The 72089-nt window shown below is 29.4% G+C and overlaps 1 long non-coding RNA gene across 1 annotated transcript; it reads right to left on the bottom strand.

The window, feature by feature from the left end:
* Positions 1-30628: 30628 nt before the first annotated feature.
* On the bottom strand, positions 30629-57296 carry LOC147817066 (uncharacterized). Its single transcript, XR_015430129.1, has 6 exons — positions 56490-57296; positions 54219-54320; positions 48215-48277; positions 38560-38608; positions 36738-36787; positions 30629-31007 (listed from the first exon to the last, which is right to left on the bottom strand). It is a non-coding gene; the product is annotated as an uncharacterized LOC147817066 (long non-coding RNA).
* Between the last annotated feature and the right edge of the window lie 14793 nt (positions 57297-72089).

Consider the following 72089-nt stretch of genomic DNA (forward strand, 5'->3'; position numbering starts at 1 on the left):
ATTCTAAAAATTACTTATTTTCGCACTTGCAACTTATGTCATAAATTTGGAAAGTGTTGACATGTAGTTAAATACTAGTTTTGATTTCATTTACAAATAAAAAGGTTTTGAAAAATTAAAAAAAAAAAAAAAGAAAGAAAAAAGTGACTGTCGCAAACTTATACCCAACATGTGTATTTGAATTTTAGTTCTAAAATTAGAATTTTTTGTTAAAAACTTTTGAAAACAGAGGTGCCAACTATTGCATTTTATTGGTAATTTTCACGATTTCATAGCTGCCAACTCTACTGGATTTTACCAGCTTCTCTTGGTCTACTGGTTTTTGTACATTTTGGAAAAATCCCTAAAATAGGGCAAGTTTCCTAAAAAAAAATCCATATTTAAATGGATTTTTTCGCACAAATTATTGCTTGCTTGAATATATAAATAAGTATTACAAATACGTAATGAAGCAAGTCTCATTTATTGAAAGAAATCAATTAAAAACTCTTTGTACTAAAATATTCAGTTTATTTAATTTTCAGAACTAGTTTTTTAACTTAACTGGAAAAGTCTTTTTGATAAATTAAATGCCTATTACTGTTCAAAATCATGAGTTAACATATAGCGTAACATTTCAAGCATATTTAATGGCAATCAAAGCTGGAAAATATTTTTTTATTTTGATGACTGAAAATTCCTTATGTGTAAAATATTTAGTACATAATGCAGCAAATAAATATTAATTCGTAAAATCTACTGGATCTTTTTCCTATCTATATTGGCGTATGCACTTTAATCAAAGTATATGGAGGTTAATTTGAATTTCGTAAATACTAATTGTAAATATTTTTGTGTATATATTGTATATATGTTTGTGTTTTGATGGAAAGTTGGCACTCTCGTTTTCATTTAAGGTGTTGAATCTTGGGCTATTTGAAGTTTTTAGAATCTGTACATTTGTTTCTTTGAATCTGTTTATATATTTTTCAGGGTGTGTAGCGTTTTTAAAAAGTGTTTAAAGATGCTTAGTTTCAATTTTCAAAAGCCTTTTAATGTGCTTTTTTTCATTGGAAGTTTTTAAAAACTGCTTTGATTTTTCCTTTTCCAACTTGAAATTTTTTCTTTACAATCTTTAAAATTTTTTACGTAAGTAATAATTAATTTACAAAATAGAATGAGCCACTTAATAGTAAAGAAATTTGAAATTGCTCATAAATTGTTTTTTATGATGGCTGATAGAGAATGAGCCACTCAGTTGTGAAGAAATATGGAAAAAGTTGTTTTTTTATGATGCCTGATAGAGAATGAGCCACTCAGTAGTGAAGAAATTTCAAATTGTACTTAAAGAGTTCTTTGTCAGAAACTATTTCTTTTATCATGATCATGAAAAGTCTGAAAAGTATTTTGCATTTTTTCAATATATATTTGAAGAACTTACATCAATAGGAAGAAAACATTTATTAGTGCGCATATCCCAATTTTAATATTTTTCTTAAACTGCTTGAAAATATTTTTTGAGTGCTTAAAAGGTGCTTATTTTTTGTTTGAAAATTTTGCTACGCACCCTGTTTTTTTTTGAATTTGTAAAATTAATATTATTGATGTAAATAGTAATGATATTGTGAATTAAAATGTTAATGTTTGTTAAAATGCATCTTTATTAATTATTCTTGTATTCATCATCATCAATGGCTCGACAATCCTGGGTAGGCCTTGGCCTTCACAAGAAGTTTTTTCCGGGCTAACCTTTTTCCTGCTAGTGTTTACCAGTTAATAGTTTTTAAGACCAAAAGGTCTTTTTTTAGGTCAAATTTTGAAAAGTGACTATGATGACATCTATCGCCATTACTGATATTTTAGTGGTAGTTGAAGTATCATCATTGACTTTTAGCTGTTACATAAACATCTTAATTCGGATGTAATAAAATGATAATTGTCTCAGAGAAAATGAATAAAATCGTCTAAGAAAAATTGATTGATTAAATATTGAAAATGCCCATAATGTTGAATAATATTCGACTGGGCCAAAAGGACACCCCCACAAATTGAAAGAGAATGAATTTGTTCCCAACGGACAGTTAGGAGCATAGAGCAAGAGATCCAAGGTTGGCGAATTATGTGGCATCACTGTGACGTATGTATTCAAAAATAAAATAAGATTAAAGTAACATTGCCTGTTTAAAAATGCATAGTACTTAAAAATAAATGTTAAATATTTTTAAAAAAATGCTGCAAGATATTTGACTTTATTTTTCAAAAGAAAAGAAATACAATTACGTATAAAATAAACCTAAAAGTAATTAAGAAAATTTGTAATGCTTTCCTAAGAATATATTTTTTATATCTTATTCAATGATCTGCAAAATATCTTTGCTAATCTTAACCATCCTACTAAAAGCCCAACATGCGCCACCTAAATTTAATGGTTGCTGCTAGTCCGACTATAATAAACAGCATGCAAAGCAACTGTTGGTAAACCATCAAAATGACCTTTCTTCTATTATATTTTGATAGATCCAACAGTAAAAAACATAGTTTGCTGTTTGGCCATCATAATGGTGAGCAACATCTTCCATCTTATTTTGATGGTTGTTATGGGTTCAACAACATAACATGGTGGTTGAACCATCATACTACATGTTCCATCTTAAAAACGTATATTTTCTTATGTATCAGACAGACTCATCTTTTTCCATACGTAAAAAAAAGGGAAGAAAAAATAACCATCTTGAAACATATATTTTGTCTTTATTAGAAAAACTCATCTTTTTCCATACGTCGTTATGATTTCGGAACAATACAAAAATTGAAATAAGACAAAAGTTTTAATTTTTGTTATTTTTTATAGAAACATTCATTTTCAATGAAATGAATTATTAATAGTAAATTCATTTTTGTTATTTTTCATTTCATCACGGCGCTTAGCGTTTATTATTATTATTTTTTAAGTGCTTAAAGGTGCTTGTTTTCGCTTTCTTATATCCCTTAAAGGTGCCTTTTTCAAGGGGTGTTTTTAAAAGGTTCGAAAATTAGTTTTTTTTCTTCTTCCGAAAATTAGTTTTTCGGTTCATAGCTTATGAAAGCTCCAATCGTTTTACAGGTTTGCTGAGCTGGATACAGTGAGATCATTGCACTCTCATGTGCAACTCCGCTGCATTTTGCAAGACATTCTTTCCGGCTTTCATTTTCCTCCCTCTGAAATCGGACCGAAAAATCTCCCGATCATTTTATAATGGTCAATATAATCAAGAAAAGAGTTCTTGGTCAGAAACTAGTTATTTTATCGTGATCGTGTAAAGTCTTCGAAAATTATTTTGCTAATGTATATAGTGCTTAAAAATATTCTGTCAGTGCTTAAAAAGTACTTAAAAGGTACTTTTTTGTTGAAAGATTTAACTACGCTGCCTGTCCAGACATTTGAGTACTTCAACACTCTTTCTTAATTTTTCCTCGTAAAAACAGGTTAATACAAAACGAAAAAAAAACTTCCGATTACTTTGGATAAGTCCAATGAACTTTGTAGTTAGACTTAGATTGGACAGCTCTAAAGAGCTGGGCACATCAACCAGAGGTCTATTGTACCCAAACCCTAAATCATGACTTTTTTTCTTTCTTTTTTCCAAGCTTTGGACATGTGCCTAGGTTATTATGGAACGAGCTCAGTCCTAAATCATGACTAGAGGAAAATCCTAATAAGGACAAATAAGTTATAATATAAAATGCTGTACAACTACAGTAGCCAATTATTGCCTTAGCAGCATCAGCGAGTTCTTCTTTTTTCCAAATAGGGCCGTGATGGCTCTTCCAATGATGTGAACCGGGTTCGAATCCCAGCAATTCAGCTCTTAGACGGTTGGAGTCCCCTTGCCGTCAAGCTAACAGTGGGAGGTTTCCTCTCCATGTAACTTAAATGCGTGAGACTTCCATATAAAAGTCCTCTACGAAGGCAAATTTGACCCAATATTTAATGCAGGAGTTCCCTTGTCTTTTGAATTACGGAGTTAAACTTTAAGGGTCAGCTCTTCAATGAGGACTATAATATTTGTTCTGAAACAATATGTTTAGACTGATTTAAAATTTCAGGCCGGCCTGGTGGCCGAGCGGTTAGCGTGCCTGACTGCGAAGCTATAGGCTGCGGGTTCGAATCCCGCTCTGGGCATGGATGTTTCTCTCTCTCTTTGTGCTGTCCTCTGTTGTGCGTGTGTATGATGTGTGAATGTGGCCCACCCTATAAACGGGTTTGTGGCAGTGTGGCGTGGGCAATGTTGCTCGCCTCCGTGACTTTGGTTCACAGGTGCCCACTGGGTAACGCGAAATGAGCAACAATTCTGGCATAGTATAGGCAAAAGATTCAAATTCAGTGCCTGCCATTGGGGAAAAAAAAATTTCGGGATTTTTATTAAATTTATTTTCTGCGGAATAAAAGAGCCATTTCATAATTAGAGTTTGTTTCTGGAATGGGTCCAGAGATGATTGTGTTCCGGAAAAAATCCGAATTTTTCGCCAACTGCGATCCGGAAGTTTTCGGGAATCTAAGGTCCTGAAGTTTCACGATATCATTGATCACATTTATGTCTAAAAAATCTTGTATATTTTATTTAAAAATATTGGAATTTATACTTGGCATCTCTTTCATCTGTAAATATTTTTTCTGGGAGAATAATAAGTGTGATTAAAAATAAAAATAAAATTATACATAATTATTCATTTAAATTATGCTGCATATAATTTATTTAGAATTTCGTGTTTTGAAAATTTCAATGATTTAAACTTATCATCATCATCATCATCATCATATCTGGCTAGACAGCCCAGGGTGGGCCAGTGCCTTCCTTTGAATTCGAATCCACTTCTCTCTACTTTTGACATTTGTTCGCCAGTTTTTCTCCTTTAGAGTAAGGAAATCAGTCTCAACTAAATCCAGCCATCTCAGCCTGGGTCTACCTCTTTTCCTGTTCGTTAGGGGTTTGTGTAATAGGATTTTTTTTAAATTTGAGTCATCATTCCTTCTGAAAATGTGAGCTGCCCAGTTCATTCGATGTATTTTAATGAATTTCACAATATCTGGTTCTCTGTAGATTTTATACAGTTCAGAATTATATCGTCTTCTCCAGGAATTATTTATTTTTATCCCACCAAGGATGGCCCTCAAAACTTTTTTCTCAAATATGGCAATTTTATTTTCACCAGCTTGAGTTAGGTTCCAGGTCTCAGAGCCATAGGTAAGTATTGGCCTAATTAATGTTTTATAGAGTAAAAGTTTTGTATTTTTTGATAAAAGAGAGGATTTGAAAAAACGTTTTAAACCATAAACGTTTTAAACCATTTAAATTTATACTGACATTAATTTTTTGAAATGCTTCATTAATGATTTTACTAAAGAAATTTTCAGGATTTTTGAGTTGGGCTCACAATCAACCCTGATAACACTCGAAGGTCTGCAGCCAAAACTACAGTAGCCAATTATTGGCTTAGCATCAGCCAGTTGTTCTTTTTCCAAATAGGGGAGATAGAGTCGTGATGGCTCTTCCAATGAGGTGAACCGGGTTCGAATCCCAGCGATGGCAGGTAGATACGAATTCCGCATCCAGCTTGCACTGACCACAGAGCTGACGTAAAATATCCTCAATGGTAGACGGTTGCAGTCCCCTTACCGTCAAGCTAACCGTGTTAGGTTTTCCTCATCATGTAACTTAAATGCGTGAGAAATGCCATCAAAACGTCTTCCACGAAGGCAAATTTCTCCCAATACTTAATACAGGAGTTCTTTTGTCTTCTGAATTGGGTTCAAAACTGCAAGGTTGCGGAGGTAAATCAAACTTTAATGGGTCAGCTGTTTAATGAGGTCTATATATTTTGTTCTGAAACAACTTTTTCATTCTTTTAAATTAATAATGTAGAAAAAGGAAAATTTGCGTTTTCTTCCGCTGTATGGCGTACTCTTAACTAGAGTACTTAAAACAGAATAATTTAAATTTACGTTAAATTAATTTTAAAAGATTAAAATAACTTTCAATTCAAATAATTGGTAGCAGTAAATTAATATAGGTGACAAATTCCCAGATATACAATCGTAGATTGTATTGAATTAAAAATAATATTCAAGTAAAAGTTAAAAAAAAGATTAAAAGTTAAATTAAATATTAAAATCACCCATTCGATATAATATATGAAGCGAGAATTGCCAAAGCAGCCAGTGAAGAAACCAAAACACAAAGTGTGAAGTCAGCACGCTTTAAAATTGATCAAAGGAGGAGGGGGTGGCGCCACATTCTCCGCATCCTTTCGCTCTTTTCCATCGCATCCCTAATGCAGGGGCGTGGAATTCCCTGGGCGGATCCGGATTCCGCTAGGAGGTAGGGGGGATTCTACTGGGAGAAAATGTTCTTTCATTCTGTAAACAAACGCCGTTGCTAGGAGCAACCGCGGCCAAATAAAGGGTACGGCTTCCCTCGCAGCTGCACTGAAATGGTAGGGGTAATGAAATTCCTAAAGAGGCGAAAAAAAGGGGACCTTTCGAAAAAGATGTTCTCTCTTAGTCTGAGAGGAAAAATAAGAATTTGGAAAATAATCTACTTTCGTATTTTTTAAATTGGGATAGTATCGTCATTTAAATTTAGGATCGCCCTTGGCCTTTTGGCTGAGGAGGGCTTGGATGGATCATAGACAGGGATATTTTGAATTGCTTCATTAGGAATTTGGGGGAGCTTTTTAATTAAATTATTGGTTAATTTTTTAGCGAAAGAGAAAATTGTGGGCATGTTAAGATCGGAGTGAATGACTTCATTCCGAACATACCAAGGGGCTTTCGTAATAATACGCAAGTGAGAATTCCAAATCGGAATACCATAAGTTAGAATAGGTCAAATGATGGTAGTGCAAGATAATAACTTTGATTTTTAGGATAATTTGCTATTACTATTAATATGGCAACTAATTGCTCCTCGCTCAGCTTTCGCTTTGTCGGTGATATGGGGGTTCCAATGCAATTTTGGATCAAGGGTGATTCCAAGATATTTGAGGAATGGGTTCGTTAAAGATAGTTAAAGGGGCGGGAAAAGAGTTAGCTCTTATCTTCCTTTTAAAAATGACTGCGACGGATTTAGAGGCATTAATTTTGATTTTCCAATCAACGAGTCAAAGCATCAAATCGTCTAGGTAATTTTGGAGATCCTTTATGATTATGGAAAGTTTCCTAGAGTGAGCCAATATTACGGTGTCATCAGCGTAGCACGCAATCGTGAGCCCGGGGGGCGGGGGATATCATTAATGTATAAACAAAATAAAAGAGGGGATATAAGACTTCCTTGTGGGACGCCGGCCTCAATAGTTTTGGGATTTGAGTTGTGATTATCAACTTTTGCTCGAAAAAATCTATTTTTAATGAAGGAGTTGATAATGTGAATAAAATGAGCCGAAAAACCAAGTTGCATGAGCTTGTAGAGGAGGGCAGGGTGATAAACCCTGTCGAAAGCTTTTGCTACGTCCTCCTACGGTTTCTCCTTTTCTAAAACTTTCATGAATTGATGCGGTTACTCTGAGCAATTGGTGCACCCTACTATGTCTGGCACGAAAACCGAATTGCTCTGGGATAAGGATGTTGTCCGTACAAAAAACATTTCATGCGTTTTAGGAGGAGAAACTCGTAAATTTTAGATGTGCAGGGCAGTAAGGATATCGGCCGACAACTCGATGCCTCTTCAAGATTTTGATCTGATTTTGGAATAGATATTACCAGTGCGGTCTTCCAAGTATTTGGAAAATGTGACCGCTCCATCATGAAATTTATGATGAAAGTAATAAGAAGAATAAATTTAAGGGGGAGATTTTTGATCATGCGGTTTGAAATATTATCAAGGCCGGGGGCTACATTAATATTTAATTTTTGAATAAAATCTTGAACTTCTGTAACTTGCACAGGTTCTGTTTCATAGGGAGAATCAAGAGCATTTTGGAAAATGATAGTATTATCATTATCGGGAATATTATGCGGTTTAAATTGCTCCTGGAGCGAGTCCGCAATAACTTTCTCATTAGGGAGAAAAACAGTACCGGTGGGACTATTGAGGGAGGAAAAATCAATCCAGGATTCTTCTTGAAATTCCTTAATATCCGATTTGATCTCGTTTTGGATTAATTTTCTTAAAATATTGGGGGTCTTTAGTTTTTTGCCAAAGTTTACGTAGATAGTTTTTGTTTTTGATTTTTTTTCTTAATATTAGGGGGTAGTTTTTTAGGACTGTTCCTGAATTAGGAGTGGAGGATTCTATTTTAGTATCGTTAATGATGTTATTTAAAATGTTAAGTGAGTTCTCAGCATCCTCTAGTGTATGGAGATCTGCTGGGGGAAGAGGTTTATCTTTTAGTAAGCTCGTGAATTTCATCCAGTCAGTGTTGAGCTGACCCGGAGTGTTCAAATTGAGCGTTACTGTATCTAATGTTAAAATAACGGGATAGTGATCATCTGATAATTATAAGAGATATTTTTGAATAACGCAATGTCCAAGGTTGAACCGTGTGTATAACCTAGGAAATTATGCGTGTGGTCAAAAGGAGCTGTTGCCGGTGCTTTGGGCCCATTTCAACAGATTTTTACCATACACATTGTTAGAAGAATTATTCCAAAAGGTGTGTTTGGCATCTCCAGCTAGAATGATATTTGCTGAGAGGGAGAAAATTTTAGAAAAATCGCCAGCCGGAAAGGGTATCCTGCTTTTCTTGGGGGAGGGGGTAAGCAGATATTATTGTTAGTGGCGGTGAATTTGGAATAAATATTTTAATGATAGTCGCCTCTAAATTTTAAAGAGAATGATTGGTGGGAATATTTTGGTGAATGATACTATTATTAATGTAAATGCACGTTCCGCCAGAGGCGATACGCGCATTATTTCTATTATTAAAATAGATAAAATAATTGGGGAGTTTTTTTTTGGGGGGGGGGCACCTCTATTAGAGAAGTGGGTTTCTTGAATTAGTATAATATCAAAGTTTTTATCTAGGGTATAGTCTCGAAATTCTCGGAATTTCGAGCGTAACCCAGCTGCATTCCACAAACAAATCGTCAGGGTTTAGGAGTGGGGACGGTGGTGGCCGTTTTAATTTTGAGATAGTTAATGTACGTGAGATATGCTCTGTCAGCATATGTGTGTGTAGCATTAAAAGAGTTGAAACTGAGCTGCATAGCTTGCAATAAGTGCTCGTCGTTTCCGAACTCTCTACCGAGTTCCATGAGTGCTCTGATCATTTCAGAGAACTCACTCATGTTGGAACTCTGGATAGAATTTTTTTAATAGGGAGTGAGGGGGTTGGCTTAATGCCCTTCAACATAGCTGATGTTGGGAGTAACACTTTATGTTACAGGAAAATTCCCCGGTTTTGGTGTGGTTTGTTTAACTTGGGAATTTTTATTTTTAGTGTTCCTACCCTTGTTTTGGGTAGGTTTTGGAGTTTTTGAATAATTATTTTTTCCTTTTCCGGGAAATATGAGGCATTGACGCTAATTACTGGCGTGCTTCCCGCCACAGTTAGCTCACAGAAGTGGTGCGTTAAAGGGATGAGTGCAGTCCCTAACCTGGTGTGGCTGCGCACAACGTAGGCATTTAATAGGCAACTGCCACATCTCGGAAGAGTTGTTGAATCCCTGGCAGAGGTAGCACACCCTTCCTACCTCTAATACTCAAATTTTACTTCTGTTCCGAGAAGTTCTGAAATTTCAAAGATCTTCTCGGAATTGGGATTGATTTGGAGGTAGAATTGTACACGTAATTTAGACGTAGTACATTGGGGTCTTTTTGGCACCTTGTCTAGAAAGCTGAGTGAGGCTATGCACCTCAAAGCCCATTACCTCTATTTGGGCTTTGATTTCATCAATTAGTGTAAGAGAAGGTACTGACTACTTTTAAGTCGTCGCTCCTCTTGAACTCTACACCTCTGGTGAGACTGACTCATCAAAATTATTAACGTTAATTTTGATGAATTGTCCGGCGAGTTTTGAACGCACGGACTCTCTCTTTAGAGAGAGAGAGGAGTAGTGGCCAATCCTGCCTCGGTTTAATTAAGAAGGGAGGGGGGTTCCGTGGCCGGGAGGACGGAGTTTTCTTGGTTTTCTCCCACAGAAACCGGAGATGAGTAGTTCTGGGGGGAGAATATTCCACTGACTGTTGAGTTGTTCTTTCTCTTCTTTTTGTTAATGGTTTTAAAACCGTACTCGTCGTTTTCAGTAGGTTTAGTAGCCTTGAGAAAGGCTTTTGACCAAGCGAGTACGGCTGATTCTTTATCTTTTAGGATAATATCCATGGACGCGAAGTCCACAGGGATCATAAATAATTTAATGTCATTGACCTGCGCGTAGACATTATCCCTGAGAGATTTCTCTTCAAGTTGAATGAAAGCCATATCTTCAAAAGAGAGATCCGTCGAAGCTTTGTATCTCTGGGTCTCCAGTGCGGAATATTCTTTTTTGAGAGCATATAAAATTCTATATACTGATTTTTAAGATCATTTAACTCGCGATCGCTTTTGGAATTACTATCATTTAGGGAGGAAGTATCCATACAATACTCGGCACCCCCCTGTTTGTGTTGTGGCTGTGTAGGCGGGGGGGGGGGATTAAGATCCCCCGTAGCACCGCCTGATCCGGCCAACGCCCCAGTTGCTGCTTTCCCCCTTACGAAGGGAAGCAGAGGCGCTCTGAAAAGAGCATCCCTAGATAAACTGGATCCGAGTGTTCTTCTCCTCCATGCTCTCTCACCATCATCCTTCACTTCAGAAGCAGGGGCGGCGATGCTCCGATGTCGTGCAAGGCCTTTCTTTTTTGCATTGTTGCTCCTCTTCATGATGAGGGTGTAGCTGTCTTTTTTCTTCATCGTAATAGAAGGTCGGATCGAGAGATCCTAGCAGAGCTTTCAAAAATTCGGTCTTTCTTCTAAGAAACCAAAACCGAAAGTCATTTTTTTTTTTTAATTTTGATACTAATATTTATAATAATATCCACTTTTTTGTCTAAAGCTCATTGGGCGGTGTAAGATGGCGTCCCTCAAGGGAAACCCAATGAGTTACATGCAGCCCTAACCTTGATCCTTTGTACCAATTTAACTAACTATTGTTCCTTTTTCTTGTTAATTTGTTACTAATATTCACCACTTTGTCTAATTCGCACTAATATCCACTTCCACTAAGTTGTTACGCTTGTAGGGTAAAATTTAATTCATATTTTTTGTCGCCGAAGACGAAATTGCTAATTTTTTTTTTTTTTTTCCCTTCAATTATAAAATACGATGTTTTGTTTTTAGTCGTCTGAAAATTTATTCATAATTTAATGAAGAGTTTTGAATAAATTATTTTTCCTTGAGTAATAAACATTTTATTCAATGAACGTCTAGTTTTATAAAATCATTTTTCTGATAGAATGTTATATATCAAGAACAAATAATTATAAATCAGTTTTTTTTTTTTTTTTTTTTTTTTTTTTTTTTTGGAAATTTTAGTTTTTTTATCAATAATTGATACAATTTCAATAATATACATACTTATGCATAGATTTGGAATTAGTATATATTTATCAATTTCTTAATATATATATCTTACAATTATCAAAACGAATAAGTACTCAACATTTGTAAGCATCTTAAAATTTTTAAACATATCCTCTTAGCCTTACAATAAACTTTTTAATTACCTGTCCTCGCAGGTTTCGCAGAACTATTTTACCAACTATTTAATTACATTTTTACATTTCTCAAAATCTTATCTCTTTTTCATTAATATATACTAATCATTTTTATTTATTTTTATTATTATTATTTTAATTTAGGTTTTCTTTTAAAGTAAAATTCCTTTTCAAATAAATGATTGTCACGTTTTAATTAAAAGAAAACTTAAAATGATAACCAGCTAACTGAGAATTAAATCTTGTTTGGAAATTAAAACTATTTAAATTTATTCGATGCTAAACAGCTGAATATTTACTAAACGGCTCCGAAAGATGAAGATTAAATTGTTTCTTATTTATTTCAGTATTGAAAAGTAAATGCATTGCTTCTTTTTATATAATAAAGAAAAAATTACGGATATACAATTTTATTTTGACGTTCAAACTTTTCTCGTCCCCTTTAAAAAGGGTAAGTTGAAACAATTTGCTTGAAAGAGTTTTTAATTATGTTTCTCAACTTGAACCCAATTCAAAAAAAAATATTGTTATTTTAGAAAAATAACAATATTTTTTGCTCGATATGCCTTATTTTGTTTAAACAGCTAAAAATGAAAAATTCTAATAAGATTCCAAAACCTTGCTAGGAATTAAAGAATATGCAACAGAGTATTTGCATTATATTTGTTTATTCTGTTAATAGATGTTCTGCACCAGTTATTTAAAATAAATAATAGTTTCTTTCTAGTTAGTGGAGATGTATATCGTCAACAGATGGCACTGAGATACATTGAAATTTTACCATCAAATCTAGTGGGTGTTTGACGGATGCTGTAAAGGCTGTTTCTGTACCAGACAACACCTGGAATGGTGGAATTGGAAGAGAGGCGTGAAAGGGGAGGGAGATAAAGCCATGATTTTCCGGGTTACATTTTTTGGCAAAACTCAATATTTAAAGGGTGCGCCAAAAGTTTCGCATTTATACTTTTTACTGATCTCTTTTTCTCCTTTTTGTGCGAATAAATCAGAGGTTGTTTTGATTCCCCTTAACTTGTCTTATTTATTCAGCCATTATTTTTAGACCATTAAATATTTCGTTTCAGACATCATTCCAAATGTTGGTAAACTCCAATAACTTTTAAAATAATGTTCCTTAATATTAGTAACACTTTTCAAAAAGCCCTTCAAAAGAAAAGGCTAATAGTTAGATCTCTATTTAACGAAGTCGTTCAATTCCGATAATAAGTTCGTTATATCAAAAATTCGTTAAATGGACCTTTTAGAATACTTAAACATCACAAAGCAGGTTATAAATTCATAAACACTAAACATTATTAAAATAGCACTTGATGCACCTTTATCTTGTAAATTAGTATCTACTATTTATTTTATAAATCTTAAATGTAAAAGAAATCTGGATGGAAAGCAAGAATAGAGCAAAACATTATCCAGTGTTACACTATCATGCTATAAGCATTTTCAAGTAAAAAAAGGCTACGTATAAAATTATAGTTGCATTTATTATAAGAAGTAATTTTAAACATGCCTCATGCTTTCCATATACATTACGTCATGCCTTCTTAAGTTAAATTGCTACTGCTAAAATCCGTTCATTTTGTTTAGAGTTTTTCCGTTCATTCCCCTCCCCCCAAATAATGCGTTAATAAATTTGAAATATTGTAGGAAATAGAGAAAGTGGATCTCAAAGAAAAGTTCATTAAATAGAAAATTCACTTCGCCATTTGGAAGTCGAAAATGTTCTTGGTTCAGCCCCCAAAAAATTCGCAAAATGGAAGTTCGACTGAGTATATATATACATTCTTTAAAAAGAATTTTCCTTAAAAAATAATTTTAAAGCCGTAATTAATGTGTTTGGAAAATAATTTTGATATACATTTATATAAATTATAAATAAAAATTGTTCTTTCATTTCGCCGTAAAAGGACAAGAATGTTAATGTTTCATTTAGACTCAATTAAAACGTAACATTTTTCACTGTTTCCTTGTTGGTCCCTCTCTTTTGGTTGGGGCACACTTTTTTCCCATTTAGAAAACAGTTTTGTTCAAGTAACTAATTCCGTGAACGATTTGAATGGAGAAGCAAGCATCGATCATTTATACAAGACAGAGCGTGCACAGATGGCAGAATAATCAAGTACCTAAAGGTTTTTAAATACTTTTAACTTCTCATCATTGAAAGAGGAAAAATAAAATCCTTTTTGTTCATTTGAAGTGATTTTTCAGTGAAATGAAGTATGTACTTAAAAGAAATATGTTACTGTTATAACGTATTTTGTTATTTCAAAGATGTGTGTTGAGCAATAAAGGAAAAATTCTACATTATAGCCTCATTATTTAGTATAATTAAGTTCTCTCACATTTGTCTTAGCTTTCTGAATTCATATTTTTCAAATCATTCAATTCATATGTTACCGACAAAGTTTGAAATCCGCCATAATGCTTAAAACTAACCGACAATGTATGAAGCAATTTCTGTTTCACACATTTCCTCCAAATGAGAAACCGGCCAAGTATATAATACATCTCCGATTCGTCAAAATGTCATTCAAGTCTGCCATCTTGCAGCAAGTAAGTTAATGTCTTTTTTTGTACGAAAATTTTGTTTCCCTTAATAAGAAAGGCATAAATTATGTTTTGTACAACTTTTAAAAGCATTTTTTTTTTAAACGCATTTTGAATAAATTTTTTTAATGGCACATTCATTATTTTTTCAGAATAAAATTTTTATTTTTGACATATGCACATCATTTACATAATAAACTCATCAATTACATGATCCCTCGTTTTTTTCATACTTTGCCTGAATACCATTTGTCATTCTATAGAATGCCTAGGGAAAGTATGTAATACTTCTCTTATTTCATACCTTGCCGGAAAGCATTCTATAGAATGCCCGTTTTATACTTTGCCGGTAACACATATATTTCATTTTATATTTTTCAAAAAAACATTTTATATAATAAAATATCTTAACTATTATAATTTTAAGTAAGAATATTTTGTTGATATGTTAATCATTGTAAAATTAATGCTACTTTTTGAATTATTTTTTTTTAAAAAATCAGCCATAATTTAGACAAAATTAAACCCACAGAATGTGTTAAAAATAGTGTGGCTCAATGTGAAGTTATAAACTAGAAGTAAATTGTCAACAATATGTAGCTCTAACATTATGTCAAAACGTACGCCTTACTTATAGTATTAGATTGGAAACGATCTCTACCACTGTTGAGTCTCTTACATTTCTAAAAATAGGAAATAAATAAAGTGAAAGATGCAAGAAAGTGACATTTTCAGCATGGGTGCCATTCTTCTGTCCTGGGGACTGAAATTGGACTTGAGAATTCTAGCAGTGGACTGATCCTTAAGACGCGGTTCCCAGCAGATCACCGAAGTTATTCATCACTGACCACTTTGTCTAGCCTGCCTAGAAACCGAGGGTGTGCGTTATGGGTCCTCGTTAAACTGTTCTACCTTAAAGTACCCGACTTCGCGTGCTTGCAAGTTGTCGGGCTACTGAAGCGGTGGTGCTATCCCCTCTGTAGAGGATCGAAAATTGTGATGGCATGTCTTCGGATCATCCTCGGGGATGTTTCCCAAACAGTCGCCAATAGCCCATTGTGCAACTTTAGTGCGATGTATATGAACTACAACAGTAGTCTTGAGAAAAATATATGAGCTAAATTCCATCAATTAAAATTTTTTTTTCATTGGAAATGTAACATTTTAACGCATACAAGGTTCGTAGGCATCAGGAAAAAAATAATAACAGGTATCAATTATGTTATGCTCTTTAAATGTTCGGATTTGTATGTGACAACGTCTAATTTTTTCCTCTTTTTTAAATTTTATTCGAGCTAGTCAAACGCGAATCATTAAATCGTAAATTTTGTGAAAGTATGAAATATATGGTAAGTAGGTACTTAATTTACGTCACCCTAAGCTGCGCAGTGGGCTATTGGCGACGATCTGGGAAACATCCCTGAGGATGATCCGAAGCAGGCTCCCCTGCTTTGGTAGCCTGACTGCAGAGAGAGAGATAACCAAATCACCCAAGTAATATTTTTCAATTCTTTATTTTTTTAATAAGGCAATTAATAATTATCAATAATAATTAACATCATTAATAAGTAACAATAAAGAATAACCACAATTTGCTTCTCGGTGTATTGAAAATGAAGTTAAAAATATAAGAGCCCCGTTACCTTGTGGTTCTCCTCTCCGTGTAACGCAAATGCGGTTTAGTTCCATTAAAATGTCCTCCACGAAGAGAGATTTCTCCCAACCCTTGTCTTCTGGATTGGGTTCAAAGTTACTGAGCTGAACATTAGTAGTCATAAACCCAAATTGGGTCGACTGTTCAATGACGGTTTAAAAATAAACTACGAATGAATGAATTTTTCCCCGGACTTAAGTTGGCATTTAGTTAGTGCAATTATTTCATCCTAATTATAATTGATGTGTATAAGGTTACTTATCTTAAATCTTAGCTATCGTTGAAATATGGAAAGGAAGAAAATAAAAAGTGTATGTTTTGTTTTCGTTATGTCTACTGCAACCTCCTAAAATGTGTCTGCATAATCTATAAGCTCCGATTTATCAGTAAATATAATACAAATGTGAAGGCCTTATCTTATAAAGAAATGATAAGAAATAATATTTCAGTTACAAAGCTCAACAATTGGTTCGATTGTTATAAGAAATAAAATAGAGCGTTTGCCTTCCAATGTCGAGAATCGGATAGGAATCCCAGCGATGGCTGGTCAATACGAATTTCGCACCAACCACAGTGCTGAAGTAAAGTATCCTCACGGATCATGGGTTTGAGTCGTCAGGGTGGTTCTTCGTGGTCTTTCTCTCCATGTTACGCAAATGCGGGTTAGTTCTATCAGAAAGTCCTCCACGAAGGCAAATTTCTCCCAATACTGGAACCAGGAGTTTCCTTGTCTTCTGGATTGGGTTCAAAATGACAATGCTACTGAGTTACATTAGAAGTCTTAAACCCTAAAAATTGGATCGGCTCATCAACGATTGCTGTAAAATAAAATTATTATTAACACTAAATACTTGTATTTACTATGACTTATTGCTTTTGATGATTATTTCCTAGAATTTAATTGATAAGAACTGAACTAAGCAGGAAGGGGCCCCTATAACATGGTCATACTGTTTGAAATTGAGAATATAAATTTTACTGACATAAAAAAAAAAAAAAATTTTTTTCAGATGAGCAATAATTTTAATTAAAAAATATTTTGTACACCTCAAAAACTCAATGAGCAAATAAGGCATTTATAAATTATGTATAATTAAAAAAAATTTTAGTAGCTACCAGTATTGACGATAAATTCCTTGAGGTGATAGAATCTTATGGCAAAAGAGAATTTATGTATCATGGCGGGCAAAATTATTTAAAATCTATTTTAATTCATTATTTGTGGTACAACTGAAACATATTTAAAGAAGTTTTGCATTAACTTAACAAAGAAAGAAAAATGATTTGTTAATTAGTTTTCTTTTCTTTCTTTTTTTTTTTTTGGTGAAACCATATTCTCACCCTTGACGACTATTTTTAATGAAGCATCAAGTTTTGTTCCATTTCAAAACGGGGTCTTCATTTCTTTATAAAAGGGTAATTACAATAACACCTGTTTTGTTAGCAGATGTTTTTCTTACTCGTTTAAAGTTGTTTTTAAAAAAAACCGATTTCATTCTCCAACAGAACTTTTCTTTTAATTTTTTCTTTGTATGAAACAATTTTAAAACGATTTTATAACTCTAAAGAACATGTACTTTTCTTTGGCATTACATTTAAAAATAATTATACTTAAATCAAAGTTTCTTTTAAAGTGCTTGCTTAAAAAGAGAATTAAAAGTATTCAAAATAGTAATGATATTTCTCAATTTTAAAGTATCAAAATATATTTATATTTATTTAACGATTACACCACATACACTCTTAGTACTTCGAACTCAGAAGGGAAGGTAAAAAATGTTCGAATTATCAAAAATACGAGTTTCGTATGAATACTTGAAAAACGCTGATTTCACGAACTTACTTAAAAAGAAATAAACATACTTTAAATTGGCTTTTTTTTTCTAATGATTAGCCACGAGTTGTGTCAGATTAAATAGATTGCTAATCTGATAAATAAGCAACACTAAATCATAATCGAATCAACCATTTTGAGCGATTATAACTTTTCTGGGGCAATCTCTTTACAAACAATATTATACACACGCTGTAGAAATGTTTACTCTTTAAGGGTTGAACACTTAAAAGTATTAATTCTTAGTTTAAATTAACAGTCGGATTAACATTAATAATCGGAATATAAAAGTAGCAAAAGCATTTTGTTTCAAGCATTTATCTACCTACATCTATTATGATAGTACAGCAAAAAGTATCAATCTGAATATGTTATGTTGTAACGAATTATAAACCGGTTTAAAGGAGTAAACTTAAATATGCTTATTAATTAGTGTTAACTATTAAGTTACGAAATGGGGCAAAAAACAAAAGCGCACTTTCTTCGAATATAAAATGAAACTTTTTTTGTTGTTGACTGATAGGGATTTTAGCACAAAGCAGCCGGAATTGTGTAAAATAGGGGCCCAATTATTTAGTCTTATGTTTGGGATCCTTAATGTTAATTTTACTTTTTGCTCATTTCACTATTTCGTGGATCTTTCAAGCAAACCAAAACATTTTTACATATAATTATAAAATTTCTTTTTCCAAAGAAATTTTTTTTTAATTGTTTCGTTAAGTAACTATCGAACACTTTTAACAGGTGCGTAAATTTTTACACCGTTTTAAAGCATGTAACTTTAAATGACGACATTTAAACGAAATCAGTTGAGCAGCTTAAATGATGAAATTTAAACGAAATCGGTTGAACAGTTTCTGAGTTATCCAATTTAAGAGAGTCGTATTCTTAAAATTTAATTTCTTGTGAACTACTGTGCAGATTTCATTCGAATTTTGTACTTTGTCATTTTAAATAATTTTGTAATTTAAATTTTGCCGTAAATAATTGAAAATAACGAATAATTATTAAAAAGTATTTTTTCCCGCTAATTATCTTCAATTTAACGCGCTTCATAGGTGAGAGTACGAATTATTTTTAAAGCTTTGCAATGAGTGTCAGCAATTAAAATTAGGGCATTTTATACTTTGCCATTTTAAATCGATAAAATGAAAAAGCGTCTTTCAAAATCTCTTTGTGGTTTGTTATTGATGTTAAACAAAGTCTGATAGTTTAAAAAATTCTTTTATCTTTATGTGGAAAAAAGGCGTTTACATTTATAAGTTCGTTTTTAAAATGTATAACCAAAGTTTTCTTGAATTTAGTATGTTCAATTTATATATGTATATCACACGCCTGTTGAGGCAAAAAAAAATTATTTTAACTTTAATCAAACCGGCCTTTTTTTTCTTTTCTTTTCGATGCCTCACCCCTTAACGAAAGATGAGAACTCAGCGTTTATATCTTGGCCAAAGGATACGAGCTCATTGTTCGCCAATGTTTATATAATGCAAATACCGAGAAAGAAAACTTTAATAAGTTCTTTTTAAAAATACTCATACTTAGTTTGTTGGAAAGTATTAACTTAATATTTTGGAATATTAATTTCTAGTTCCATACAGTAGATAGAATTAAAATAAATTCTGATTTTTATGAAGTTCTATCAAAAGAATAACCGAAATGCGCAGTTTTTGTTTCTATAGGGCCTTCTTGATTTGCATAAGACTTGGTCAAACTGATTTTCTGATCGGTATAAGATTCGATTATAATAAATAAAACAAACATCATTATCATGTACAATTATAATTAAATAAATTGATCAAGGGTTAGAATTCCTTTGCCCTTAGGCTCCGTAGGAGATTTTCATGGTTTTCCTTTCCATGTAACATTTCTTTCATTTTATCTCAATGCTTGATCAAGGAGTTTCTTTGTCTTCTGGTCTGGGTTCGAAATTACAAAACTAGGAATTTTCAACACTGAACATAAAATAAAATCATATTCGTGACTGATTACAATTTTTATCATAGATTGTAATTACTTGTACTCGGTAAACTAGTAACGAAACAGGTTCGAACACTCCATTCAATTCGAACAAAGTACAATTAATATATGAAATCTCTTAATAGGTTTTTTTATTGTTGAACAGCCTACCCAATTTTGGGTCCACGACTACTAATATTCAACTCCGTAGCCTCGTAATTTTCCAGAAGACAAGGAAACTCCTGGATCAGCAGCCCCCAGAGGTATTGATTTGTTTATGGGAACATGGGAGGGCTTTGTGACTCGAAAGATTTAACGTGAATCAGACACCATTTACTTCACGGAGAGTCTTCGGCCGACGGGGATCGAACCCACGCCCTCTTGGACATGGGTCCAGTGCCCTACCCACCAGGATATCCCGGCCCTTTCTTCATAGGTTGTATACAAATCCTTCGAACTCAGAGGTAGCAAGTAGCACACTACGAGATAATGAAACTACTGTAGTCGCTACTCTTTTCGTAGTTTGTAGTGTAAAGAAAAGTAGTGTAGTAAGTAGGGCGATAAAAAAAAAATAGTTTGTAGCGATTCCTGACAACTACTTTTAATGTCAGTTTAGAAAAAAAAATACGGCTCTATCGGAACAAATTTTTCGAATTTGATGGGTACACATTTTGGCAGGCAGGTCCATCAATGGATGCAATGAAAATGCAGCTGTAATAGAAAAATTACGTATTTAAAATCAAGTATAACTAATATTTCAAACTAGCCATTACGAAAAACAGATAATGAACCACTTTGGTCACACCTTCAAACGCGAATGCACACAAATATTGATGTTCTTTTTAAAAAATGGAGTGTATTTTCGATGTAGTATGTACTTAATTTCTTAGAGAATAAGAAATTGCAATTATTTGATAATTTCGCATTTCTTAAAAAAAAACATTCTTATTCGAAAAGTGCATAAAAAGTTGAAGGTTAAATGAACAAATTCGAATTTTTTTTTTTTGGAGTAACAAACTGGCTCATATACACATTAATAATTATTTTTTAGTTATTCTCTCATATTTAATGTCAGCCTTATTCAAAACAATTTTGAACATAATATGTAAATTAAGTTCTCCAGCAAAGTTCGTGTTCTTAAAGTAGTTAACTACATTTGTAACAAAGTCGTTTGCAGTAAACTGCAAGAGTCATTTGGTTTTTCTGACCACTGGTCGAAGTAACAGTGTGTGCTTTTCGTTGTTTTCTTTTCCATTTAGATACATATTATTATCATTTTTTTCAGCAGAATCGTTATGCTCTCAATTGTATATTTGAGAAAAACATCTTTTTTATTTATTATTATTATCTGATAAGAAGGAAAAGAAAGAAAAAACTTTAAATTAAAATCGAATTTAATTTATATAATATAAACGTTGGTATGGAAACCGAATATCAAAGAAATGAAAAAGCAGGGCAAAAGTAATTAGTGGTTGATCCCATTTTATAATTTTCATTTAAAAATTCTGTGATAAATTATTGAATTGTTTTGTCTAATCAGATGAACTAAATCAAAGTATTTTTGTACAAAATAACATTTTTTGAAAATAAATGATCCCTCCATTTCTAAGATTCAATTTTAGGAAATTAAAAAAATGTTAAGCTGTCTACTTTAAAAAAATTCCGAAACAAAGAAAATCCGTAAGTTAGACCAAAGAGTTTTAAGGAATTAATAGACGGTCCCTTTACTTGACATGGAACTTTCACAATTTTTTAAAATTCCTAAATCATTATTAAATCTAATAAATATGAAAGACACAAAAACTAACGATATGGAGAAAAAAAATTTTTTGTTTAAAAATAAATATTTCTTAAAAATAGACCCCTCAATTTTTATGTTTAAACTTTACTAAGTTTAATTAAGAAATTGTTGAGCTGTCTACGGTTATTAAAATAATAAAAACAGCTCGCAAACTACAAAAATTCGACATAGAACTTTTTAAAGTTCTTAAATCAATATTTAATTGAATAAGAGACGCGAAAATTTTGAGGACTTTTTACATACCACGAAAACTCGTTGATAAATTAAGACTTCTTTACTAGCGAAAAAAATCAATTTAATAAAATTAATATTTGATTAAATCAAATTAATATATGATAAAAGCATAACAATCAAATAAATATTGAGCTTGTTGGGAAACATTACGAGACTTAGCAAACAGTTTTAAAAATTCCTTTCCCTCCCATGTCACCCTTGTTAGGGGAAGATAAGAATTAATGGAAAACTCCCACACCGCCCTTAATTTATTTCTTTGAACACCTGCATAAGTGATGGCTACTTAAGATTTCTTTTCAGATTTATTGATATACTTATCATGCTTCGTTGTCGGTTGGTTTTCTTAAAAATTTATGTTATGTGAAGAAGAAAAAAAAGACTGCGTAAATATGAGTAGACGATGATTTACAAAACTATGTTCTTTTATTTCAATTAAAAAAGAAGACAAGCAAAATCTATTAAAAAAGCACTTTATAATTGCTATTCTACTTTTTGTTTTAAGATTCAAACTGTACAATCAAGTGTTTCCTTTAAAGAGAAATAAAATAAAACAAACAGTGAATATTAAGTGTTGAAAGAATTGGACCAGGAGTTGAATTAAAATAAAGGTTTATGTTTCACTTTAAGTGTTGCTTTCAACATAACGGTTTTATTTTATTTTTAAATATATCTTACATTTAAATCTTAATCGAATTTGATAAACATACAGAAGTTACTGGTACATGTACCCACGGCCGGATTATCCTATAGGCACACTAGGCACGTGCCTAGGGCCTACGAAATTCAGGGGCCTACGAAAAACTTGGGAGAAAAAAATTTATTGACCAAAATAATTTAGCTTTAAAAACAACAAGTGTATTTTGCACAAAATTATGAAGATACAAATAAAAATATAATATTTTTCGGTAATAAATTATTTTGCAGAATCTTATGATCTAATATATTACTTTTTTGCGATTTTTGGATTCAACGAAATCTTGTATTATGCTGTCGAATTCCAAACTACGCAAAATGTCGTATTCAATAGACATAAGTGCGAGAGATGCCAAACGATCTTGATTCATTGTTGAACGCAAATAATTTTTTATAAATTTTAATCTGGAGAAAGATCTTTCTCCTTCTGCATTTGATCCAAGAATCGACAAATATATTCTTATTGCAATGTGAACGTTAGGAAAAGTATTCACAAGTTTATCTTTAATTTGAGCCTTCAACATTTCTTGTGCAGATTTATGCTCATACAAATTTGAAAATAGTAAAAATTCATCTACAAAGTTTTCCTCTAAATCGGAAGAGTAAATTTTCACCAAAAATGGTATTATCGATATCAACTGCAATATCGGCAGTATGTCGGTATTGCAGATAAAGTTAGATAAACAAATTCGTAAATTAAAACCCATATTAATAAAAATGTAAAAAAAAAAAAATATGCAAGAAAATTTTAGCGGGGTAAGAGGGGAGGAATGGGGTTGGGCAAAAACGGCTATGCCTAGGGCCTACGAAAGGTATAATCCGGCTCTGTGCCTAGGGCCTACGAAAAGTATAATCCGGCCCTGCATGTACCGCAAACTTTCTAGACTAGTGCCAATCAATTTACTAAACTGAACAAATTTATGAATCGATTCTTTTTTTTAAATGCTCGTTATAATGGAAGAGTCATGGTAAGAGGAGATAGTATATAATGAGTTTAGTTGATCTAGGTCAGCGGTTCCCAATATTTTTCACCTACCGAACCCTATATAATTAACCTTATTTAGGCGGGGGAAAAAAACCGATTCCTTTTTTTAAACCGAACTTGATGACTCGATTCACATAAGAGTTGATTAAAATATCGATTCGTTCGTTTTCACACTACTCTACAGTACCTGGACAAATTATGAGACGCTTTCTAAGATTCTATGTAAAATCTCAATGATCACGTGATACTCTTATACAGCATTATGGTTTTCACGCGGCTGAAACTGGCTTGCATTTGTTTATGTATCAATTAATGCAAAATAAATACAAATAGGAAGTATATAAAAAAAATCTCCTGAATAAAAACTCGTGAAAAACATGTAGTTAATGAAATACGTCTAATAATTTGGTCTAATTATTATAATGTACTTATAAAATACCTGATATAATAAATATTCTCTATTTATAAAATAAATATTGTCTTATGTATACAATCGTCGAATTTAAGGAATTGATAGACGAACATAACCAAGTGCAAACCGGTTTCTAGAAACAATAAGCTGTATGTATCACCTGATAATTAACATAGAATCTCATAATTTACTGTAGAGTCATGTGCGATACCTCATTACAGCACACGAAGCAATAATCTTTACCACATTTTCTGTTAACTTCTAGGACACCATCCACTTTCTTTTCTAACCAATCCCATCTCCACGGAATTTATATATTTTGCTCACATTTATAATATCAGAACGAGAATTAATTTCCGTTCTATCTGACACCATTGTGATACAGCCGAATCCCAATTTAACGAACCCCCTATATACCGAATTTTATGAAGTAGATTTATAGGAGATAATGACTCAGAAGTCGATGATATTGAATCTCCAGTGAAAACTGTTACTTTTTCTGATGTTTTGCACGGTTTGAAAAAAGTGAAAACTTACCGAATGTAGGAGTATATTCTTGACGTCGAAAAAGAACTTATTAAAGTAACAAATAAGCAAACCTTACTCACGAAATGCTTTAAAATTTCAAAATAATCAGCGTGTAATCATTCGCTGTAGTATAAGTTCCTAAATAAAAAGTGCTAAGATTTCTTTTTATTTCGTGTATTTGCTTATTAGAGATGTTCGAATATTTCATGAGGTTGGACAATTTTTTTATTTTATTTTGCCCCGATATTACGAATTGTCCCAATTTTAGCGAATAATATCTGTAGTCTCTATGAATTCGTTAAATCGGGGTTCGACTGTATATTAAAAATTCAAATATTATTGCGGTTACTTCTTAAGAGTTGAGTCAAAAATCTGAATTCGGCGTGCGAGGCTCATAAAACGTGTTTCGTGGTATCCTAGGGTTCCGAGAATTTAGACAATTAAATTAAATTAAATTAGTAACAATTTTTGAAATCTTCAAATTGTATTTACATCCAATTATTATTTATTTAATATGTCGGTTATTTCTATTAAATTATTTAAGCAAAATGGCACAGAAAAAGTTAGCAGTTTCTAAAAAATAACTTGGCTACTGAAGTCTTTTAGTTTTGTTTCTGATCTGTATTTCCCATTTTTCGTTGGTAACTTTATGTTTTATAATTAAGTCTACGTTTGTCACACACGTCTGGAAAATGAGCGCCTATTTTTGAGCGCTTGAAACATGTCGACTGTTATTCAGTGTAGTTTTAAAGCAAATGAAGTTTTAATTAAGTAATAATATAACTTTTCAGCTTCTTGCGATTTTTATTAAATGAATGCACTAGTAGTTTCCGACAAACTTTACAGAGAAAGTAAACAAGTTTAATTGTTAAGAAAAGTGTTTTAACCATTTTCAATGTTTGTATCATTTGTTTTTTTTTTCTTGAAATTCAGCTCATTTTCAGTTTATACTAGATTTGTCCAGAAGAATTCGTCGATCTGACACAACACCTAATTTTAATATTATTAAAGTTGAAACAATTGCAAAAATCAATTATTCATTTCAAAGTCATTCTGTGTTTATTAAATCGGTGTTCTGCCACATCAATCATTTCGAGTTCTGTAGCCGGAAAGAATTGGGAAAATATGTTTTCGTACGATTTTATATCCTTTATGGCATCTGTAGCGTTTTATAAAAATATTTATAATTCGCTGAAACTATTAAGGTAGCATCACGTGCCAATCTTTAGATCAAAAAAGCTTTTGGTTATTCTATTTTTTTTTTAAAAAATTTGTTATTATTATTGGGCTCCATATACCCTTTAAAAAAACCGCCGGTTTCCGTGATGAAAGGCCGAGTAAAAAGTCTTTTCTTATACTATTTATTGATTCTTAGCAATTATCATGAGTTACGAAATTAGACGAGTAAACAAAACATACCACTTTTTTTCTCGAAGCATTCGGATTCCTGAAGCTCAAATATTGAGAGTAGCTGCAATCTAGGAAATAGCGTCCGAATATATTGGTCAGCAGGGCAGTATGAATGTATCGAATCTGTGTTCTTCTGAAGTCAAATTTAAAAATGCGAATTTTTCTAAAATTTGATATTTAGAAATTTCATTCCTTCAGTGTCGATAAATGAGTACCAAGCATGCTTGGGAACTAAACATTGGGGGTTCCGCGTTCGGCTGACCCCCAGAAAACTGAGATGGGCTGTCGCGCCACTGAGTTAGAGGTATTTTAGAAAATATTTGTCCCATTTTGCCCAAATTTTTAAGTAATAAAAATAATTAACATTTGATAAAAACAATTTTTTGATAAAGGTTTTTCCTGAATGTGAAAGTTTACACTACGTTCGTAAAGTCGGCACAAAGAATTTCCCTTTGACAAAAAAAAAAAAAAAAAAATTATTTTTTTTAAAAAGAAATGTATATATATATATTTTTTTAATTGAATGCGTTGATAGTTAAAATTTGAAAACTCTTATTATTTTTCTTAACAATGAATTTCCGTCAAAGACCCGCTTTTAAGAAAATATTTAACCTATTTCTTTGTTCTGAGGGGATCTGGCAAACAGATCTTCGTTTAACCCGTTATGACGAGAAATTTTATTTTTTTTTGTTCATAATTCTTTATCTAAACGATTGGTTTCGTATAAATTTTCTATTTCAATATTAGCTTGCTTTTTAGCATAATTTTAATTTATTCCACTGTTTAAGGAAGCGAATAATGTGCATCGCCTTTTCTGAAATTTACACATTTATGAAAATAATGCCAAGTTAAATTGATAATTTAAAAAAAATAAGTCAACTTTGAAGTTATTTTTAAAATTGAAAACTTTATTTTACCTCTGATTTTTAATTGAGAGGGCGAATAATTTGCTTTTTTTTTTGGTTCTGAACTTCAGACATTCGTGAAAAAAAATTGGTAATTTTAGAACAAAACAACAAAAAAATGCAATTTAGAAGGCTATTTTTCGAAAAGAAAACTTCTTTTGAAATTTAATTCAAGCGGGTAAACTGTGTCTCGCTCTTTTTGGAATTTAGACATTAAAACAGATAATGTCAAGTTTAATTAACAAATTTAATAGAGAAAAGTTTAATTTAAAATCACCATCAGTCAAAAATGTTTCTCTACTGAATGAATTACAATAAAAATAAGCTTTTCTCTTATATCTATTAGATAAACTTCATTTTAAAGTGTAACAGTGTACACAATGCTTTGATTTCGTCTTTCCATTCCAATTATTAATTCCTTAATAATTGATGTTAAACTAATTTAATAAATTAAAATAGAAAGTCTCTTGTTCCATATTATAATTTTTAAAAATTTGTGTGAAGTTTAAAAATCATGCAGGGGACGCGCCCGAGTTTATTTAAGGTACTGATAAGGAAACAAGTTCCCATACTAAAATGAATTAACACAAGCTACCATATTCACTTAAATAATGTTAGCAGTTTCTTAAAGCAATGGGATTTATCTGAGTTTTTAACTATCTGTGATTTAAAGTATCAAGTAATTGAAACAACAAAAAAAAAAGAATTTTAATTACAATCGGATGAAAATTTTGAGAAGGAAAAAATAATCTTGCTGTGTTCGAAGCAATAAATCAGCAAATCAGTTTAAAAAATTTTATAACCTTGATTTTTAGGGACATATTTAAATGAATAATTATTTCAGATGAATGACTGTTATGTGACTGCACAGCAAAATCTTATAAATACTCATACTTTAATTATCATTAGTAAATGAGTAGTATAATTAAAGGAATGACTACTTTAAATGAGAATTATTTTTCTAAATTTGCATACTTTAAATATTGTTAGTTTAAATTTAGTTTTTATAATAAGGAAGTAATGATATAATTAGATCAAGTTCATGTTAAATAAAATTATAAAGCCGTTTCGGAGTTTTACTTTATAGATTGATTGATAGATGGCACCACTACAATTTATAGAATAGGCTGTTTTAAAAATCAACTTAACTGAATTGTATATTTATTAATCGTGAATTGATGAGCAAGTTTTTACAAAATTGTTTTCATATTTGTTATTATTCTGGGTAGAAAAAAACATAGCCAATAATCCTTCAATTAATAAAAAAAAAAAAAAACAATTTTATGCATCCATCACGTACAAGTTATTTTGAATTTATTGTATGTTCATTTACTAATATGATTAACCATTTTTAAAAATAATTTATTAGTTTTTTTACATGTTATGAAGTCTGTCATGATGAAATGTTTTAAATTCTCACTTTGAAAAAGTGAATTAGCGAACGTTTTTCTCCTCTCTTAAGCAATTATTTTATACTTTATTTATTTAATATAAATGCTTGTCATCAATATTGGAAATTTTTCTCTCTATAATTAATAGTATTTTAATAATCAGAATCTACTGATGTTAAATACTTAATTATGGCAAGTAAAAATAAAAAAAATAAGTTAGCTTAAAATTTTGATTGCTCTATCCATTGATTCATACAGTAACTACATAGAATGGTTGATACCGAAGACTCAATTCAAACATTTAAATGTTAGTCTAGTAAGTAGTAACACAAAAATAAGGAAAAAAAAATACGTTCCTTCACTGGAAGTGATGGATTTTTATATTGCTGTATTTAAAACCAACCCAGAGACGATTTTGTGCTTGCACTTACTTATTACAGTTTATATTGCTATGCATACAAGTGAATTACTCAGAGATGAGAGTAGTCAGAAAGTAAAAAAGAGGAAATCCAAGAATATATATATATATAAACAAAAATTTGACAACTAAAGTGCGATTTTTAAACTTGTAAACCATGTGATTATAAATCCCGATAAGAGGCTTTTAAATCACGTGAATATGAAACTCTACATCGAATTTAAAAAATGCGAAAATACAAATCATGATGCGTAATTTTTAGATCACGATGCATAATTTTTAAATCGCGCGATATTACAACCGCAAAAACGAATCACGACAATGGATTTTGAGCTCGCGTAGCTACATGGGGTTTTAAAAGCTCGTAAATACAAATCGCGATATTGGTTTTTTAAATCTCGTAAATAAAAATCCCAATGTACAATATTTAAATCGCCTGAATAAGAATCGCAACGTTCAACTTTTAAATCAGATATATACGGAAATTGATGTTTGATAATAAAATCGCGATTTTAAAAATGCATAAATACAAAACACGATATTGGATTTTTAAATCTCGTAAATACGAGTCATAATGTACGATATTTAAAAAGCGTAAATAAGAATTGCAATGCGCAACTTTTAAATCAGGTAAATACGAAAATCAATGATTGATATTAAAATCGCGTGAATAAAAATCGAGATCTTTGCAGAGTCTGGACTTGGGATTTCTAAAAGGCTTGTTTGTATTTTTTGTTTAGACGTAATAAATAAAATTTTACAAGATTAATTGAATGAGCAAATAAATATTTTCACCGCAAATCAACCTCTATTTTTTTCTCTTTTTTTATTTGCTTTCACTCCAGAATACAAGAAGCAGCGACTTCTGAATTATGAAACTACGAGCTATCCCGCCGACGGATAAAAAATACGGAAAATCTTATTTTCTGTGCATGAAATCGGAGAAAATAGCTAATATAAGTGAAAATGTGGAAGGGTTAGCAGCTAGGACGTAGTTTAAATTTTCTGTTTTTCTTTGAAAATCATAAATAAATATAATGATTTTACTTCAACGACTGAATTTTTTTTTTTTAAAAAGCGGGATATTTATGTATATATATATATTAAAAAAAAAACTCGTAGAGAATTGGAGATTTTGATAAACAGACTGAAATTCGAGAGACAAAAGTGAAAAAAATCTCATCCCTGTATAAAGGTCAACCAGTTTTATCCCAAGGAAATGATTTTTAGAGAAACTTCAGAGGGAGGAATGAGGAATTCAATAATTTCGCTCCGCGGAAAATTAAATTCTTCATAAAATATTTTAACTTGCGCAAAAAAAAATTTTCAGCGGAAATTAGCAGAAAAAATGGAAAAATCTGAAAAAAAAGCGGAAATCCGCGAATCCGCGGAAGAATCTCATCCCTGATTACTGTTTCCTTTATTTCGTTCAAGCGAATGAGAACAGACACGAATCAAAAGGGCTAACAATTCAAAATTAAATTAAAATTTATTTGAATGTAAAACTTATTATTTTCGAATTGCGCTCGTGGAGAAAATGATCAATCGATTCAAATTTTATCTAACACAAATTTGGGAATCGTTATAATATTGTATTTAAAAGACGTAGTAAACCAACAAAAACCTTCGAAAATACGAACGAAAAGCATCTTACATTAGCTATGATATGGTATCATAGAACTTTTAAAAGTTATTATATTATTTTGTTGCAATAAAAATATTGAGAAATGTGATCGAAAAACTACATTGAGATTATAAGCTTCTAAAACTTCGGTGCACTACTTAATATCAGTCTTTCCCAAAAAAGTTTTTTATTACGTTCTGGAGCTATCGCAGGCAGCGCATTCGATAGGGGGAAACCCCCGAAAAAGTAAAATAACGTTTATTCTTCTAATTACCTAACTCTAATCGAAATAATCGGTTAACAACTCACATCAAGCAAATGAAAAGTGAACCTTTATGAAACTGTATGGGTAAATTAAACTAGGCTTTTCCAGACCGAAAAAGTTTTCTTTCATTTACCCATTATTCGAATTTGTAGTAATGATAAGACGTTGTAACAGTTTATCCCCTTATGTTCAGCACAGCATTTCGTATTTGTGCTGGTCAAGGTAATATATATATATGAATAAAAAATAAAATGAATATATTGAGTACAAAAATGACTTTCTCTAAATTTAAAATGTATCTGCTAGGACTAGACTTGATTTTAAAATTTGTTTTGGAGGTAAATGATGACACCAACACGAAATATTATTTTAATTACATCCACCAGTATATGAATATATACCGGTATATGAATATACCTGCATAATGTAACAATAATTATTACGATCTTCAGTGCACGCCACAGTGCACGCCAATATAATACTGTCTCATAATACTGTCAATATAATACTGAAATAAAATGTTTGAATCTATACATAGAGGATCAAGCTCATAATTAAGCAAATCCAATTCAAGCGATCATAAATAGAGCGTTCGTTCTGTAGTAATTAATTGAACAACGTCTGTTGACTAACGACTTCCAGTAAAGCAGTCCCATAGATCTGAGTTCCCTTGTTGTAGACACTGTAATAAAAAGTACATTATTATTACCTCTTTATAACACATTTTTTATAATTATAGAATGATAACAAAGGCCTTGTTTCTAAGTAGCAAAGAGGAAGACGGTTCTTTTGTTTTCATACAGGGTGGCCACTCAAATCAGATTTCAAATTTCCCTGATTTTTCCAGATAAAAATCTTAAAATTTCCAGGTTTTTGTTTCTTTTTTCTTATTAAGTGTAGGATGTGTACAAGAAAAGTGTCTATATTATAAAATATTTTATTCAAAATGTTATTTTGACAATTTGGCAAGATTTTTTATTTATTTTTCAAATGTTTTGGTACAAAATTTTGAAACAAAAATCATATATTGACCAACAAAAGAGTAAAATTAAATATTAATATATAGTTGGTTCTTAAAAAACCCATTTTTTAAAAATATGTTATAAAAGGTTAAAATGAAATAGAAAAAATTAGCATTAATGCAACAATTGTAACGATTTATCGACAAACATTGCTGTCAGCGATGGTAAAAAAATGTGTGATTGGTTGGCTTGCTGATAAAAAATAATTCACAGATTTCCTTGAATGGGAGTAGAAAAAATTTCAAAAAAAGAGTGCAATATAAAATCTATTATCAAATTATAACCAACTAATTTTTGGAGAATTTTATAAAGTTAAAAATACAAAAACATTTTGTCAAAATAGGAAAAAAAATTACCACCAAAGGAACAAAATTGAGCCATAAATGGATTCAGTCCATGAAAGAATTTAAAAACAGAAGCTAATGTCCTAATCCCTTTTCCCACCAGAATCTTTCCTAAATTGCACAGTCCCATAGCGGTCAAAGGTTTCTGCATTCGTTTAGCAACCGAGGGAGAATTTTATGTGGCATTCTAGTTTAACAGCTGTAATGGAGCAAATTTTGATGCAAGCAAAGTATAGCTAAATTGATGATATTTCAACTGTTTGGCGATACATTTCCGTTAAAAAAGGTGGATATAATGGATGAAATAATTTAAATTAAGAAAATTAGTAAATAATTTAAATTAGTGAAATTAAAAAAATTATCAAAGAAAAAATTTCCATCTTTTCCTTAAAATTCCCTGATTTTTCCAGGTTTTTATCCAAATTTCCCTGATATTTCCAGGTTTTTTCCAGTATAAAAAAATTCCCTGATAATTCCAGGTTTTCCAGGTGGGTGGCCACCCTGTCATATTGTAAATTTATTTACCATAAATTAAACTATGCACCGAAAATAATTAAAATATTGCTTAAAATTCTCCAAAATATTTCTCTTATTTCTTTTCATTCATTTTCTGAATAAATGAAAAGAAATTATAAATCATTTAACAATCTAAATTTTTTTGCTCTATAACGAGTCAATATTTTTTAAATAATATTTTTCTACAGAATTAAACAATTCCATCTATATCAATTTCAAACTAGATTTTTTTAAATTTATAATTTTTTGAAACTATAGATTGATTACAGAGACCTTTGTTTCTTATCAGTGAAACAAATTCTTTAAACATCAAGGTTGTTGCTTTACTGATGTCTGGACGTAAAAAAAGATCTATTTAGTAATAAACTGTTAAACACCTGCCTTAGCTATTAATGATCTCTCATAGATAGTGAAAAAGGAGGATGGGTTAAATAAAGGGTTGATTAATATTGTTTCCTTCTGATATTGCCCAAATGTTATTTTATTATAATGCATAGATGTAGATTAAATTCATTATGAAGACTTATAAATTCGAAGTTATGTTTGGAAACAGAAAAAGTGTTCGAAAAGAGGTTGACCTCAAACTTCTTCATTTCTAAATTGCTATAATACATCAATAAAAGTATCCAATTTAATAAAATAATCAATGTGAAAATGCAGAAGAAAAAATAAAAACATCGACGTGATAAAAGAAAAATAAATAAAACAGCGTAATTTATATGAATGTTATAAGTTTGAAAAACAATATTTATTTCAGATAAGATTCCGTCAATAAATGTAATTTTTAGTGAAAAATGTTCGTTGAATCAGAAAATTGTTATATAATTAGATAACATCTAGAAGTAAATAGGTCATGAGCTAAAGAAGCTTTAAATTATTTATATAATTGATATAAATGTTCAATATTAAATTTGCTCCAAAACACTCATTTGCTCCAAAACACACTCTAGTTCGTCTGAAATTATATTTAACATTATATTTTTTTAATTCGCAATTAATAAATATAGAAATTATCAATTTATGTTTTAAATTTTTGGCTATTATATATTAGCTGAAATCAAAGCTAATAACTCCTTTTTTTGTGGATGATGTTATTTTTCCGTTGCCATTCAGAATTGCAAGAAAATCTGCAGGATTTTTCTCATTATTGAAGCAAACAAACACTAAATTAAAACAAAACAAAAAAAAAAAAAAAAAAATATGAAGGAAAAGAATTTTAAAGTCATAAAATAAAAGTTTTATTTTAATTTAACAAAAAAAAATCAAATTCTGTATGATATACGAGAAACAATAAACAAAGATAATAGCAACAATTAAACAAAAAACTAAGAAAAATTAACATAAAATAATAAGACTAACTAAAATTAATAAAAAAATTCATATAAACTTTCACAAAACTAAAATGAAAAAAATGAAATAAAAAATATATATAAAATAAAGTAAATCATATTTTAACATTTAAGCAAAATTAATAGATCTATAAATAAATAAAAATAAATAAATAAATTAACTAACTAAATAAAATAAATAAATAAGCAAAATAAAGTAAATAAGAAAAAAAATTAATAAAAAGAAAAATAAATTAAAAAAATTAATTATGCTAATATTTTACTAAAATTAATTAATTTTAATAATACAAAACCTCTTACAATACAAATTTAAGTAAAACTCCAATCTATAGATAAAAAAGTGTTAGTAATTAAATTAATAATAACAACCTAAATAATAAAATAAAGTTGTGTTATAGAAGCACAAAATTACTAGAAAACTCAACAGTGAATTGAAACAAAATTACTTTTAAGTTTACTAAAGCTAAGCGTAGAGTAATTAAAAGTATTTAAAGAAAAAAGTACACAAAATACTCTAGTTCAAAATATCATTCACAATTCAAAATAAAATTAAATTTTTTGAATTAAACAATAGCACACAAATCTAAAATCTAAGGCAAAATAATTTAATTTTGCAATCAAACAAGATTAACTGAAAATTTTAACAATATATTCAGACTACAACTAAAGTAATTCTTCAGTAAAGCATTACAAGTGCAGTAACATTTTGACAGAACTAATAATTGGTGACAAATATTAATTGTAGTAATATTCAATTAAACCTTATAAAAATGTATGTACATTTTTTTTCTTCTACAAACATAAGTTTAGAAAACTTTCAACCTATAAAGTAAGAGGAAACCAAATTCCGAAAGTTAAGCAATTCAATTCTACCTTTAAATGACATTAAAAAAAAATGTTTACAATTCGGAATACCAATGAAATTCTAAAGTAAAAATAATTTAAAAATCAGATTAAAATTTCTTTTGAAAAAATATAAATAACAAATTTTGAAACTTAAACAAAAATAGGATAACAATAGATGGAAATAATAATGGTTCTATTAATGTAAACTGCTTACAGTTAGCTGGAAAAAAGAGATATCACCCTAAATAATTTTTGTTTTAATGAATGCTTTAAATAAGCTAAATAATTAGTATATCTATTTCTAAAATATGTCATTAGACACCAAAGTATGTTTTCTCTAAGTAAAAATATGACAGATTTGGCTTTTTAATTCTCAAAACACAAAGTAATGGGTAGTCTAAATTTGACACTGAAAAATAGTGGAAAGGATAAATTGTAAACACATAAAGCACAAATTATTTATTATATTATATAATTGGCAAAATAAAATGAGATTTAGTAAATTAAAGAAAAAAACGTAGAAAAAATAATTATTAATAAGTAATAATTATTTTAAAAACGAGTGAAAAATATGAGTAAGAAAAATTAGAATATATAATCATGTAAATCAAAAAATTTTTTTTTATAGAAACAATACAGTTAATAAAGATAAATTAATATTAATGGAAACTTATATTAATGGAGACTAATATTAATGGAAACTAATTTTAAATGTTTTAACAGTAAACTAACTTTAATACATAAATTAAAGAAATAAAAAAAAAGAGTTGCTTATGGTTTACTTAATTTGCTTATGGTTTACTTACTTTGAGTTGCTTATGGTTTACTTACAAAAACTTAAATATATTATTTAAATTCAAGTAAATTGAAATCTAAAAATTAAACAAGTAAATATACTAAATAACTAAAATGTAAAAGTAGATAAAGTAATACTATTATAAACTTATGTGAAGTGTACTAATACTTAAATTAAATTCATATATAAGTAATGTAAGAAAACACTTTTACATGAAAAAAAAAACATTAACATATTATTCATAAATCAAAAAATGCTGTAATTGCATAACATTAAAAAATGAAGGTATACGAGTATTACCATTCATTAAACAATATAGATCAAATTCTACAATTTACAATATATATATATATATATACAAAATAAATTTATACTTAATAAATTTATGCTTAAATTTTATAACAAAAAAAAATGCAATTTACAAATAAAAACATTGATTGATAATAACCTATACTAAACTAAAAGTAATTAAATATAAAAAAAAACGAAGTTAACAAATTAAAGTCTAATATAAAAAAATATATATTATTTATACAGCTAAAGATAAAATCTGTAGACAGAATAATGTACGAAAAAATCAAAAATCAATATATGTTACAAAAGCAAAACACAGACTAAAGTGAAACTTTTGCATAAATAAAATTAAGAAAAAACTTGAAAAGGCATAGTGTACGAAATAATGTACACTATGCCTTTTCAAGGCAGAATAATGTACGAAAAAATCAAAAATCAATATATGTTACAAAAGCAAAACACAGACTAAAGTGAAACTTTTGCATAAATAAAATTAAGAAAAAACTTGAAAAGGCATTAAAAATAAAAAAAATTCTGTAAATAACTCAAAAAAGTGTATTAAAATAACTCGACAACAAATTAATTAACAGGTATTACAGTTTTGAAATAATATTAAAATGCGAAAAGATGTTATCTAAAGGCATGAAGTATAAAAACAAAAAATATAACATGGGTTAAGTAAAAGAAAATCAGAATTTCGTAAATCACATCAAAACATTTACTTGGAAGCTAAAATTAAATGAACACATAAACTAATATTAATGTTTTATACTAAACGTGTACTAATACTAAACTGAAACTTATAGAAAAATTAATGTAATAAAACTTTTAAAATCATTTTAAAAAAATTACTAAACAAAAAAAATAAATTAAGAAAAAAGTAGCACTATCGTAACCAAAAACTATTTTAAAAATTATGGTAAGAAAAAACTTAAAATATAAAAAGGTGAAATAGTTTTAATGCGGCAAAAGAAAGTGATATTCTGAAAATTAAAAAGAAGTTTACCAGAAAGAACAAATGTCCCTTTTTGTAAAAAAAAATTCACAATACTGTTAAAAATAAGAAGCTTTTGAGTGATCACAAAAAATAAGGGGCCTCCAATAAAAAACAGGGAGAGTTGAGACCAATATTAGAAATAGCATCAAAAGAGTTTTCCAAATACAAAAAAAAAAGCTTTGACACACATTAAATTTAATTATAAAATAAATACAAATCAAAAGATTTATTAAAAATTATTTATTTACCTGAACAGATCTTGTTAAACTTAAGAGCTATTCTTCAAGGATGCAGATTTCTGTAAAAAGAATTTTTATAAATGAAAAAATTATATTACTCTTACCTACAATACAATATCATCATACAAAATGGGATAAATATATAAGGTAAGGTATGATAAATATGTAAAATAAAATTAGTTGAAGATAGTTTTTTTTCAGGTATGTAACGAATATTCGGCCTTTTCGTGGAACATTCGGTTCGTCGAACATTTGGCCAAATAATAGGCCGAATAAAATTTGATAAATTATTCATAAAAATTATTTTTCGACAAAGTTTTCTAGGGAGAAATTTTAAAAGATTTAATAAAAAAACAATCTGAAATAATATATTTTGCTATGCATAATTAGAAATAGTTTTTATACATATTTATTAAGTTCTAAAACTTGTTAATTTATGTTCTGAAAGACACATGAAACTTTAGTTTTTTCTTTTTAAATAGCTGTTAGTCAGTGTTTTCAATCTTTATTTCTAATTATTTTAAACATTCCTATTAAAAGTTCTTTTTTATACAATATCAAAAAAGTCGTGTGTAAATTTTGAAGAAAAAAAAGTAGTCACAAAAAAAGTAGAAAAAAACATTTTTTGATTTATGAATAATATGTTAATATTATTCATAAATCAAAAAATGTTTTTTCAAAAGCATAACATGTAAAAATGAAGGTATACGAGTATTACATTCATTAAACAATATAAATCAAATTCTATTATTTGCAAATAAAAAATTATGCATAAAAATTTAAACAGTAAAAAGGAGAAACGTATTAATATAAATTTATGCTTAAATTTTATAACAAAAAAATACAATTTACAAAACAAAATTGATTGAAAATAGCCTATACTTAACTAAAAGTAATTAAAAAAAAACTAGTTAACAATTCAAACTCTATAAGAATATATATTATATTTATAAAGCTAAAGATTAAAAAAACTACGCAGACAGAATAATGAACCAAAAAAAATAAAAAATCAATACCAATGTTACAAAAGCAAAACACACACTAAGTTAAGTGAAACTATTGCATAAATAAAATTAAAAAAGAACTTGAAGAGGCATTAAACACAAAATGAATTCTGTATAATCCAAAAAAATGTATTAAAATAACTCGACAATAAATTAATTAACAGACATTACAGCTTTGAAATAATATTAAAATACGAAAAGATAATATCTGAAGGCATGAAATATAAAAACAAAAAATATAATATGGATTAAGTAAAAGAAATTGAGAATTTCGTAAATTACATCAGAAAATAAAATTGGAAGCTAAAAATTGAATGAACACAAAAACTCTTGTACTAAAAGTGTACTAATGATAAACTGTTACTTATAGAAAAATTAATTTAAATAAAACTTTAAAAATCATTAAAAAACAAAAGAATTAAATTAAGAAAAAACTAGCCCTATCCGTAACCTAAGACTAATTTAAAAATTAATTTAAGAAAAAACATTTAAAAATCTTAAAATATAAAAAGGAGAAATAGTTTTAATATAGTAAAAGATAATGATATTCTGTAAATAAAAAACAAAATTTACCAAACAGAGAAAAATGAACAAATGTCCCTTTTTACAAGAAATTTTGACTGCTGTTAAAAATAAGGACTCATGTAAGTTTAAAGAAGCATTGGAGTGATCACAGAAAATAAGGGGCTGCCGTTAAAAGTAAGGAGAGTTAAGACCAATATTAGAATAGCTATGAAAGAGTAACAAAAAAAAGATCTTTTACACACATTAAATTTAATTATAAAACAAATACAAATCAAATGACATATCAAATTTTTTTTATTTACCTCAGCAGATCTTGTTAAACTTAGAGCTCTTCTCCAAGGATGCATAGTTCTGTAAAAAGAATTTTTATAAATAAAAATATTATATTACTCTTACCTACAAAACAATATCATCATACAAAATGGGATAAATAAATACGGTAAGGTAAATATGTAAAATAAATCAAATTCTTAGAAATTCTGCTAATATAGACCTCCCTGCAAGTTCCAGATTATTTCCTTTACATGGCAAAATTTTCTCCCGATAGAACGAAATAAAATAAACATCTCATTTAGATATACTATTAGATATCTCATTAGATTTTGTTCGATTTTACGACCGTTGTTGAACAGCCGACCCAATTTTGGGTTTATGACTACTAATGTTCAACTCTGTAGTCTTGTTATTTTGAATCAATCCAGAAGACGAGGAAATTCCTAGATCAGTACCTCCAGAGGAGGTACTGATCTAGCATGGAGAACTTTGTGACTCGGCAGATTTAACGTGCACCGGTCACCATATAATTTATGGGGAGTGTTCGGCAGACGGGGATCGAACCCACTCTCTCTTAGACATGGGCCCGGTGCCCTACTAACCAGGCTATCCCAGTCTCGATATCATTTGATTGCATTATCTCATTAGATATCACTTGGCCTTAAATATAAATAATTACTAAATATGGTTTTCTCAACTATAGGTAAACATAAACAAATAATTAAAATTCATGTTTATATTATCTACAGCCTAGAAACATAGATGTAGAGACTATAAATTAACTGAAATATTCCTTAAAAACTCTATAAGCTTTCTGCATTATTCACTTTCCTCATCATATATTCCTAAAATACATTATTTTGATTAATTGCGATGCTTTTTATTCAAAGTTAAATCATGCATAATATTTCATTATAACTACGAATATAATTATGATTCACATTATACAACATCTATATGAAATAAAGCCAAAATTATTGAAACTCATAATTGGTTTTTCTAAAAATAGGACACAATAATACTTTAGAATCAATAATACGAGCTATATTACAACTATTCAGTTCCTATTGCAGGTAAACAGTTGTAAATTGTCATCAATCTGAAGATCTATTTAAATTTTTTAATGTCTCAATTAAGGCAGATTTTTTGACTTAAATAAAATCAAAGTGGTTGCCAATAATTGTCCGATCTCAGTTTGCGATTTTTTTCAACTTTTAATAATTGCAGTTAATGCGCCAAAAAAAAAAAGAGAGAAAAAAAAAGAATATCCTGAATAATTTTTGTTCTAATGATCCGATTTTTACGAGCTAAGTGTCAATCTTAAAGGTTCCAGAGAAGGATTTCAAACATGTTAATTAACTAGTTCTGGCTATTTTATTTTATAACAGCCGGCCAAATTGTTAGGTTTACGACTACTAATGTTCAACTCCGTAGCCTTGTCATTTTGTATCCAATCTTGAAGACAAGGGAACTACTAGATCAAGTATTAAGAGAAATTTTGACTTCGTGAAGGACTTTTTGATGATACTAACCCACATTTGCGTTTCATGGAGAGGAGAAAAACGAGAACCTCCCATGGTTAGCCTGACTGCCAAAGGACTCTAACACATAATCCGTCTACCACTGAGGATATTTCACGTCAGCACAGTGGTTGGTGCAAGCCGGATGTGAATTCGTAGCTACCAGATATCGTGGGATTCGAACCCGGTTCACTGCAATGAAAGGCGAACGCTCTATCCTTTCAGCCATCGTGGCTTTAGTTGTTATTATTAATTACTTTACAAAATCAGGCAGAAAAACGTATTTTCTCTGAATTAACGCATCTATGATTTTTTTCATAGTTTGATTCGTGAGCCCGATGGCTCAGGGGATAGAGTGTTCGCCTTCAAATAAGGAGAACCGGGTTCGATCCCGGCGACGGCTGGTCGATATCCGGCTAGCACTGACCACTGTGCTGACTTGAAATATCCTCGGTGGTAGACGGATCATGGGCTAGAGTCCCCTTGCCGTCAGGCTAACCGTCGGAGGTTCTCGTGGTCTTCCTCTCCGTGTAAAGCAAATGAGGTTTAGCTCCTAGAAAAAGTCCTCCACGATGGCATATTTCTCCCTATACTTAATCCAGGAGTTTCCTCGTCTTCTGGATTGGGTTCACTATTACGAGGATACGGATTTGAACATTAGTAGTAGTAAACAAAAAAATTGGGTCGGTTGTTCAACAACCGTAATGAAATAAAATATTTTAATTCGTGACCCGCAATATAGGGGTGTAGACAAAATTTCAAAAAATTGGGGAGCTAGGAAGCTACATTTAGTGTAGTCCTAAAATAAGGGAAAGCAATTAGGAGGAGTAATTTAATAACCATAAACTAACTGTCTGATAGACAAGATAGAATTACTTAGTATTTCTCGGTTGCTGAACAAGGAAGTTGAGATAATAAAAAAAAGAAACCTTATTATTTATTGTATTGTGTTCGCTGAGATCGAGAACACTTTTTTTAGTAGTTAATACAAAAATATCTCGAAGTTTCTAGGCAACAGACAATTTTTGGGCTTATTTCTGTCTAAAAGACAAAGACTGCTTTCCTTTTAAAAAAATTTAATCGATACATAAATTTTTTATAATTTTACAAGATTTGAACACCTGAACTTTTAATGTGGCAAGTTGTATATTATGAGTATATACAGGGTGTCTATAAAAGAACTCCGGGGTTTTAAAAATTCATATCTCACTAACTATAAAAGATAGCGAAATTTAGTCGATTTCTCTGAAAAGAGTAGCTCAAAAAGTTTTACTCATACCAATTGGGAATGTTTGTATCAACTGTTGGCGGCGCTGCTGTGCGTTGACCTTGAAATGGCGTCGCGAAATTTGAAATGATGGCGACTCCGCAACAAAAGACTCAATGTGTTATTTGGCTCATAGAAACGAAGTCTTTAGTTACCGTACAAAGTGCAGAGAAAATTCGTCATGTTCAACATCTCAGGGAACGAATAGTCAATTGTGTGGCAACCGTCCCCCCACACATGCTCGTCAGGACATGGGAAGAGGTAGAATACCGTTTAGACGTCTGCCGTGCCACTAACGGGGCTCATATAGAACTTTACTAAGTGTTAAAAAAAACGTAAACTTTCAAATGTAAGCTTTTCAGTCATGTATAAAACATGTATGTATGTTTTTTGTTTCATTAAAATATTTTGCCTCAAAACCCCGGAGTTCTTTTATAGACACCCTGTATTATAAGTTGTTTTCAACTTTTTTAAAGTTTTCGTTGTACCAAATTTGCATTAGTTCTTTATACATAATTGTAAGGAAAATCATTAAGAAGATTCCGTAAAAATGTAGAGCATCTGGAAGAGATTATAATGCACATTTTTAAGATTTTACACAATTCACGATATTTCTTTTTTCTATTATTGAAAAAATTAGCTCATTATTCATGGCATTTCAAAAGTATTGAAATATGAATGTTTAAGAATATTGTATGATTCATTTTTTTTTAAATCGTTTTATTTATATGTGAGCTACGTGTCTTTTTTTTGCGGTAAAGACAATTTGCAAAGAGCATACTAATATTTCTATACATTCTAAAACGAATTTTCGTAAATTTTCCATAACATTTTGCAGAGCATGTTCTTTAATTACGATCTGCTGTATTTATCATAGAATATTGCTTCTTTGCTTAGTTCTTTTTATTATGTGAACTTACATTATGATTCTTACATACATATATCTAATATGATAGTTTCTTTTAAAAGTTGAGTTCGTAAGGTATTTAAGAAAGTGAATCGTGGCAGCAAATGTATTTTATTACGTTTATATTCTCCACAACATTCAATTATCAATTTCAATAATTCCAAATATCTGAATATAAAATTTTGAAACTTTAATTTAAAATAAAAGATAACTTAAGATAACGTAAAAGATTACTTGAAATTCAAATAACTTCTTAATTTTAATATAGATGCAATTTTTTTAATGTTTTATGGAGCGCATCTGTTAAAATAATACAAATGTTTGTCTTAGTCAGCATAAAATTCTTATCAAAATAACGATTGAGATTCGAATGTAGTATACTAAAACAGGGTGGCCACTCAAATCAGATTTCAAATTTCCCTGATTTTTCCAGGTTTTCCAGATAAAAATCTTAAAATTTCCAGGTTTTTATTTCTTTTTTCGTATAAAGTGTAGGATATGCACAAGAAAAGTGTCCATATTATAAAATATTTTATTCAAAATGTTATTTTTTTAACATATCTTGAAAAAAAAAATTATTTTGACAATTTGGTAAGATTTATTATTTATTTTTTAATGCTTTGGTACAAAATTTTGAATCAAAAATCATACATTGACCAACAAAGGAGTAAAATTAAATATTAATATATAGTTGGTTTTTAAAAAATCTTTCTTTTAAAATTAAAATATGTTATAAAAGGTTAAAACGAAATAAAAAAAATTAGCATTAATGCAACAATTGTAACGATTTGTCGACAAACATTGCTGTTAGCGATGGTAAAAAAATAAGAGATTGGTTGGTTTGCTGAGAAAAAATAATTCACGAATTTCTTTGAATGGGGGTAGAAAAGCTCTCAGAAAAAGAGTGCAATACAAAATCTATTATTATTAAATTATAACCAACTAATTTTTGGAGAATTTTATGAAGTTAAAAATACAAAAACATTTTGCCAAAATAGAAAAAAAAAATTACCACCAAAGCATCAGAACAAACTTGAGCCATAAATGGATTTAGCCCAAGGACAGAATTTAAAAACAGAAGCTAATATCCTAATCCCTTTTTCCACCTCCACCAGAATCTTATCTAAATTGCACAGTCCCATAGCGGTCAAAGGTTTCTACATTCGTTTAGCAACAGTGGGAGAATTTTATGTGGCCTTCCAGCTTAACACTGTAATGGAGCAAGTTTTGATGCAAGCAAAGTATCAAGCATGATGCAAGCAAAGTTGATGATATTTCAACTGTTTGCCGTTTAAAAAAAATGGGATAATGGACGAAATAATTTAAATTAAGAAAATTAGCAAATAATTTAAATTAGTAAAATTAAAAAAATTATCAAAGAAAAAAATTTCCAGTTTTTCTTTAAAATTCCCTGATTTTTCCAGGTTTTTATCTAAATTTCCCTGATATTTCCAGGTTTTTTCCAGTATAAAAAAATTCCCTGATAATTCCAGGTTTTCAAGGTTTTCCAGGTGGGTGGCCACCCTGTAAAAGTATAAACTTCATTGGCCTTAAAAATATGAAAATGGTAATAAAAGTGGACATGTTTGGAGCACTCAGAAATAGAAGCCCATTCTAAAGAATCGCCATACGTGAATGAAAAAAACCGAAGCGATTCTAAACAGAAAACGTGAAGTTGCCAGCAAAATATGAAAAGGAAAAAAAAAAAAAAGGAAAAATCACAGTACCCGAGAGTGACATAGACAACAAAAAATTGAATAAAGACAAAAAAAAAAAAAAAAAAAAATAATAATAATAGAAAAACCGCAGTGGCCGAGAGTGGTATAACAAGGCAAAATGCATTTTGACGTGTGGAGAAATGTTGAGAAACTACAAGGGAAATTAAGCATTCGTATAAATAAAATAAGATTTGTGAGTATCAAAATGCGCTGATGTGACACGGGTGGTTAAAAATGTTGGCATTGTCGAAATTCAATGTATCCCCAATATTGAAAACATGTGCGGCAAAAAGGTGATTTAATGCATTTTTGATAACTGTTTTATCTACTGTTTTCATTTATTTAAATTTTCAAAACGCGTCTGGTTGAGCAAGAGTTGCACTGGAATTCTCTGTTTTACTCTCGGCTAACACGGTGTTTCTCATTTTGTATTTTACTTTTATTTTCCATTGGTAAAAAAAAAGGAAAAAAAAAAAGAAGAAAAAAACACTTTTTGTTTTAAAACAGTTTCGTTTTCCTCATTCACGTCTGGCAAGTCTTGAAAATGGGTGACTTAATTTTAACGAGCTAAACATTTGCTTCAAACACTGCCCAACACAGAACTGGCTAAACGTGAAAGACGTGGTTTGAATTTTGGCTCTCTGAAAACATGTCGACTTTTACTTATATCTTCATGTTTTTTGAATATAACTGAAATTTTTCATTTGTTCACTTCAGAGTCTTGGCCTTATTCACTTAGTAACAAAGTATATTAAATGAAAATAAGTTTTCGCGATATTAAAATAAGTTTTACGTAAGATAATCGTTTTCGCTCTTAATTTGAAAAAAATAATGACTTATAATCATCGCAACTTTCTAAAAAAAATAAAATAGTGCAATTTACTTATTTTTTTAATTGTATTTATTCATTTATTATTATTTCTTAGTGCTACTCGGAAAAAAACATTTCTTAGGAATTTAAACAATTCCGTTTACAGTTGAAATTTTAAAAGTCGAATGAGACAATGTAATAACTCTTCCCATGAATCAAAGTTAAATAACCACAACGTCAATTACTTCGATCAACTTAAAAAAGAAAAGTTTAAAAATATATTTTTTTTAGTAATCAATCTAAAAACTATTCTAGATACATATTAGGGTATATTTAAGGGCATATTTCGATAGAGTTTTATTATACACCTATTATTATATTTTATTTTACTTAAAATTGCTCAAGTTATATGATTAAATGCATGAATAGTATGATGGTTTTCACTGCTTACCCTCATTTTTCCTGCCGTCTTAACAAAATAAAGAAATAATTTTAATACATTAAATTGTTTCTATTTGTTTCAAGCAATAAATTAATTAGCCCAAACTGATGCCAATTTTAGGGATAATAAAATCAGTCACAGTTCAATTGAACATTAATGAAACATTAACATTATTGTCTCCTTTACTGCGAAATAAGAACTAATTTTTTTCATAATTTATGAAAAAAAGTATATTGAAACAATTTTCTGGACATACTAAATACAGCTATAAAATAATTTGAAATCCTAAAACGTATTAATATAACTTATTTAAGTATAAAGAAAAACTTAAAGTTATAAAAAAATAACAATTTTTTTGAGATGATTCTAAAATTAGCATGGGGTTGGAATTCTTTTTTTTTTTACAATTTTTTATTTTTAGTATTTGTTGTTAAACAAAACCAAGCCTACCGAGCATAATTTTCCTACTATAACAATACTTTATGAATTATGCTAAAATTGAGAATTGTTTAGTTAAAAGTTGATTAAAAGCTTCTTTTAACAAATTTCTTCCTCGTTATTTTTTTAAAAAGGCAACCTTCTTAAAGTTAACGGGCAAAAGTAAGTGTGAACGTCAAAAAAAAAAAAAATTGTAGCTCCGTAATTTTTTATCCATTTAAAAAACAAAGTATACACACTTTGAGTTGCGCATACATGCATTTACTTTTTATTACTTAAATAGGAAACAATATAAAAAAAAACAATAATTTAAATTCCTTTTTCGAAAATATAGCCTGCTGATTTAGATCGAGTAATAGATTGAGTAATTTTAAAGCAGCAGAATCTTTATAATTTTTTAATAAGGTTTAATTTTCAACTAACTGGCAATAATTCTAAGCTTTCTTTTATTAAAAACTTGACAATAATTTTTAAAAAAGTTTCGTGGCTTTACTCTCGATGTTACGCATATGCAGGTGAGTTCCATCAAAAAGCTCTCCACAAAGACAAAATTTCTCCCGATCCAGGAGTTCCCTTATCTTCTGGATTGGTTTCAAAATTTCAAGGCTACGGAGTTGTGCGTTAGTAGTCGTAAGCCTAAAAATCGGGTCGGCTGTTCACCAACGGTTATAATATAAAATAATTTAAAAACGAACGAGGGTTAAAGAAAAAGCTAAAACAATATATTAGTACATTATTGAATATATAACATACGGAGTAGTGTAGACAGGGATGAGATTGGCGCCAAAGGGCAAAAAAGCTGAATTTCCAAGTGAGTAAATTTTACGTTGTCGATAGAAAAACAGGCACCTTTATAGTAACTAATTCAAGAAAAAAACTTACTTTTTACAAGAATCGCGATAATTGATTTTAAAATCGAGTGAATATGAATCGCGATAATGGATTTTGAAATCACGTGAATATGAATGAGAAAATACATTCTGCTTTATAGAATTTTTAAATCGCGTAAATACAAATTACGATTCATAATTTTTAGATCGCGTGAATGCGAATCCTATAACGCCTTACTTTAAAATCATGTATAAATACGAAAATCGTTGTGTGATATTATAGCCGCATGAACAAATCACGACATAGGTTTTTAAAAACGAGTAAATACAAATCGTGATATTAGATTTTTAAATCTCGTAAATAAGAATCGCAATGTACAATATACAAATCGCGCGAATAACAATTCCAGCGCGCAACTTTTGAATCACGTAATTACGAAAAGTTATGTTTGATATTAAAATTGCGTGAATGAGAATCGAAATGATAGCAGATTCCGGGCTTGGGACTTCTAAAAGGTTTGTTTGACGCAGGGAAGTCTGAATTACGAAAATACGAGCTATGTGGCAGGCGGGCAGAAGTGAGGAAAATCTTATCTTCGGCGCGTAAAAGCGGAGAAAATAGCTAAAATAAGTAAAAATGCGAAAGGTTGGCTGCTATATAGTTTGAATTTTCTGTTTATCTTTAAAAATCAGAAATAAATATAATTATTTTATTTCTATGGCTGAATTCTCTGAAAAAGCGGAATATTTATTTTTTTTTAAAAAGTTTTAACTTTTGGATAATCAGAGTTTTTGATAAAAAGGCTGAAATTCGAGAGACGAAGGTGAAAAAAGCGGAAATCAGCTAAAAAGCGTAAAAATCTCACCCCTGTGTAGAGAATAATACTTTGAAAATTAAGAATATAATTAAATAGTTAGTAAAATAGTTAGCTGCAAAAACACACACGGCCAGGTAATTAAGAGATTATGTTTCATAATTTTTTTTAAAGAAATTGCTTAAAATTAGTGAATCAGAGTACTTATCGCTAGTACTTGGAAATCCGATTATAAGAACGGAAGTCATTTAGGGAGATATCTTTTTTTTCGTACTTAAACACTGCCTATGAATCATAAATATAATATATTCCTTGATAAAAATTTGCACAGCAAGAGTTACTTTTAGTTTATGAATACACTAATGATATACCACACTAATACTTTCTTTACATTCAATTAATATTTTCGAAAAATATAATTTATAGTCTTTCGTTGATTAATATTTTCACGAATGCTAATTAATGTTCTTAAATCTCCGTCTAGAGAATTTTTATTACCTAAGAGTCCCATAGCCAGAAAAAAAATATACATGATAATATATTACCGTAATTCGAAAACAGGGAAGGGAAGGCCGAAAGGATCAATTTATTTTTATTTCAAAAAAGCAATGGTTATTTTTTATTATATTTTGTACTAACTTGTACAAAATACTTTTTTTAAATAGCATGCGTACAAAAAACATGCTTATTTTAATCTAATTTCTTTTATACATAATATTAATAGTTTGATTTTGTTTTTAAAGTGTTAAGTGGAAACTGAAATAATTTGAAAAGTATTTTTTCTTAATATTTTGTTTGAAAATTATTAAACTGGATAATAAAATTTCTTTCTAATAAAGTGATTAGAATTTCATAAATAACCTAGGAAATATTAAAACATTTTATTCAATTTAAAGAAATTTTAAGATGGTTAAAGCATGAAAATAAAATTCTTACCAGAAAAGTGGTGTAGTACACAAATTGTTCTCTTTCATAGAGCTATAGAGGCTGCAGTTAATCCTGTAAAATAAAAAATAAAAATAAAAAAAAAAAGAATATTCAAAATTTCAAATATTACATTAAAATAAAAATTAATCAGGGCACTGTTAAAAACAACTTATTGAATATGTCACATGTGGCTAACTGTAAAACTACTACTTTTGTAGCAACTACTTTTGTAGTAACTACATAGTAACTACTTTTGTAGCAACCACATAGCTAAGCTACAACAGCTCCACCATATACAAGGCAGTAGATGCTCAGACATCGAACTGAATGGACCTTACACTTATTTCTCCTTTTCTTAATTAATTAAATTTATGTTTGTTTGGCCGTGTGCTATATGTGTACTAATAAAAATATTTGGCACTAAGCTTTTTCCCTTATTTTAAACCCCCCGAGATCTAGCTAGGGCCACACTTTTAAGTTTACTAAAGCTAAGCTTAAAGTTATTAAAAGTATTTAATGAAAAAAGTACACAAAATACTCTAGCTCAAAATATAATTTACAATTCAAAATAAAATTAAATTTTTTGAATTAAACAATAGCATACAAATCTAAAATCTACAGGCAAAATAATTTAATTTTGCAATCAAACAAGATTAACTGAAAATTCTAACAATATATTCAGACTACAACTAAAGTAATTCTTCAGTAAGACATTACAAGGGTAGTAACATTTTGACAGAACTAATAATTGGTGACAAATATTAATTGTAGTAATATTCAATTAAACCTCATAAAAATGTATGTATATTTTTTTTTCTTCTACAAACATAAGTTTAGAAAACTTTCAACCTATAAAGTAAGAGGAAACCAAATTCCGAAAGTTAAGCAATTCAATTCTACCTTTAAATGACATTAAATAAAACTGTTTACAATTCGGAATATCAATGTAATTCTAAAGTAAAAATAATTTAAAAATCAGATTAAAATTTATTTTGAAAAAATATAAATAACAAATTTTGAAACTTAAACAAAAATACGATAACAATAGATGGAAATAATAATAGTTCTGTTAATGTAAACTGCTTACAGTGATTTGGGAAAAAGAGATATCACCCTAAGTAACTTTTGTTTCAATGAATGCTTTAAATAAGCCAAATAGTCAGATATATAATAGTCCATGTCAGATGCAATTTTTTAAGTTGGACATAAATATAAGTTAATGGTAACCATTATAATGTCTGAAAGTTACTTTAATTTCAATCTTAATACTATAAACAATATTTTTCACTTGAATAGCTTCTTTAAATTTAAATTGTCTTCTATTTATAATGACTGAAAATTACTTTAATCTTTATACTATAAACATTATTTTACAATTTATTAGCTTCATTGAATTTAAATTGTCTTCTATTTATTGTTGGAATGTGTTTCATAACATCTTGTGAAAAAAGTTTGTCGAAAAATCACTCCTTTTAATTTTAACTGTGCAACATATATTAACAACAATGTAAATAAAACTCATATCTAAGCAATATTACCTTAAATTTAGTAATTTTAAAAATCCTAGAATAAAAAAACAGTTGCTGAATATTTTTCTTTTTTTAAAAAAATATCAGAAAAAGATGCAAAAAGTTTCATTATTTTTATGCACAATAAAAAAAACTATTGAAAAAATTGTCACTGTATATTAAAAAGGAAAAAGAAAAACAATTTTTTACAACAATGACGATTTTTATACATAATTATCTTGTCTACATAATTATAAAAGTCTATCTTGAGAATTGTTTTTGTATATCGTAATTTGAAATGATTCTCTACATTTGTTCAAGATAACATGTATTTTAACAATTCATTTCAATTACTATTTTTTCCATTTTTTTGAATTTTTTTTAAAAAAAGTTACACTTTGATTGAGATTCACTAATCATGGTAAAAAATTTCAAATGATGTAATCATTTAACAGCCTATAACTTATTGATAACTGATATTTATAAGTTAAAGTCATTATTTCTAAATCTTAAATTTTTTACCTTGAAAATGATACCTTCTTTACTTAATATTAAGTTTAAAATTTTGGTCAACTGGTTGCGCAACTTAAAACCTGTACCTGTACAGTGCAGAAGAACGAAAAAAAGTTTAATTTTTCTTCTTTCCAATAAACAAATATAAATAACTTAATTCCATATTCTAAGTTTTTACATCATTAAACATGTTTCCTTGGTTTTTCAGAGTAAAAGAAGAAACAGTTTTGGAAATATTATCTCTGGAATATAAGCAACATTTACAAACTTTCAACATTGTGATTAACACACAATTCTAATTTTGAATCAAAAATAAAATATTTAACAACAAAACAGTAACATTTAATGTAAACATCTAGTTGGTTCATAAAAGAAATAAAATATGTTATAAAAAGTCAAAATGAAATCCAAAAAATTAGCATCAATGAAACAATTTTAGTGTCAGTGATTCAAGAAAATGAGTGACTAGTTGGCTTTGCTTAGGAAAAATAATTCATTTGATAAGAGAACAAAAGCTTTCAGAAAAAGAATGCAAGAAAAAATCTATTATTAATTTATAAAAAATTATTTTTTGGAGAATTTTATACAGTAAAAAATACTAAAACATTTTTAATAATTTTGTTAAAAACAAAAAATACCCTCAAAGCAATGGAACAAACTTGAACAATAAATGAAATAAGCCCACAGACTAGAAGATAAAATAAATAAATAATTTTAAAAATAGAAGCAAATATCCTAACTAAAGAGCTAATATCTTCCACCTCCTCCACAATTTTTGTCTTTCCTAAACTGCATAGTCCCATAACCTCCAAAGAGGTCAAAGGTTTCTCCATTCATTTAGCAACCACGGGTGAGTTTAATATGGCATTCTAGTTTAGCAAGGTAATAATGGAGAGAATTTTAATGCAAGCAAAGTATTGCCAAGTTGATGATATTTCAACTGCTTCACGACAAATTTCTGTCTAAATAAAGTGAATATAACGGATGGTAAAATAATTTAAATTAAGAAAAAAATTCCAGCTTTTCCTTAAAATTCCCTGATTTTTTCAAGTTTTCGTCCAAATTTTCCACCCTGACTTTTCCAGGTTTTGTTCCAGTGTAAAAAAATTCCCTGATAATTCCAAGTGGGTGGCGACCCTGATAAAAACTATTTGGGGAAACAGGAGTTAGTAGGAGCTTCCAATTTTTTTTTTATTTCATTAAAAAATTATCAATAAATTTTAAATAATTTTTCCCTACAAGACAATTTCTGCACACCATTCATGATTTAAAAAAAAATAATAAAAAAATAATGTAATTTTTTTTACGAAAGAGTCTTTAAGTGTGGGTGAATGTACTCCAACGGCGGGGTACTTTTAGCAATTTTAGGTATATACATAGTTGCCAACTTAGATAGAAAAAAATCCAGTAGATTTTACAAAATATAAAATAAATTTTATAATTGTTGCATAATGTACTAAATATTTTACACATAGGGAAGTTTAGGGTTTGGTATAGTCATCAAAAAAGAAAAACTGCAATACTTTCCATCATGAGTGGCATTAAATATGCTTGAAATATTATGTATTTTGTTTAATCATAATTTTGAATAGTAGTAGGCATTTAAATTCATATAAAATAATTTAAAATTTTTTAATTAATTTAAAGAGGGAGTTGTGAATAAAAATAAACTGAACATTTTAGAACAAAAAAAAAGGGAAAAATTTTCAGCAGATTTGTATAAATGAGGCTCGCTTCATTATATATTAGTAATATTTATATAAAAATTCAAGCAAGCAACAATCCATGCAAAAATTCTATTTCAAGAGAGATTTTTTTAAGAAACTTTCTCAATTTCAGGGAATTTTGGAAAATGTACAAAAATCGGGAGAATTTTTATTAAACTAGTAGACCAGGAGAAACTAGCGAAATCCTGTAGTTTACTGGAAAATCTAGTAGAGTTGGCAGCTATGTATATATATGTAGTGGTAACAGGTCTACTTTATGGGATGCATTGAACACACAATATAGTTAGAGCCCCAAATTTTGAGTGTGACTGTTTAAACAACATGCATTGTGACTCGGAGACAATTTAAAAAAAAAAAAAAAAATTAAAAAACGCAAACATACAGATAAGGTTTTAGATATTTTCTGTTTTTCCATATGAATAGTAAATAGTTTTTTGTGGTGTTTCTTTCAGGAAAGTTCAAATTGAAAAAAAGGGTTATTTTTTTATTAAGAGCATTTTATATTTAGATATTCGATTAGATAAGAAAAATTAAAAATTCGTTTACCAAAAACAGAATTATAATTGCCAATACTGCAAGTTACATATCTAAATTTAACTGGTGTTTTGTGAAACTTAATTAAATAAGGGTAATCCTATATTCTTGGAAAAAGCAAAAATTCTATTATCAATTTCTTTTTTAGAATTATTAATTTTGAGAAAAGTATTATTGTTTTCACATTCTTTTCACATTAACTAATTTAAAAAAATTTCTGCAAATCAAGCAATAATTATTAGAGGCTTTATCAACAACACAAATAATAACCCTGGTTTTTCATACTATTGTTCAAAAAATTCAATTTGAAATTATACAATACATAAAATTTCCACTCACTAAATCCTTCTACAGGCCAATAAAATTTTTTTGAGCATTTTCGCAATAAAACAATCTAAATTCTTACTGATTGAAGCAAGAATAAAATTTAAGTGATAATTTTTTTTTGGTCTAAACTTAGTCCCAAGTCCCATGAGAAATCTTAAATCTTTATTATTAATAAAGTTAAGGTCACCCGTGACAATGTGCCTAAAATAATTATTAACAACTCAAATAAATTATTTAAATTTTTATAATAAAAATTATAATTACAAATTCTTTTCTTTAAAGTTTTACAATATCTAAAACAAACAGAAACTCTGATCTTCTCTTTAATTGGGAAATATTCAGAAAGTTTATTAACAGTCATAGAAGGTAGTAAACCCCTTTCAAAATCTTTACCAAGAAAATAAATAACACCAAATTCTTTTTTAATTTTTGAAACATTTAATAAATCAAAATTGTTGATAGCAAGCTTAAATTTAATAAGATCTAAAGCAATATATTTAAATTCAAGGGTAGAAAATTTAATTGTTCTTCAATCATTCTTTTTAACACTGAACTTTTAATACTAAAAATAAAACTCCTAATCTTTTGAATGTTAAATTCATTGATATCCAATAAAAACAAAATTTTGAAAAGTACCAAATTAAATTTATTTTTAATTTTGCCTTTACGTTTACCCCATTTTATACTGATCATTTTATATTGTGATTCTATTAGACTTTAATCATGTGTCATAATGAAAATAGTAACAATTTCCTTAGGGTATTCATCTCAAATGAGTCAGGGCTTAAATGAGTAGTAAAAACTTGAATTCTAATTAACTAACTTATTAACTTTGATGTGATCCTGTTGCAGAATTTTCCGAACTATCAAAGACAAAACTCTCTTGCACTAATATCTTTTTGCAAGATATTTTAATAATAACAAACATATATGTTAGTAAATTAAAATAACAAAAGCAATGGGTTTACAAAAATCTCTCTATATATTTTTAAATTGAACATTTTTATTCTAATATTATGAGTGATATTCTCGCATTTTGTTGGGGGGGGGGGATAAAGAAACAGTTTAAAAGATAATTTGATTCTAGAAATGATGTTTTTTCTTTCATTTTTTGAAAGAACACCATAATTTTTAAAAAACATGATCAAAACATTTTCTATTTTTTATAAAATGTGACTGTGAGAGGGGATTTTGTTACAAATTCAGATATTCGGAACACCATGAAATGGGGGGGGGGGGGTAAATTCCATTTCAAAAATTTGATTTTACAGCTACTTAAATCCATGACTTTTCATGATTTTTTTTTTAAAAAAAAATAGTTGATCATAAAAATGTACTGAAATAGACAGAAGAAACTTTCATTGAAATCAAGAGAAACTGATATAAACATATTTAAAAACTCACAACATTCTCCAGACTTTCGATCAACAATGGCAACATGTCTAGTTTCTTTAATAAGACGTTCTCTGGTATCTTCAGCATGGTCCACAATGTCATCAATTATTTCTAAAACATCATAATGTTTTATATTAAGACAAAATAATTTAAATTATTAAATTCTTTTCAAATTTTTGAAAAGTTAACTAAAATATTTTTCAAATTATACCCAAATTTAATTACATGCAAAAAAGATACACATGACTTAGTTTGTCTTTTGTAATCAAGAAAAACTTATACAATAACAGGGTGGCCACTCAAATCAGATTTCAAATTTCCCTGATTTTTCCAGGTTTTCCAGATAAAAATCTTAAAATTTCCAGATTTTTGTTTCTTTTTTCTTATAAAATATAGGATGTGTACAAGAAAAGTGTCTATATTATAAAATATTTTATTCAAAATGCTATTTTTTTAACATATCATCTTGAAAAAAATAATTTATTTTGACAATTTGGCAAGATTTTTTATTTATTTTTTAATGTTTTGGTACAAAATTTTGAATCAAAAATCATATATTGACAAACATAAGAATAAAATTAAATATTAATATATAGTTGGCTCTTAAAAAAACCTTTTTTTAAAGTTAGAATATGTTATGAAATGTTAAAACGAAATAGAAAAAATTAGCATTAATGCAACAATTGTAATGATTTGTCAACAATCATTGCTGTTAGCGATTGTAAAAAAATGTGTGATTGGTTGGTTTGCTGAGAAAAAATAATTCACAGATTTCTTTGAATGGGAGTAGAAAAGCCTTCTGAAAAAGAGTGCGACATAAAATCGTTTATTATTAAATTATAACCAACTAATTTTTGGAGAATTTTATAAAGTTAAAAATACAAAAACATTTTGTCAAAATAGGAAAAAAAATTACCACCAAAGGAACAAAATTGAGCCATAAATGGATTCAGTCCATGAAAGAATTTAAAAACAGAAGCTAATGTCCTAATCCCTTTTCCCACCAGAATCTTTCCTAAATTGCACAGTCCCATAGCGGTCAAAGGTTTCTGCATTCGTTTAGCAACCGAGGGAGAATTTTATGTGGCATTCTAGTTTAACAGAGCTGTAATGGAGCAAATTTTGATGCAAGCAAAGTATAGCTAAGTTGATGATATTTAAACTGTTTGGAGATACATTTCTGTTTAAAAAAATGGGTATAATGGAGGAAATAATTTAAATTAAGAAAATTAGTAAATAATTTAAAATAGTGAAATTAAAAAAATTATCAAAGAAAAAAATTCCAGCTTTTCTTTAAAATTCCCTGATTTTTTCCAGGCATTAATCCAAATTTCCCTGATATTTCCAGGTTTTTTCCAGTATAAAAAAAATTCCCTGATTATTTATACAGCTACAGATAAAATCTGTAGACAGAATAATGTACGAAAAAATCAAAAATCAATATATGTTACAAAAGCAAAACACAGATTAAAGTAAACTTTTGCATAAAAGAAATCAAGAAAAAACTTGAAAAGGCATTAAACACAAAAATAATTCTGTAAATAACTCAAAAAAGTGTATTAAAATAACTCGACAACAAATTAATTAACAGATATTACAGTTTTGAAATAATATTAAAATACAAAAAGATATTATCTTAAGGCATGAAATATAAAAACAAAAATAATAAAATATGGATTAAGTAATAGAAAATCAGAATTTCGTAAATCACATCAAAAAATTTACTTGGAAACTAAAATTAAATGAACACAAAAACTAATATTAATGTTTTATACTTAACATGTACTAATACTAAACTGAAACTCATAGAAAAATTAGTGTAAATAAATTTTTAAAAATCATTAAAAAAAATTACTAAACAAAAAAAGTAAATTAAGAAAAAACTAGTACTATCGTAACCTAAAACTATTTTAAAAATTAAGGTAAGAAAAAACTTTTAAAAATCTTAAAATATAAAAAGGTGAAATAGTTATAATGTGGCAAAAGAACGTGTCATTCTGTAAATGAAAAAGAAGTTTTCCAGAAAGAACAAATGTCCCTATTTGTAAAACAAATTTTACATTACTGTGAAAAATAAGAACGTATGTAAAATTTAAGAAGCTTTTGAGTGATCACAAAAAATAAGGGGCCTCCAATAAAAAAAAGTAAGAGTTGAGACCAATATTAGAAATAGCATCAAAAGAGTATTCCAAATACAAAAAAAAAAGAGCTTTTACACATATTAAATTTAATTATAAAACAAATACAAAGCAAAAGACTTATTAAAAATTATTTATTTACCTCCACAGATCTTCTTAAACTTAGAGCTCTTCTCCAAGGATGCAAATTTCTGTAAAAAGAATTTTTATAAATGAAAAAATTATATTACTCTTACCTACAATATAATATCATAATACAAAATGGGATAAATATATAAGGTAAGGTAAATATGTAAAATAAAATTAGTTGAAAATAGTTTTTTCTTCAGGGATGTAAAGAATATTCAGCCTTTTTGTGGAACATTCGGTTGGTCGAACATTTGGCCAAATATTAAGCCGAATAAAATTTGGTAAATTATAAAAATTTGTAAAATTATTTTTCGACAAAGTTTTCTTGGGGGAAATTTTAAAAGATTTAATAAAAAAAGAATCAGAAATAATATTTTTTGCTATGCATAATTAGAAATAGTTTTTATACATATTTATTAAGTTCTAATACTTGTTAATTTATGTTCTGAAAGACACATGAAACTTTAGTTTTTTCTTTTTAAATAGCTGTTAGTTAGTCAGTGTTCTCTATCTTTATTTCTAATTATTTTAAACATTCCTATCAAAAGTTCTTTTTTGCGCTACATCAAAAAAGTCGCGTGTAAATTTCGCAAAAAAAAGTAAAAAGAAACATTAACATATTATTCATAAATCAAAAAATTTTGTAAAAGCATAACATGCAAAAATGAAGATATATGAGTTTTACATTCATCAAAAAATATAGATCAAATTCTATAATTTGCGAACAAAAATTTATGCATAAAAAATTAAAGAGTAAAAAGGAGAAAAGCATTAATATAAATTTATGCTTAAATTATATAACAAAAAAATTGATTGATAATAACTTATACTTAACTAAAAGTAATTAAGGATAAAAAGAACGTAGTTAACAATTTAAACTCTAATATAAGAATATATATTATTTATAAAGCTAAAGATTAAAAAAACTCCATAGACAGAATAATGCACCAAAAAAATAAGAAAAAATCAGTACCAATGTTGCAAAAGCAAAACACACACTAAAGCTTTACTGCATTAATAAAACTAAGAAAAAACTTGGAAAGGCATTAAACATAAAAAGAATTCTGTAAATAACCCCAAAAAGTGTATTAAAATAACTCAACAATAAATTAATTAACAACCATTACAGTTTTGAAATAATATTAAAATACCTAAAGATATTATCTAAAAGGCATGAAATATAAAAACAAAAAAACAACTACACTCTGCAGATTAGTTTCTAAGTCGTTACTACGGCCCCGGCAATACAAGCACATAGATCAAGTAATTCTTTTACCACTAGCGATACAGAATTACTCAATCATATTCCGGACTTCATTGAAGACATACCCCATCATCAACCAGTTCATCATTCGAACTGGTTGGGGCATAATAACTAGAAAAATCTTAGAAGAAAAAAAAGCAAAACAAAGAAAAATGTTAGAAAAAAATAAGCATTATTACCTCGACAGCAAGTAAGCTTCCAGTGTCCGGAAGGCGGACAGGTCCTAGATTAAGAAATTCATTGCAACTACACTCTGCAGATGAATTTCTAAATCGTTACTACGGCCCCGGCAATACAAGCACATAGATCAAGTAATTCTTTTACCGCTAGAGATACAGAATTACTCAATCATATTCCGGACTTCATGGAAGACATACCCCATCATCAACCAGTTCATTACTCGAACTGGTTGGGGCATAATAACTAGAAAAATCATAGAAAAAAAAAAGCAAAACAAAGAAAAATGTTAGAAAAAAATAAGCAAGACTCGACAGCAAGTAAGCTTCCAGTGTCCGGAAGGCGGACAGGTCCTAGATTAAGAAATTCATTGCAACTACACTCTGCAGATGAATTTCTAAATCGTTAATACGGCCCCGGCAATACAAGCACATAGATCAAGTAATTCTTTTACCGCTAGCGATACAGAATTACTCAATCATATTCCGGACTTTCTGGAAGACATACCCCATCATCAACCAGTTCATCACTCGAACTGGTTGGGGCATAATAACTAGAAAAATCATAGAAAAAAAAGCAAAACAAAGAAAAATGTTAGAAAAAAGTAAGCATTATTACCTCGACAGCAAGTAAGCTTCCAGTGTCCGGAAGGCGGACAGGTCCTAGATTAAGAAATTCATTGCAACTACACTCTGCAGATGAATTTCCAAATCGTTAATACGGCCCCGGCAATACAAGCACATAGATCAAGTAATTCTTTTACCGCTAGCGATACAGAATTACTCAATCATATTCCGGACTTCATGGAAGACATACCCCATCATCAACCAGTTCATCACTCGAACTGGTTGGGGCATAATAACTAGAAAAATCATAGAAAAAAAAGCAAAACAAAGAAAAATGTTAGAAAAAAGTAAGCATTATTACCTCGACAGCAAGTAAGCTTCCAGTGTCCGGAAGGCGGACAGGTCCTAGATTAAGAAATTCATTGCAACTACACTCTGCAGATGAATTTCCAAATCGTTAATACGGCCCCGGCAATACAAGCACATAGATCAAGTAATTCTTTTACCGCTAGCGATACAGAATTACTCAATCATATTCCGGACTTCATGGAAGACATACCCCATCATCAACCAGTTCATCACTCGAACTGGTTGGGGCATAATAACTAGAAAAATCATAGAAAAAAAAGCAAAACAAAGAAAAATGTTAGAAAAAAGTAAGCATTATTACCTCGACAGCAAGTAAGCTTCCAGTGTCCGGAAGGCGGACAGGTCCTAGATTAAGAAATTCATTGCAACTACACTCTGCAGATGAATTTCCAAATCGTTAATACGGCCCCGGCAATACAAGCACATAGATCAAGTAATTCTTTTACCGCTAGCGATACAGAATTACTCAATCATATTCCGGACTTCATGGAAGACATACCCCATCATCAACCAGTTCATCACTCGAACTGGTTGGGGCATAATAACTAGAAAAATCATAGAAAAGAAAGAAAGCAAAACAAAGAAAAATGTTAGAAAAAAATAAGCATTATTACCTCGACAGCAAGTAAGCTTCCAGTGTCCGGAAGGCGGACAGGTCCTAGATTAAGAAATTCATTGCAACTACACTCTGCAGATTAGTTTCTAAGTCGTTACTACGGCCCCGGCAATACAAGCGCATAGATCAAGTAATTCTTTTACCGCTAGCGATACAGAATTACTCAATCATATTCCGGACTTCATTGAAGACATACCCCATCATCAACCAGTTCATCATTCGAACTGGTTGGGGCATAATAACTAGAAAAATCTTAGAAGAAAAAAAAGCAAAACAAAGAAAAATGTTAGAAAAAAATAAGCATTATTACCTCGACAGCAAGTAAGCTTCCAGTGTCCGGAAGGCGGACAGGTCCTAGATTAAGAAATTCATTGCAACTACACTCTGCAGATGAATTTCTAAATCGTTACTACGGCCCCGGCAATACAAGCACATAGATCAAGTAATTCTTTTACCGCTAGAGATACAGAATTACTCAATCATATTCCGGACTTCATGGAAGACATACCCCATCATCAACCAGTTCATTACTCGAACTGGTTGGGGCATAATAACTAGAAAAATCATAGAAAAAAAAAAGCAAAACAAAGAAAAATGTTAGAAAAAAATAAGCATTATTACCTCGACAGCAAGTAAGCTTCCAGTGTCCGGAAGGCGGACAGGTCCTAGATTAAGAAATTCATTGCAACTACACTCTGCAGATGAATTTCTAAATCGTTAATACGGCCCCGGCAATACAAGCACATAGATCAAGTAATTCTTTTACCGCTAGCGATACAGAATTACTCAATCATATTCCGGACTTCATGGAAGACATACCCCATCATCAACCAGTTCATCACTCGAACTGGTTGGGGCATAATAACTAGAAAAATCATAGAAAAAAAAAGCAAAACAAAGAAAAATGTTAGAAAAAAGTAAGCATTATTACCTCGACAGCAAGTAAGCTTCCAGTGTCCGGAAGGCGGACAGGTCCTAGATTAAGAAATTCATTGCAACTACACTCTGCAGATGAATTTCCAAATCGTTAATACGGCCCCGGCAATACAAGCACATAGATCAAGTAATTCTTTTACCGCTAGCGATACAGAATTACTCAATCATATTCCGGACTTCATGGAAGACATACCCCATCATCAACCAGTTCATCACTCGAACTGGTTGGGGCATAATAACTAGAAAAATCATAGAAAAGAAAGAAAGCAAAACAAAGAAAAATGTTAGAAAAAAATAAGCATTATTACCTCGACAGCAAGTAAGCTTCCAGTGTCCGGAAGGCGGACAGGTCCTAGATTAAGAAATTCATTGCAACTACACTCTGCAGATGAATTTCCAAATCGTTACTACGGCCCCGGCAATACAAGCACATAGATCAAGTAATTCTTTTACCGCTAGCGATACAGAATTACTCAATCATATTCCGGACTTTCTGGAAGACATACCCCATCATCAACCAGTTCATCACTCGAACTGGTTGGGGCATAATAACTAGAAAAATCATAGAAAAGAAAGAAAGCAAAACAAAGAAAAATGTTAGAAAAAAATAAGCATTATTACCTCGACAGCAAGTAAGCTTCCAGTGTCCGGAAGGCGGACAGGTCCTAGATTAAGAAATTCATTGCAACTACACTCTGCAGATGAATTTCCAAATCGTTACTACGGCCCCGGCAATACAAGCACATAGATCAAGTAATTCTTTTACCGCTAGCGATACAGAATTACTCAATCATATTCCGGACTTCATGGAAGACATACCCCATCATCAACCAGTTCATCACTCGAACTGGTTGGGGCATAATAACTAGAAAAATCATAGAAAAGAAAGAAAGCAAAACAAAGAAAAATGTTAGAAAAAAATAAGCATTATTACCTCGACAGCAAGTAAGCTTCCAGTGTCCGGAAGGCGGACAGGTCCTAGATTAAGAAATTCATTGCAACTACACTCTGCAGATGAATTTCCAAATCGTTACTACGGCCCCGGCAATACAAGCACATAGATCAAGTAATTCTTTTACCGCTAGCGATACAGAATTACTCAATCATATTCCGGACTTTCTGGAAGACATACCCCATCATCAACCAGTTCATCACTCGAACTGGTTGGGGCATAATAACTAGAAAAATCATAGAAAAGAAAGAAAGCAAAACAAAGAAAAATGTTAGAAAAAAATAAGCATTATTACCTCGACAGCAAGTAAGCTTCCAGTGTCCGGAAGGCGGACAGGTCCTAGATTAAGAAATTCATTGCAACTACACTCTGCAGATGAATTTCTAAATCGTTACTACGGCCCCGGCAATACAAGCACATAGATCAAGTAATTCTTTTACCGTTAGCGATACAGAATTACTCAATCATATTCCGGACTTTCTGGAAGAAATACCCCATCATCAACCAGTTCATCACTCGAACTGGTTGGGGCATAATGACTCAAAAGAAAATGAAAAGATATCGAACTGGCAGGAACATAATCGTTTATAAAAATATTAGTAGAAAAAAAGAAAAACAAAGGAGAATAGTTATTAAAAAAATATTTACTATCACGATAGCAGCCGTGCCGATAACGACACATAATTTCTGAATCATAATCAGGACATAATATAATTTATATCGAGAGTATTATTAATTAATTTGGATTGACCTTCTGATAATGATAAAGTTATTGTATGTAAATTCGTTTCCATATTCAAAATTTAAATACTTAAAAAAATATGAATTAAAGCAATATAAGACTTACTAATATTCTATAAGCTGCGTGCAAAATAATTTGATAGTTAATAAACCTTTCGATACTATATCCACCTTCCCTATTTCGTTTTGTTTATATTGTGCTTATATACAATTATATTTATAAATGAAGTAAAATAAATATTAGTAAAATAAAGTAAAATAAATACTAAAAATTAATAATATATATATAATAATATATAATAATATATAATAATATATATTATATATATATATATATATATATATATATATATATATATATATATATATATATATATATATATATATATATATATATATATATATATATATATATATATATATATATATATATATATATATAAATGAGAGAAAGAGAATTGAAATCGAGCAATAAAATCGGTACTTATCATTTTTTTCCTCAAAATTCTTCGAGCTTATACTACGATTTCCTTAGTTTCATGACCTTGAAAGAGAAATTGGATAATATTAATATTAATATCAATATTTCACACATCAAAATAGCAAACATATAATCTATAGCAAGTATATAATCGGCACGAAGGGACTGTATATATGCTGTTTAATCGAGCGGTTGTAAAAAAATCAAAAACGTTCAATGTTACTTACTAAATTAGAAATACAGTATTTATTTCTTTTGTTTTTTTATTTCTGTGTAGAATATGAAAAAAGTAATTAAATTGATTTGAACTATTCTTATTATAGTGTTACAGTTCTTCGGATAAGCTTCATGGCTCAAATAGTAAAAAATAAAAATAAAAAAATAATAAAGAAAAAACGTTAAAAAAAATTCATCAATATCAAGAAAGAATTTTTCTAAGAAGGGATTAACTGAGCTGGAGATTTGGAATTAAATGTAATTCTTATCAGGGGTCTGTCCAGACATATTGTGAAAGGTCCGTGCTCGTAAAATTGTGAAAAAATTACTCGTAATTTGTGAATATAAAATAAACGTTAAGTCACACATTCTTTCAACCTGGGTTCGCTTTTGTGAATTTGTGCAAATAGGATCCGTTATTGCAAAACTTTTTCAAGGTGTTTTTAAATTATAAAGACACACAAGATTATGCTCAACACTGTAAATATATAACTAAAAAAATTAAATTTTATAAAATAATCAGCAATTACAGCTACTGATTTAGCGATGCAACATATAAAACAATAATGAAGATAAACAAATTTGTGAAGGGTCCGATTAAAAGAAATTATTTTGTGAAGGGTCCGTAATTTCTTCTAAACAGAACCCTGCTTATGAATCACAAAAATATTGTTTGCTGAAACCGGGGTTTGCTCTTTAAAAGCGAACTAAGTTCCAATTGGGTCTACCAACCAAGTATTTTTGCTTTCTTCGTTAAATCCGGCTCCTCATTAAATCTGGGTTCATTATGAACGATTTCGACTCTACTAGAGGGAAGCGGTTAAATACTGTGCATTCGTACTATGACTGACAAAGAGTAAGGAGAGAAAAAAATTACATTTTATGAAATAATAAATCCATTGTGTAAAGTATAAAAAATTTACCACAGATAGAATTTTTTAAACAATCAATAAATACAGTAAAATTTAGATTTAATCTCTACCTTTGCGAGTTTAAATACTTCGGATTTTCTAATGAAAAGAGGCATTTAAAGACAAGTTAAAAAGTGAATCAGTTTGTACAAAAGCCAACTTCTTTCATTAAGTTCAGTAAAGAAAAATATTTTTGATTTATTAAAATCTAATAAATGACGAGAGGTGTGAAAAATAAATATTGACAAATAAATATGATTTTAAATATACGAGTATATCTGGTAGCCCTTTCATTTTTCTCAACTTTATACGTTTTTGTATAAAAGTTGACTAACATGCTAATCAGTTTCCTTTTAAGCAGTCTAATTAGCTGGCTTCGTAAACTTTTTTTGAAAAAAAAAACATAAAACAGTTAATATAAGCCCAATAAATTCTAAATTGGCAAGCTAAAGTGACCAAAAAATATTATATTGAAATTAATTATTAAAAGCAGAGAGTTGAATCACTAGCGAAAAAGACTGGATAAAAAATAACAAAACCAGTTTGATAGCCTGATAATAACTTTCCAATGATCGCAGTTGAACTCCTTTTTTCTCCGGCAACTGAACAGGTTTTGATTCTTTGTCCCTCTTTCTCTAGATTTCTTAAATTTCAATAACTTTTTCTTAAAACTTTTTATTCATTCTTTTTCAATGTTTCACTATTAATTTTCAAACCTTAATGCTCATACTGTTTTCACTTAAGTTTTGAGGGTTCTGAGAAACTGCGATCAATATTATATATCCTGTATATTTGATTTCTTTTTGCGGCAGTTGGGTGACGTCCTGATATTTTGAAACTTTTATTTCATCATAATTGCGAACATTACTCGTTCTTTGTATTTTAATTTTTATTTAAAATTACTTTAGTACTTTTTTGTTCACAAAAATTTAATCGGGACATAAACAGACCAGTGAAAATGTAAAGAGATTATTACTCACTATATAGCGCCTGATTTTCGTAATTTCTATCCTTGTATCAAATTGTACAAAATTTGGAGGCATAAAAATGCTGATAGCGGTTGTTTTATTTTATAATCGTAGTTGAACAGCAGACCCAATTTTGTGTTTATGGAACTAACGTTCAACTCCATAGATTTGTAACTTTGAATCCAAACCAAAAGACAAGGAAACTCCTGGATTGAGAGAAATTTGCCTTTGTGGAGGACATTTAGCTAGAACTAACACGCATTTGCGTTACATTAGGAGAAAAACCCCGAAAACCTTCCACAGTTAAACTGACGGCGAAGAATCTCTATCCCATGATTCGTATAACACTGAGGATATTTTACTCCAGCACTCTAGTCGTGGCGAAATTTATTTCGACCCGCCATTGCTGGGATTCGAACCCAGGTTACCTTACTGGGAGGCAAGTGCTTTATCCCCTGTACCCCAGAGATCAATAATCAGAAGTACAATAACATAGATATATATTCAGTTAACCTTAACAAAATTCATATTAACTCAATTTTAAGCAGTATATACTACTTCATTTTATATTGGAATATAACATTCATAAAACTATGCATATATTTACCATTGAATAAAAACATAATATTTAGATAAACGATATAGAAATATCCTTACTTAATCCTAAATCTATATATAGATATAGGATTTAGATATATCTAAATTAAAAATTAAACTACTCTGAAATTTTATACTTCTATGTAAAATGATGAAATAAGTGTGATTTTTAGAAATCAATGTTCTAGTTTTGGGGGAAAATTAACACTAGAATTCTTTATCATTTTGAATTTGAAGCAATAGAAATTTCTGTTTACAGCATTTATTTGGGTTCATGTTTTCTAGCTTTTTTGATAAGGAGTGAAGATAAAATTTTAGAACAGTCCATTTGACTGTGATTTATAAGATTTCTTAGCTTTTAAAAAAGATAAGTAAATGAGTTGGGGACAACAAAGTTTCATAGTTCTAGGTAGTTATGAGAAACAACTTATGTTTAGGAAATTAGTATGGAAATTATCAAAATCCATAATTCTTATTACTCAACGTCAGACCGTAATTTCAGTCATGTTATGACATCGTAATAATTACGGATAAAACTAAATTGTTTGCTCTACCATATATATGAAATGTCAATGATCTTTCAATTTTCGACATGGAAATATAGGCAGTTTTTTTTGTTTTATTTTATTATTTTTTTCAACTATAATCTAAAAAAATATTTAATAAAAATTAAAGAAAAATTTGGAGAAAAAAAATTAAAAACTGCACAAGCTATGAGCATTTTAAGTAGTTCTTCATGCTGCGCATGTGCAGAAAAATTACCTCAATTAAAAAATATTTTTGTCAAATAAATAAAAAAAGTATTATTCTAATATCATAAAAATTTTATTAAGTTTGAAGCAATTTTCTAAGTAGTTCGTGTACTTTTCAAAAGAAAGCTGAAAATTATCAGGAATTAACACAATCTGATCCACAAATGTCATTTTCTAGCATTGCAAATTACATAATACAAATCATGATACAAAACATACAAAATTAAATTTGTAGAAAACCCTCAATCGTTTTGAGTTTTTTTTTTTAAAAAAAATAAAAAAAAAAGAAATACAAAAACTACTTGGTAAAGTGCCTAAAACTTTTAAAATTTTTACAATGTGAAAATTAAAACTTTTTTCATTAGTCAATTATAATTCACTACAAAATTATGAAAATTATGAAAAAATTATGAAAAATTATGAAAATTATGAAAAATTTAATTTTTTGTGCATGTGCAATATAACGAGATGCATTGAATACTCATATATTGCACAGTTTATTTTTTTTTCAAATTTAAAAACAATAATTTTGTAATTAATTTTAAAATGCTTCGAAATCTAATTTAATCTCATTAAATTCGGGTTGAATGATCCTAAACGAATGGGACTTGGCATTTATATACAAAAATAAAAGAGGTGTAATGATTTGGTTTTTTTTCCTGGTATTTTTTTTTCGAAAATTTTCACACATATATATCCGATACATTACTTTGAATTACAGTTTGTGAGTATACAGAATAATACATTAAATACGGACAACTAAACTTTTAACCATAACTGTTCAACTTCCATATGTGTGTGTATATATATATATATATTTCTTAAAAATTAAATATTTTTTAAATTGTATTATTAAATATTATCAAATACTCCAAGTCCTTAATGTAATGTTTGAAATTCGGATAAGAAAAATTAAATAATCTGTTAATTCACACAATCGTTTTATCACGAAAAATATGAATTAAATCAACTGAGAAAAAAAAATATCAATATTCAATACGTGCATTTTTGTTTAATTTTATCTGTAAGATTTATTTTCGCTATTTTCTTTTTGTTTATAGAGTGTTTATACATGGTAAGAACTTCAAATAAATAGGAAATAGTAAGTTTTGAATTAATGTAACATTTAAAAGAAATTAGAATTTCCTCCAGTTAATTCCAAAATTTTGTTTATTCAACAAATTTCTGTCGTATAGCTTTCATATAAACAATAAATTCTGATCACGTTAAATTTAAATATTGAATCTAAAATACAATTTAAAAGTGTCTCGAACGTAAAGAGCTCCATTCTGAAAGAACTGTTTGGTAAAAGCGTCTTAAGATATACACCAACATTTCTCTTTCGATGTGGAAAGAAATCCATAAAATACAAAGATTTTAATATAAATATTAGTAAAGGGAAATTATTTATCAAATAAAATGTATCATGAATATAAATTGAATGAATATTTATTACCTCTATCAGGAGAATTGCCAATCACGAACAATCACCGTTTTAAATGCAGCACGATCACCGTTCTATAAATTGTTCCATCACATGATGATTTCATTTCATTTTCGCCTCTTAGTTGATAACCAATCAAATAGAAGGACGATTAAAAGAAAATTTGCATCTGCCAAATTTCTGCAGAGCGAAATGAAAACTCTTCTACTGTTTTAAGGGTTGCTTTAAGTTAATTTCTTACAGATTAAGGAAGAGAAATCGCCATGTCAAAGGCGGGAAAGGGAATCGAAATTTTCAACAAGACATTTTTAAATGAATTATTTAAATCCTCGTTCTTTTTAAAATGAATCATATTTATTTATTGTTACACATGCATAAGCAGGTTTGTGTGCTTATTACGAAATACAACTTTTGTTTTACGTAGAAAAGTAGAATTTTGCAAAATTCTAATTTGCCTCATTTCCTTCCATTCATTCTCCAAACTGGCGTAACGTTTAGAAGCGGGTAAGGAAGTGGAAATACTGTGATAATTGAAATAAAGAGTGTTTGTTTGTGCAGTATGGTGAGATGGAGGGGGGAGGGGCTATTGTGACAAAGGAGAGTCACTTTTTATTCCGTCAGCAAGGATATGAATTTTTCGAAGCTTGATGACAATCAGGAAACTGCATTCTGCATGATAAACATGAAATTGTCAATCAATAAAATAGATGGAACGATATTTCGTCTAAGCAATGAACGGGGGGGGGGGGAAACTTTATAGCTATTAATAGGTTCTAATCAATTTTCTTGTTATGTTATCTATAATGAGGTGAAAAATTTAAATTCCTCCATAAAGTTCGGTTCTTCATTACTGAAAAAGTGAGCAGCGGGGGGCCCCTCAAGAAGTTTTTTTTCCCTGGCCATAATTAGGCGAAGTCGGGTCCTGTTTATGAATCCCGGGACAAATTTTATTGAGGGCTAAAAACAGAGTCACAAAGTTTTAGAAACCCTTTTTCAAAACTGTAGTTTATAATGGTTATTAAAAAATTCTCGGCAATTTTTTTTTTCATAAAAATTATTTCAAAACACTATATTTTTGCAAGGAAGTTGAAAATAGCTTTCAGGAGATCCAGGACCTTGGGATAGTTATCCTTGTCTAAGCTTTCACTGTGAAAATTCTCGGATCAAACTAAGGTAAAAAGCAAGGGTGCCGGTATATTTTAAAAACGAATCTACAGTGAGGAAGAAACATGAAAACCTGTTTGATTGCACTTTAAAGTTCGTGGGTGTTTTTAATAATTACCTTTAAACTACACTCTACAATTGGAAGAAGGTATGGTCAAAACTTTCAGAATCTGGTAAAATTTACTATGTTCCTGGCTCTATGTTAACACCAAAGAGCTCAATAATTTTTACCGAAGCGCTAAGATGATTTTGACAATTTATTACAAAATATGGTTTTACAATATATGCTAAAATATTACAAAAATACCGTTTTTTCCCTTACTAGAAATGACATTACTAAATTACTTAATGTACATTACAAAACTTAATTTTACCAAAAAAAAATTTTCTTCTCGTGTTTTTTTCCGGTAATCGAAACAAGTTGTGATTCATTCAGTCCCACCTTCACGATCGCTTTCCTTTTCCTGAAATATTATTTTGCTGATCCTAATCTGTAATCTTTTATAATTTTTTTTATAAGGAATCTAAGAACATATAAGTATGAATCTTGAGAAAGAGTGATAATTCAATTAGTAGTAAACAATGATTAATGAAGCACTTTTTTCGATAATGATAGTAATAAGAAATCTAATTCACACTCTATTGACCATAATGAAAACGCATTACAAATATTTGAAGAATCATATAACTTTGGTATAAATTAAAGAAACAGCCGGCCGAAGACTCCCCGTGTAGTAAATGGTGGCTGGTTCACAGTAAATCTGTAGGGTCACAAAGTCCTCCATTCTTCCATAACAAACCGATACCTCTGGGTGTACTGAATTGGAGATGGATCGTTCTCTGGTTCAGGTCAAAATTACTATCTTTGAATAAATGAATGCCCTATAAACGGGTATGACGCATGGGTGTAGCAGAAGTCTAATTCTTGGCCGTAGATGGCTCCACTGGATGGCACCTTAATGGCCGACGGCAACATTAATTAAGGAAGGGAAAACATATTTTTATGAGGTAGTAGCGACCGGGACAAAATTGCCAAAATATTTCTTGAAAAATAGTATTTAATCAAAAACTATTTAGGCGTAATAACAAAGTTTTTTTTTTTAAAAAAAACCTTTCGAAGAATGATTAATTATAAAATATTAAATAAACTTACTTATAGAAGGGAGAAGTAATAAAGACGCATGAAAATATTTTTTCCTTTAAGCTAATTCAGAAGCTATAATTCTGAAAATTTATCAGATTTCACTCTAATTAGAAGAATAAGGAGTCATACTAGTTATTTATTCATATTTCATTCAAACTGTTACCTCCTAGTGACCAATTTAATTATACATTGATAATGAGTAAAAACAGAGATAACTAAACTAAGGGACAGCTTATTCTGATTGAATGCGAAAATATAAATAAATACAAGGAAGAAAATACTGTTTTCTTGAGAGTAAAGTTATTTTGATGACTTCATCGCTTCAATCATGTTGTTGGACACAAAATTGTGGATCATTAATCTACATGACCCCCTCCTCTGGCTCACAATAGGCTGTTGAGCCACGCGCTACTTTTAAGGAAAAATATAATACACATTTTTAATAGCTTAAACATTTAACAAAAAAAACGCACACACATATATTGAGCATTTTATTTTATTTTATAACCGTCGTTGAACAGCTGGCCCAATTTTATGGGTTTACGACTACTGATGTTCAACTCCGCAGCCTTGTAATTTTGAACCCAATCCAAAAGACAAGGGAACTCCTGGATCGAGTATTGAGAGAAATTAGCCTTCGTGGAGTACTTTTTGACTTCAGCTGACCCGCATTTGCGTTAGACGGAGAGGAAGACCACGAAAACCTCTCACGGTTAACCTGATTGCAAGAGGACTCTAACTTATGTTCTGTCTACCACTGAGGATACTTTACGTCAGTACTGTGGTCGGTGTAAGCCGGATGCGGAATTCGTATCGACTGGGATTCGAACCCGGTTCACCTCATTCGAAGTCGAACACTCTATTACCTGAGCTATTGCGGCTCATATTGAACATTTGTTATAATATTGATGCCTAGATGTTTGAAAAATTTATCTTGGATGAAAAAAAAATAATTCTGTAAAATTAAGTAAGAATTTAGAAGATGTCACTTTGTCCAATTATAGATATAATCTAATTTACCAAGAAAACACTGTAAAAAATTTCGAATTAAATTACGATTAAAAGTACTGACCGTCTGAGTGCATTATCTGTAAAATCATGCTCACTGTAAAATCTATTTCTGCGGTAAAATTTTATACCGTAATTTTTAAAGAAAATTTTGTTCCATGATTTATTATTCATAAGATTTTTTCCCTCACCTGAATATTAATTTGCAATCCGTTATGCAAATACTTTTGTTTATTTCCGATTTAGAAAAATTCTGCAAATATATTAAGAAGACGGTAATTTCCAAACAGCCTTTTTTAGAAGCTGTTTAAAAATATTGAGTTAAATTATTATTTTAAAATCAAGTATAAAATTGATTGATTATTATTTTTAATTTTTAAAATAAAGCAAAACACATTTGTTATCTTGAAATACACCTTCCGAAAACAATTATTATTATTATTGTTTTTATTATTATTATTAACATTTCTGAAGCCCTATTTGCATACTTACCAGTCCTTTCTAAATCTTATTTTTAAATAATTTTTATTTTACGTTCAGAACTTTAACAAACTATTAGAATCATTAAAATTGATTTTGAATGGGCGGGTTGATAGCGAAAAAATCTATTACTTGGAAGTGTTGGTTTCGCCAAACTAATAAAAAAAAAGATTCTATCATAAATATGGAAACCGAAAAAAAAAATCGCATCTGTTGATTTTAAACAAGAGAAAATAAAAAAGAAAAACTCCCTCCTCACACATTTTCACAAATTAAAAAGTTGGCATGCGGCCAAAGAAGTAATAAACCATGAATTTGAAAACAATAACTTGATATTTAAACTCAAATTTTAGTTCAATCTTTTTTAGACGTTTTCAATTTTATTATTTCTTTCTTTTATTCATAACGTGTTACAAAATCAATATAATTTCTGTTCAAAGCTTAAAGAATATATATATACTAATTTTAAAGAAAGATAAAACTCTTGGTATAGGGGGATTTAAAAAGAGTCTAGAAAAAAAAGGCTTAAAAGATCATTCACTGCTTTGAAATGAAATATAATTTTAAATCAGTATGGGTTAAAAATGTTCCAAAACCGCTATGTTTGGAGAGAAGGGAAGAGGTAATATCACATACAACACCACACATTTTGGTTAAAATAAAAATATTTAAAATTATTTAATATTTTTAAAATTATTTAATAAATTTATTCTGTTTTTATTATTTAATATATTTATACTTTTTTTTTATCTCTATTATCAAAATAAGGGCTCAGCTACATTCAGATCACAAATGTAATTTAAAAATATACTTTAAAATTAAAAAAT

This window comes from Parasteatoda tepidariorum, chromosome 1, assembly GCF_982258835.1.
Source record: "Parasteatoda tepidariorum strain Cologne lab strain chromosome 1, Ptep-v5.0, whole genome shotgun sequence".
Lineage (NCBI taxonomy): Eukaryota > Metazoa > Arthropoda > Arachnida > Araneae > Theridiidae > Parasteatoda > Parasteatoda tepidariorum.